Consider the following 67,025-nt stretch of genomic DNA (forward strand, 5'->3'; position numbering starts at 1 on the left):
TTATCCAATTTTATATCCGACTTTTTACCCACTTATGCTAAGGATATCCATATCCGACTATTTATTTACCCTTTTAAAGGATATCTAACTGTCACCCAATTTTCAAGCTGATATTTAAGTTGGATATATGTATCTCATTCTGATGATGATGGAACATCCTTAATTTTGGATTATACATATATTTTATTGTGAATTTATCATATTAAAATTAGATAAAAGTCACATCTGACCTTAAAAATATTTTGACAAAAATGATTGCGGACTAATTTATCCAAATTCTTTATCAGATAAAACACTTGTAATCATACACGAATAACTCAGGTAGGATGAGTCGGGTAAACGGATATTATCCAACCCATTGCCAGCCCTAATAGCTATTCCTGTCCCATAATTAACGTTAATTTTTTCTTTGGCTCTCATCCCTTGACATGTAGTAGGATTCATGGTAGAGTTCGACACTATATTTGTTTGGTGATCATCATTACAGATAAAGACAAAGCTAGAATTAGAGTGTGTTATTCCATCTCTTAAGTATTGTTATTATTTGTGAGACAAAAGTATGTGAACTTAAGATTGATGAAGTAGATAATCAATGTTGATTAGTAGTTTTGATTGTTATATATTCAAAATTCTAAATCTATTATTTGTGTTTGTATTTAGATGAAAATCCCAACACTAATTTGGCAAACTCTTCTATTTTCTTTTTTTTAATAATTGTAAATTCAAGATTGTACAATATGAAATGAAGGTGTTTTCTTTTGAAACTAAGCCTTCTAAAGGAATTTCAATGATTGAGAATTGACAATCTTTGACTTCCTCTAATTAGTCGATTCTCTAAAATCATAATTGATTCTTCAATTGAGGTGTGGACCACCAATAAGATGGGATTGTTTTTGGTAATTTTCTTTTATCAACATTGTCAATGTTTTGAGGCCATTCGTCGTTTGGGGAGAGGCAAGAGTTCGATCTGAGATATATATGCCATTTGGACCACTACCTTAAATAAGTTTACAACGATGGATCATCTACTTAATTGATAGGGACTTTTACATTATTAACTTTTGTTCTCTTTGCAAATTTAATGATGAGTCGGTCAATCATGTCCTTATTCATTGTGTTTTTACAAGAGGAATTCCTCCTCTCTCTTTTTTCTTCGTTTGAGAACTTTTCTTGGCAGCCCAAATTTTACTTATTACAACCCAACTAAATACAAAAAAATAAAAAATTAATAATTGAGAACATCGTTAGGTTTGAATATGATTTTCTCTTCTTTGATGGACAGATATTGAAGAGCAAAGAGCATGATATCAACAACAAGAGGTCAAAGTAGACGATCTTCATCGATGTCAACTTGTTCTTTTTGATGAGTTACCATCGATGGTAGCAATTCGTAACTTTTTATTTTTATTTTTTATCTTGTAAAATATGAAGAAAATTTTGATGTGAAAATGTTAATTCCTATTTCAAGTAGTGTGTGTTAAGTTTTAGCTAGGTAGTGATGAATAATTTAGTTAATTGGGATATAATAAGTAAAAAAATGGGGTGTCAATAGAATGTTATTCACAATTCTTAATGATGTGAGGAAACTTAAAACAAAAAATATATATCCCGAATTGATAGATAAGACCCACAAATGCACTTCAACAAATATTAAATTCCTTCTAAGTGATCATTTTACAAATAAGAGAGCTACTATTCCCACACTAACTTTTACTAATGCCACGCCAATTCCTATATAAATCACTGAAGAATTGCACACAGTTCGTGTGGCGTTAGTAAATATTGGTGTGGCAATAACAACTCCCTTAAATAATTTTAATTAGTTGTTCTTAAATTATTTTCACAAATAGGAAATATCTGAAATAGGACAAAAATTATGGAGGTAGGCCCCATTAAGACTCACGGGTCATAACTGTTTCTGTCTTTACACCTAATCAACGTCATTTGCAACTTGTCTTAATTTCTTGTAGTTTGTGGTTCCTACTTGTTTGGATATGGGCCTCACCCCAAACAAACTGGGCCCACATATTTGAACCTCACTTAGTAATTTTTTTAAAACTGGGTTGACTGCATTTTTTCTGAATCACATTTTAAATTAATATCAATTTTATTTGTAAACAAGTAAGGTGTGGAATTGATGAAAATAAATGATACATCACATCATGGGCATGCCCTACAAATTACATTTAAAGAAATAAAAAATGAACAATACCCATACGATTATTATGATCACTCGAGAAATTTCTTCAGATCTATTGACAGAGAAAATGCAAATGTTGAAATTCAACAAAAAATAATCCGTTTTTTTTTTTTTTTAAGAAGGATTAAATCGTGATTTTTTGAAAATCATGAAGTTTTTGAGAAAAAAAAAAAAATCATGATTTGATCAATAACTATTAAAATCATAATTTAATCGAGACTTTTTCAATAAATCGTAGATTTTTGTCACTATGGACTTCAGATCAAGGTTAGTACTCTACTGAAAATCAAACACGATTTTAGGAACTTTTTTTTTTGTAATTACCTCCCTAGATAATGAGCCTACGTTTGACATGCATCCCATGATTTCAAAAAATTAAATCAAAATACTTCATTCTTATACCTCTCTTGATGCACCTTGAAGCCCCAATGGACTGGGCCGTAAATGGCCTGGTCTAAACAGGCCTCAGTACCTCTAGAGTAATTCTGACCCATCTTTTGGATGGGTTGGGTTAGGCCCAATAAAAAACACCCATGTCAATGGCTGGCCTGCAAGTACTCAAGCCTATTTACAGCCACGAAATTTCTTATATTACAAATAAAATTATAAAATAAAATCCCTGGAGAGAATAAAATAGGTTGGACTTGACCCGAAATCCAAGTTATCCAAAAACAAAATTTAGCAGGTTTGGATCCTTGGAGTGGATCTGAAATAAAAATTGGGTCAAATCTGGTACAATGTCCCTTTACCTGACTCTGATCTGGGTTGGGTACAGATCCATCCCTAGATCCACCCGGATCCTTATATCTATTATACCTTAAAAACTGTATTTTCAAAATATCATTTTACCTACTTTTTTATAACATGGATTGTTATCAAATGAAAATTTATAATGGTAAAATAGAATATTATTATAAGCTTGCAAAGAAGTGAAATAGAGAAGAAAAAAACAAATGTTTCAAAATTATCCCATCCAACCTAAGCAAGATCCGGATATGGCCTTAGTTAGTAGGATCTAAGTTGGATTCATATCCAAATCAGTATAAAAATCCAAGCCGGATTCATATCCAAATCAGTATAAAAAATTCAGATCTAACTATGAATATGCATACATTTAGAACCGACAATCCAACCCATTTCATGCCCTAGTTATCAGGTCAAACTGCTCAATGAGTCTAGCTTCTAAGCCCGAGCCTAACCCTTAACATGAATTGAGCCTATTCAATGAATCGGGCTGCCCAATGAGTCTAGCTCCTAAACCTAAGCCTGGCCCAAAACATGAATTGGGCCTATTTTGCCCAGTAACTAAATGGCCTAATAATACCTTACTTAAAACCTGGGTGGCCTCTTGATTTACCTTGTTGAAAGTCGAGAAACTTCCATCGGTTGAGGTTGTTCAACTGTGGGGATTAGTCTGCCCTTTGGGATGTGGGATACTCTACGTTTAAAAAAAAATGGGAAATGTTCAGCACCCTAAGTTTTACCACACACTTTAACAAACGTTTTTTGTCTTACATGGGTTAGAAGTTTTGGAATGGGCTGATTTTTGGTGAGGATGATCTCTATGATTAGAAGATCATCCTCCCCAAAAATCAGCCCATTCCGAAATGTTTAACCCCATGTTTACACGTTGAAAAATCGTGAACCGTCCATTTTTTGTAAATCATTTTTGATGGGGTTAGAAGTTTTGGAATGAGCTGATTTTTGGTGAGGATGATCTCCTCACCATATAGATCATCCTCACCAAAAATCAATCCATTCCGAAACTTCTAACCCATGTAGGACAAAACGCGTTTGTTAAAGTGTGTGGTAAAACTTAGGGTGCCGAACGGGACCCAAAAAAAATAGAGTAAAAAAAAATAACCCAAACCCGATCCATGATGGATTGGACTTGTCCAAAACTCACCCCATTGACAGCCAACTTTTGCCAAGATTATTATTATTTTCAAACTGGTGACATGCCCTTGATTTGTGGTCTTCATTGATAGATTAGTGGAAAATGAATTTTTAATGTTTTTTCTTTCCAAAATCTAGCATAAAAGAGTATTTATAATGTCACTTGAACTCAAAGCCTACATCGTTTATAAAAGGAGATTGATAAAAGTGGAAAAAATAAGCTATTATGCAAAAAAAAAGGATTTTAAAAAGTTGAAGAAAATGAACAAGAAGATTTCAATGGTTTCGCCTTGTTCACGAATGGTATTGAGATGACTCGTTTGAGTCATCTTATGAAAAATGAACCTATCTAACCTATATTATTTTCATAAATAGGAATGTTGGTTTGAGCTTTTAGAGAAATTCCATGGAGTTCCCTTAATATTACAACTTTAATGCATGTATGCAATGTTAGAAACTTAGTGTTTTAACCCAACAAGAGGGTGACATATTTCTTCATCATTGCCAAGTATATGCGAATGGGTGTATAGCATACAATATGATGCATGGATATATTATAGAGGAAAAAAAGCTTCAACCCCCACCTATTCGACTGAGGATATGTATTATATCCTAAAGGCTTTCTAGAACATAAAAATAAATAAAAACTTATGAGTAGAACATGCAAGTACTTGAATGAAAATCCTAATGATGTTGAGTTTTGAGATAAATAACTTGAAGATCAAGAGTTTTAGTTGGGGGTAGAAGATTAGAGATGATGAGGGTTGCTAGTTTAAAGTTGAGAGATGGATAAAAGTTCTTGAGTTGAAAGAGAGTTAAAGAGATAAAGTAAGAGTTTTTGTAGAGTTTTAAGTTGAGAGATAGGAAACTTAAGAACATAAATTGTTCATAGGAAATATGATTATTTATAGAGTTTTTAAAGAATTTTTTACGGGTAAAGTGGTCTAACCATAAATACAAGGAGAAAGGACATGAAGTTTTGGCTGTTTTCTTTTGGGATTTTCTATCTTTATATGGATAAAGGTAGAATTTGTGAGAAAAAAATCCTATAATTATTTTTGGTAAATAGCGGTGAGAGAATAAACATATTTTTAAGGGTTCTCTTGTAAATATCTCTAAAAATAAAGGTAAATACATATTTTTTAAATAAACTAGTAAGAGAGATTTATGCATGTACTTGAAGATTTCGACATTTTGGGGGTAGGATTAAAAGTTCTTCTAACTTTAGGGATTTTTATCAAAAACCAAAATATCTTTTTGGTTTGATCACACTTTTTGAGGAGATTTTCTTCGGATTTTTCTTTGGATTTTTCAAGAGAGTTGATTCTTAATTAGGTTGGAGCATTGACCTACCAATGAAAAGCCTTTTTATATATTGAAATTTATGAAAGACCAATATGTGTCATTTTCTTGGGGAAGGTGTAAGACCACAGGCTTAAAATGGTTTGATATGAGCTTAGAATTGGATTTTGGTTTTGATATTGAGTTATGAACTTAGAATGGCTTAGGTTTAAGTATTTGGACTAAACTTGAATGTATGCTTGGTATTGGATTAGGATATTGATAATGGGATGGTTAATAAATAATGGGTTTGGATTAGGGAGCAAGTATGAAATTGGGTCGATTTGTAGATTTGAAGTAATTAGTTAAGGAAGTAGGTATGGACTAGGGACAAGGTTTTGAGTATGTAAAATAATATGAAATGATGCTTGTGTGTATGTATGGACAAAAAAATGCGTTAAGTGACAATTATTATGCAATGTGAACTCGTTGAAGGGTTTTAAGCTCTTAATTAAAATCAACTTGAGATTTTGAAAATTTAGACCTTTTCTAATAAGTTTGTGCAAATTGGGGTGTCTACATATATATCTAAAGATATCTACATCTTTGACTCATACCTTTTTCAAAATAAAAGTAACGTGGTGTGTGTAATGGTATATGCATGCTATGTTTCATGAAAGAACTAATAAAAGGGAGATTGGTTCACATGTGAATATTTACTCTCTCCTCATTAAGTCATTTGCAAGAAATAAATAAACTAAAAAATTAAAAGAGCTTAAAATTGAAATAACTTGTTAGGAATTTAAAAGTTCCAAATAGACTTATAATGGTAAATATCTTCTTACAAGGGTATTAACCCTTAAGCCAAGCAAACCATGAAACTATGTTATTGCTAATTTTATTGAAAGTAAATTTGAAATAAAATTGGACTTATAAGTGGTAAGTATCCTCCCACTAGGGGATTAACTCTCAACCCAACCTCGCTAATACAAAGAAAGTAAAGGTAAAAAAAGTTACACTACATTGCTTGAAGTAACATGCATAAAATAAAATAAGGATATAAAAGAAGGGATTTTAGAGGGGTTTAACTATATAAAACAAAAAAAAAACAAAAAAAAACTCCATACCCTATCTTAGTATTTTTTTTTCTTTTTCCTACTCTTAGTTTCTAGGAAGGGTAGAGAAACGAATGGACATAATTTTGGGGGTATTAGAAGGCTTCAAAAAACCAATTTGACAGAGTTTTTGGTACTAAAACTTACTTCTCACATTTGCCTTGGACGACTCTTTATTTATAGGTTTTAAGGAGACCCTTTGGGATATAAGTGTCTAATTTCATAAACTTCCAAATATTCTCAAGAATACTTCAATGAATGATTTTCAATGCTTTCGAAACAACTTGTCATTGATGATCTTTACACATATTTGAGTCTTGCCAATCATTATCATTAAATGATAGAGGTGTAATAGCTCATAAGGTTTTAGAAAATTTTATAAGAAAGGTAGAAGTGGCTAAAGTCTCTTGAATGTGGTCCATTTGGATTCTAGTAGTAATGTCATTTAATTTATGGTAGGAAACTTGAACTTTTAGGACATTTGCACTAGTTAGGCTCTTAATAACTGGAAGATATGAGTATAAAAAGTCAAAACGTTTTAGAAAATTTTATTGAGTGGGCAAAATGGTCAAGATCCCTTGATTCTAATCAATTTAAAAGAGATTGCCTTGAATTATGAACAAAAGTGGCAGGCACAAAAGTCAATGATCCTAATTGGGTATTAACAAAATAAGGATAGAAGGGTAGTTCACTCTTTGTAAAGACCAAAACTTGACAATGGGTCAAGATTAGAAGAATAATACATTTACCAAAAGGTCAAGATTGGAGAATTAATGAAGACTTCATGTATGGGTGAGTGTTTGGACATTCTTACTTATAAAAAAAGAAGTATTTGGAGATTTTTTGAGGAATAAGCAATTAATAGAGAGTTTATTGGGCTAATTTCCTTAACATATCTAAAACATTCAAGTGCATTAATCTCCAACAAACCAATCTAATCGATTGGTATTGGGTGGATGAATTTCTGTGCAAAATTGCATGAGTTACCCATGATTCTTAATTAAAATAGTGAGGGTCATGGGTGACTCACGGCCCAGATGAAAAATCCTCTAGGCCATGGGTACCTACAACCAAACTTGTTATTAAGCTTTAAAAATCGATTTTTGAAGAGTTGGGCTCCAGCGTAGTGGGTCCCATTTGATTAAATTGAAGATTTGAATTTGACTTCTAGAATTTCTAGAGCTATCTACATGTTTATATTTTATATTTTTTAGATTGTAATTGTCTTCAATTAATCTAAAATAAGTTCATTGATTTAAAAATTTTAAGCTAATTTTTTTAAAAAATATATTATATTCATGCCTAAATAATTTCAAAACAGTTGTTTGTTGACACCAAATGGATAACTTATCCTATCCTCTCTTTCAAAGCCAAGAAGGAAAATACTGAACTGACATACTTGTATGCTGCGCTCATCACTGCACCAGCGTGGCACGGTGGCAGTGCATATAGAACCGTAGATTCTTTTTTATTTTTGTATCTCAGGAAAGGAATCTATGGTTATCTCTACATTGATGGTAATGTGCAGCTAAGTCAGTAGTCAGTTTAGAACGACTCATCAAAAAATCATTACACGCGGAGGAAATCACATGAGTTCCGACTGTTGAGGTGTCTCCTCTGTAACGCGTACTCTTTACCCAGCCAGCACCATTGGAGTACAACATCTCCATCTTCAAACCCTAACATTGACATCTACTTATAAATTGAATCTCGTACCAGTCGATAATGGCGGATTTCATCAGTGTTCTCGACCTCCGCTCTCTCAACTTGTCCTGCAACATGCATCCGAAGCCATACGATCTGATCCGAATTTCTCCAGTACTCCAATATCCCAAACGAAGGCAAACTCATCCGATGTTCTCGAAATCCTCAAAATTATCAATGAATTCTCTTCCGGACTTCGTTTCTACTGATTTCGATCTTATTTCTGTTACTGGTACACTGTCAGCTCTCTGAAAAATTCGTTTAATTTTTACGTGAATTTCATTCAATTTGTAGTTATGATCCTGTTTAGGAGTTTTCGAAGCGATCGAATCTTCATTTTGAGGTCAATCTTCTTTTACATCGTTTGTTGCTTATTCGTACGGCCTTTGATGGTTTCGGCAGAACAATCGGATGGAAGCATCGTTTACAGATTTGGTGATCCGATGGAGACGAAAACAGAAGATGAATTAGAAATTTCGAGTCTCCCAGAGAAAGGCGTAGTTGAGAAAACTAGTATTGGAGGTTCTGTAATTGAAGAATCTCTGAGATTTACTGAAAATCTTGAAGTCGAAGAGATTAGTAAAGGAGATCATGAGAAGGAGATGATAGTCATGAAAGAAGAGAGTACATCAACCGAGGAATTTACTCTTGTTGATGAAACCACATGTTCTGACTCTAAGGAGGATTTAGAAGAGAAGGACAAGGATGAAGTTAAGAGTCTGATTTCTGCTTCGGCGATTTGTGATGTTGTTGATGTAGAAAGCAATGATGCTTTTGAGAAAGAATCTGAAGAGAAGAAAAAGGATGATATTGGAGATACAGATAATCATGCTCATGTCTCAGAGGAAGATTCCGAAAAGAAGATTGTGGATGATGCTCTGCCTCTTTCTATTGATGCAGGGCTCAGCCAAATTCAAGACTTGGAAACGAGTTATTCTAAGGAAGCCGACGAGAAGGATAATGTGGTTAAAGTCATGCCTTTGTCAACTTTTGTCGAACTTGATCCGGTACCGGATGTTAAAACAAGTCGTAACAAGGTGGAAGATGGGGAGATAAGTACAGTACAAAGCTTGGAAATGGTTAGTCTTACATCTTTTCCTTTTTAGTTTGAATATATATCTATTAGCATCTCTTAGTGCCGTGGTCTTAATTATTTAACAAAACAAAAACATTTAGGCTTGCAAATGATTTGAATGCAAATGTTTTACAATGAAAATTTTACCATTGCTTGGTAGCCATTGGAAAATCTCTTGGAAAAATTTTACAATGCATCATTTTTGTTTTTGGTGGATACTTGCAATGCTAAATTTTTTGTAGTGATTTCTTGTTAAAATAAAATGCAGAAACAATTTTAACTTACTCGACCTCATCAAAGAATTTATTTAAGTTTACAAAAATACCCTCAAAACTTGTTGCATTAACATACACATGAATTTAAAAAAAAAATCCTTATCATAGGTATAGTAAACTACGTATTGAAATTACAACAACAAAAAAAAACACCCTGATCAAAGAAACTATTCAAATTACAAAAATACCTTCTTGTTACAATAACATGCATATGAATTTATAAAAAATACTCTTATGATGAAAGATATTTTGTAATAACATTAATGAGAGGTATTTTTGTAATTTTCATATGATAGTAAATATATCTTGATGAGATGTATTTTTGTGAATTCATATTGTAGCAAGTATTGGAAGGCTACTTTTGCAATTTAAAATTTTCTTTGATGAGGGATTTTTTTTTTTTTTTGTAATTTCACTATGCAATTTAATGTATCTTCGATCAGAGGTATTTTCATAAATTTGAGTGCATATTACTGTAACAAGTACTGAGGGTATATTTGTAATTTCATTAATTTCTTTGAAAAAGAGTATTTTAGTAATTCTGATCTCATAGGTTGGAATTGAATAATTTTGCAATGATTTGCAGTACTTTTTGTGCCGCTAGTCATTTGCTGAAATTTCTTAAGAATTTAGGTGGTCTATGCAAATTTTTCGCAACGCAAATCATTTGCAGTTTGTATCCAAGCACCCATAAAACTGATTTCAGAAAATTATTTGCATTTTGCAAATGATTTGCAGCATACCAAGCAGGGCCTTAGCCGAATTTGATGGTTAAATAAACAACATATTTTATCGTATAGATCTATGAATGTAAGTGTGAAATATACTTGCTCTAGGTAACTAATGCTGACTTATTTTAGTATTTAAGATCTTGACTTCTGTTACCTGTTGGATATCGTTATGATCATTGCCAAGGAATTGGAGGGTAGGGGAAAGATAGGTGATTAGGAAAATGATAAAACCAAATTTCTGTTGCCCTCAGAGGTTGTTACCAACGTAGAACAACCTTAGAATCGAACAATTCTAGGTTGTCCTGCATCACTTGGTCCATCAACAACTCTTCCAGAGGGCTTACTTATCTAATTTAGATAGGCACATACAATTTGGGTTTTCGACAGTAGTCACAAACAAGAGGAGTAATATGCTTAGGCCCTACAAAACAAACTATATATTGCCAAGGCCAGATCCAATAGTTACAAATTGATTGAAAAAAAAAAAGACCTTATACCCATGGAACTACAGCAATGAATGTGAAAATGATCGACCGCTTCACCACCACAATATTTTCTGTGGAAGACACATTATTGAAATATAGCGACCACAAGATGGCAACAATGAATCAAGTGGAATTTCATCTACCTCACTATGATTCCGCAAGAGTAGACAAAGAACATTGCATTCGACTCCCAGATTGTTTGTGTAATCCATTTGAAGCTTAAACGGATAGAGGCAAAGGTTTCCAATTTAGCATCAAGTATGTAGAGAAAGAAACTAAAGGAGAATGAGTACGGCAAGTCCCTAAATGAAAGGGTTGATGGGTGCATGTGTCGAACTCTGCAAAGAGTTTTTTTCCAACTAGAAGGGATTGATATGGGAGGATTATTTAATGAGAATTTTAGAACTTGGACAAGATAGACTGGATGGAGTTGAATATTTTACATGTAGACACCCCACTTTGTCTGGATCGAGCCCGAGAGTTCCGAAAATTTCATAGAAAAATGTTTGACCCAAGTATCTTTTTAAAAAGGTCTTAAAGGCTCATAAAAAACAAACGTAAGGCCATTGTGGCCCTCTTTAAGCCTGTCCGTGGGTTACCCGACAATGCATATTTTGCCTTGTCCTTGTCTAACTCACGGACATGTACATTTTTTCCTTGTCCTTAACTCACCAAAGGACATGTATACTTCTATTTTGTCCCTCTTTCATCCAAAGAAAGATGATTAGGCTGTTTTGATTGAAACTTGTGCACTTGATTGTATTTGAGTGCTTAAGATGATTTTACCTCTAAACCCTCTTTAATCTTTATTTTTCCTTGGGACCACAAGGTAAGTTTTCATTTTTATCTTTACATTGAATGATGTTTAACCATTTCTACTTGGTTTTAATGTAATTCTGCAATTCCTCCCCTTTTGATCCTTAGCCTTCATAAGTGTTAATTACCTTCATACTCATAGTTTGTTGAGATTCAATCCAAGGTAATTGACTTTTAAACATATTTATTTTTAATTCAAGGTCATTCCTCAACAATTCTTTGCAATTTGATCAAACTCAAGAGATCTTTTTGCCCATAAAAAAGAACTCTCTATAATCTAAGAGTAATTACCCTTCTACCCTCAAATTTCTTGTAAGTCTATCTAAAATAATTAATAACAAAACCTCTACTCTTTCATGTTAATTATATGCTATTGCTCTTGTTTTTTTAGAGTTTGACCACCTTCAAAAGGTTTGGACACCCTTGTCTCTAAAAAAGAATTCTCTAGAATCTAAAAAGAAATTACCCTGTTAACTTTAGTTTATTGAGAGTCAGAAGAAGTTAATTGACCCTTAAACCCCCTCTTAGATGTTATTTATGTGTCATTATGACTAACTTTAATCCAATTTGTTGTTTTTTTGAAAGGTTTGGACACCTTTACCCTTTCATTAGAATTTTTTAGAACCTTGTGAGCTTTTGACACTTCTATCTTTTGATCATCATGATTGGTAAGACTCAAAGAGGTACAAATGACCATCAAGAACATTTTGTTGGAGGGCAAATAAGGTCATTTTATGAGATTTTCTTGAGAATAAGTTGAACTTGGACATTTATATCCTAAAAGGTCTTCCAACGACTTATAAATAAAGGAGACTTCTAAGGTTAAAGGGAGAGCAAGTTTACCTTTCCAAATTTCTATACATTTGATTGCATGGAAAATTAGAGAGAAATAGCAATTCCGTGAAAAATTGTTATTTGCAAGTGTTTGACGCATCAAAAATTGGAAAATTGCACGGAAAACAATTTGCCAGCACACACGTTTTTTCCTTCATTAACGGCAAATCGTTTTCTTACCCATCCCCCTAGGAAAACGATTTGCCAACATATGGTAAAAGCCTCCAATGCTCACAGTCGACTATATACTGAAATAGGCCTCCTTTCTTCAATCATCTGCTTCCACAGAAGGTAAAGTTCATTTAATTCTTTTCTCAACTTCATTAATCTGCCATTTTTAGATGAACCCATTGTGGAGGAGCACAAGTGATTGATATTTGGGCCATTATCTTTATCTGTGACCTTAGAACCAATGGAAAAGGAAAGTGTTTTTGCCCAGTCTTCCCATTTTTGGAGGTCTGACGCAGTGGTAGAGTAGATTTGTGGTCTCATAAAGAGAGGAATTTGAAGGTTTGGTGAAGTGGGTGTTGATGATATCAAAGAAGATGTAATGGGTTGATTGAAATGAGTTCAGATGGCTTGATTTGGGCATTTGAAGATGGAGAAAGGTGAAATTGTGGAGTGGATGGCATGTGGTAAGCATATCAACTCATTTCTCTCTCTTTACGTTATAAAATAAATATTTTAATTGTTAAAAATTAATTATTTTTATCATAAAAAAATTAAAATAAGCTGAATCAATCGGATTTTCTGTAAATTTCTGATTAAATAATTAATTTTAATATTTGATTTATAAATAAAAATAGAGTTGTTATTGCACCCCAACTTTTATTGATTACACCCCAAATAAAAAATAAAGGTTGGGGTGCTAATAGAAACTCTCATTTTATTTTTTTTGGTTTAGGATTTTTTATGAGCTTAATCATAATTGTAAACAACTACTAAAATTGTTTGACCGAGTGTTATAATGTTGAGATTATAATTTGAGCTGAACCTTTGTAATGTTTTAAGAGTGTTTTAATCTTTGATGGGGGTGTGATAAATAATTTAAGAAATTGGGTGTAAAAATTTAAATTTTCAAAAAAAAAAAAAAAAAAAGATTATCATGATTTTTATATAGTTATCACAGAGGTCAAATTGAAATAATGTTTTTTTTTTTTGTTTTGTTTTTTTTATGCAACTCAAACAACAAAAATAATTTTATGCAAAATTTTCCATGTTGTACTCAAACAGTAGAAAACGATTTTCCTAGCAAATCATTTGTCAGGAAAATGATTTGACTGGTAATATTTTCCCTATAATCAAACACACCGTTAAAGCTTTCTAAAACCCCAAAATTTTGTCTAACTATTTATTCAAATATTTTGGAAACTTAGAAAAAGAAAAAGAAGAAAGAAAAAAAGAATGAAGAAAACCAAGGTGGGGAGAAACACTTAATTTTTTTTTAATACTATTAGTACCCTAATCCCACTTCTACCTCTCTGATTCTAATCTCTCTATTTGCTTTCCTTTCAATTTTACTTTAAGTAATGTAATGTAGACTCTTTTTTTCTTGTATTGACAAGATTGGGTTGAGGGTTGAATCCTCTATTGGGAAGATCCTTACCACCTATAAATCCAACTTTATTTTAAATTTCTTTTAAAGTTAGCAATAATATAGTTCAATGGCTAGTTTGGGTTGAGAGTTAATCCCCTTTGTGGGAGGGATCCTTACCACTATAATTCCATTTAGAACTTTTAATTCCTTGTAATTGTCTTAAATTCTTACTTTCTAATTCATTTAAATTCCAAGCAAGTAGAATAGTTATTTTCCATGGCTAAGGAGGAAGAGAGTAATCCCTCTGTGAACTGATTTTCCCCTTTCTAAGCCCATAATAAGTTCCTTATTGAACATTTGCATGCACATACTTTTGCACACACCACACTACTTTTGTTCTAAAAATGCAAGGAGTCAAAAAAGGCAAATCTTGATAGGTTTGTACTTAAAACTCTAAGCATACAAAAAATAGTCCCTTAAGGACACATTCTAAACACCTATGCACACAGATTCTTCTTATTCCATGCGTACTTACATTCATGTATTGTTCATCTTCTAACTTAAAAATCCTAAAAAATCAGTTTTGCACTTCACTGTTGGCCAATACCATGGTCACCAACTTGGTGGGTGAGATGAGGTGCTTAACACCTTCCTTGTCTCACAACCGAACCTCTTTACCTTTAACCTCTTAGTTTAAACCAGATTTGAGTCACCAAATTCTTGAAAAATAAATTTAAAAAAAAAACTTATTTTATGGTGTCCATTCACACCTTAAACTCTTTGAATGGTGGCGACTCTCAAACTCAAATAGATGAGGTTTAAATCCTTAAACTCTCACACTTTAAACTTTTTAAAAGAAACTTAAAACAAAGTTGGACTTATAGGTGTTAAGGATCCTCCCCTTAGGGGATTAACTCTCAACCCAATCTTGCCAATGCAGGAGAAAAGAGAGTTTATATCTCGTTACTTAAAGTAAAATTGAAATGAAAGCAAATAGAGAGATTAGAGTGAGGGAGGTAGAAGTGGGATTGGGATACTAATAGTAACCCCAGCAGAAAATTAAGTGTTTCTTCCCACCTTGGTCTTCTTCGCCTTCTTGTTCTAAGCTTTCAAAATATTTGAGTAAATGGTTGGACAAAATTTTGGGGCTTTAAAAGACTTTAAGAGAAGAATTTGACAGAATTTTTGGATGGTAGACTTGCTCTCCCTTTTGCCTCAGAAGCGTCATCTATTTATAGGCCTTTGTGATATAAATGTCTAAGTTCAACTTATTCTCAAGAAAACCTCACTAAATGATATTGTTTGCCCTTTAAAAATTATCCTTGATTATCATTTGTATTTCTTTGAGTCTTACTAATCATGATGGTCAAAGGATAAAAGTGTCAAACCTCATAAGGTTCTAGAGAATTCTAATAGAGGGGTAAAGGTGTCCAAATCCTTCGAAAGACAACAAATTGGATGAAAATTAGTCACAATGATACGTAAATAACATCCAAGAGGAGGGGTTTAAGAGTCAATTAATTTCTTGTGCCTCTCAACAAACTAAGGTTAAGATGGTAATTTCTCTTTAGGTTCTATAGAATTCTCTTTGAGATGCAAGGGTGTCTAAACCCTTTTAAGGTGATCAAACTCTAAAGAAAATAAGAGTAATGACATATAATTAACTTGAGAGAGTAGGGGTTTTGTTGTCAATTATTTTGGATAGGCTCCCACCAAACTTGAGGGTAGAAGGGTAATTACTTTTAGGTCCTAGAGAGTTCTTTTTTATGAGCAAACTGGTCTTGATCCTTTGAACTTGGTCAAATTGCAAATGAATGTTGAGGAATGACCTTGAATTAAGAACAAGAGGGTGGCTTAAAGGTCAATTACCTTATATTATCTCTACAAAGTAGGGTAGAAAGGTAAGAGGTTAAAAGTGGAGGAATTGCCCAATTACAATAAAACTAAGTAGAAATAATTAAACATAATTTAATGCAAGGATAATGTAAACTTACCTTGTGGTTCCAAGGAAAAAGAATAGTTAAAGAGGATTTAAAGGTAAACTCGTCTCAAACACTCAAGTGTACAAATCCCAATCAAAACAGTCTAACCGTCTATCCTTAGATGAAAGAAAGACAAAACAAAAGTATATCTATCCTTAGGGTGAATTAAGGACAGGGCAAAAATGTGCTTGTCCGTGGGTTAGGCAAGAACAAGGCAAAATATGCACGGTCCTTCGGTAACTCACGGGTAGGTTTAAAGAGGGTTAAATTGAAAGGCTACAATGGCCTTATGTCTCTTTTTGATGGGCTTTTGAGCCTTTTTTGAAAAGATACTTGGGTCGAACATTTTTCTACAAGATTTTCGGAACCCTCGGGCTCGATCCAGACAAAGTGGGGTGTCTACAATACAAATACCTATTTGTGTATGTGTGACAACGAGTTTCTATGCCTTAATTTTAGTAGCATTACGAATATCCAGTGTATGAACATGAAACAAAAGGTTTCTCATTTTGTTTTTCTATTTTTCTTGGAATGTTGAGGTGAGTAGGTTCGTTATTCTACAATTTTGAATTTCAGTTGAGCTTCCAAATTATAGTTTGGTGTTCTCCTGGATTGAGTCATAATTATTGTCTTTGTTTAGTTTCTAACTTCTAATCTTTTAGTGTCGAGACTTTAGTATGACATGGAATACTTATGGGTTGGTTGTGGATTATCTTATCCCCATATGATGACACTGGCTCGATATGGTGTGGATATGATTTTTACTAAGTTGAAATATAAGATACAGATATAGCATATTATTTATTTATTTTTCCTCGTGGTGAGATAGATGGCACCCATTTCGAAGTATTTGGGTAGCATGGATTGCAGGAAAGTAAACTACGGTTCTCAATTTTATTTTTTATTTTTTAAAGTAATATGCTTTAATGGATCTCTCTTTTTTATCGGTAAAAATCATTTCATTAAGGAGGTTGAGAAGACTGACGAAAAGAAACAATACAAGAGAAGCACAAAATCTAGTACTCTCAATGCTACAACTTGGTCCCATCTAACAACAAAGTCTTCAATGGACACGCCCCTAAACTCCTTAAAGACCTTGCACCAAAAAAATAACAAGCCCAAAATGTACATTACAATGTTATCATCCGAGTCGCATCTTCCTTCAAAAGTGCGATTATTGCGCTCCAACCAAATCCCCCAACAAATAGTGAAAGGTATGATCCTCCACAAAATTCTCTTAGCATCACAAAATGGCTTGCCCCATGAAACCCAAGATTCGAACATGTTAAGGATCGATGAAGGCATGCACCCCACCACCCCAAAGAGTCGAAGAAAGTGCTTCCAAATCTTGTTTGCCACATTGCAATGAATCAAGACGTGGCTTGCGGTTTCATCACTCCGTAAACATAGAGGACATATATTGGGGCCCATTACCCCCCGTTTCATAAATTGGTCCATAGTTAAGATTCTCCCCAAAGATGCACACCAAGCAAACAAAGCCACTCTTGAAGGTATACTAGACCCCAAATCAAACAAGCCGGGAATGTTCGCAAATTTTGGTCTACTAGGTAAGAGTAGAAAGATTTGACAATGGAAACCCCTTCCTTTCCTCCAATCCACACACACTCTCTCTCTCTCCACCAACTCCTCCATATAGAGGGGCGGGACTCTTTTATTACTAGGATCTTGTAGCTGGTGTCTCAAAATAAGAATCTAGCCTGATCTTAATTATGATATGATAAGGTGTAGTATACAGTGCATCGTGACATAATACTCTACTACCATTAATCTGTATGGATGATTTTTTAAACTAATATTATGTTCTGTCATTTATATCTTTTCCATGGAGCCCACTTCTGCTATGAATTGCTAGCTTCAAAGCCTAGTTTAAAACGATTTCTAGTTTAAAAAGTAATTCTATGCTCCATTCACTTTAGGAGTAAGTGAAATGCTTCGTGTTTTTCTGTTGTTTGTAGAAAGAAGATATTGCACCTCTGTCAAATTTTCACGCTCAAAACAGTGGAGGTGATGCACAAAACAATGATGAAAGAATGGTACATTTGCAAGATATTGGAGCTTCTCTTAGTTTGAACGGGTGTGTTTTTTGCCCCCTTTCCATGTAAATGGTTTTAGTACGCCTAAACATCTGGCACTGGCAGCTTAAATGAATAATTACTCTACATACAATACTTCGTTATTGTTGAAAAACCTACTAAGAGAATAAGAAAATAAAACAGGAAAAAATGTTGTTGCTCTCATCTATGGTGTTGCCTGTCTTCATGGTGCTCGACCAATCACAAAGAAGCTGTTTATTGTCCATGTCAAGCTCCTCTTTAGACAGATTTGTTCTTTGTATTTTTTTGGTTGTTGTGAAAACATGCTCTTTGTTATCCTCTTCAGTTCTGAGTCCTTTTCAACAAATTCACGAGATATGGTGATAGGATGACAAACTAGATCTCTGGAAATTTTCTTGCTTTGAAAAGCTTGCTTGTTGAATAGCTACTACCTTTTATATGCTCATTCTTTTCAGCCAAATCTCAAAATTCCAATTCATTGACCCCCCCACCACCCTTTTTTTTTTTGAGGGGGGGGGGGGGGGGGGTATGGGATTTGATGCAGCATATATTTTGTATGAAGAAAAAGTTTATTTGTTCTCGCCTTTCTATTATTTTTTCTTGTGACTTTTGAACATTTCCATATGATTTCTGTTAGTTTATATCCCCCCCCCCCCTCCTTTTTTTTTTTCCTTAGCTTGCTTAATTTTTATTTTTAATTTTTAAATCATGGAGGATCACTTGTTCCTCATGCTTGTTCATTTTATTTCTCAACTAGGGAGATGGGAATTTCAACGCCAGAATTTTTCCTATCTTCAGGTGCTGCTATATTGCCACATCCTTCCAAGGTATTTCCCACTGTCAACTTCTTCCTTCATTTTTTTTTCTTGGTACAACTTTTCACCTCATGATTGGGTAGAGAAATCATGCTTATGTTTCCACTTTAGGAAAAAAAAAGGGGTACATAAACAAATACTAGCTGTCAAATGATTGAGTGGTAGGGTTCAAACTTCACCAACTTTATCAAACGATTAAGTACAGGGCGGGCGGACAAGGCCATATTTTTGAAATAGCTTTCCCTTCAATGATGAACTTGAAAATGGATCTATATATCATACAGAGATTCGTCATTCTTGACGCTGCTTCGCCTTATGTGAACAAAATGATCACAATAAACTTTTGGTAAAAATTAGTATGTCACTTGCTTTCTCATTGCAATTTAGTTTCTGAAATTCATTTTCATTTCATTTCTCTATTCCACATTTCTTGGTGTTTGCATTTATCAATATCAGCTCTGTTCCAAAGTTGGTAAGCCTTGCTCTTTACCTTTAGAGAAAGCATTTTATGGAATTTGAACCCATTTGCGTTTCTTGGGGTATTTGAAGGAGAGAAATAACTATGTTTTCAATGGGGAGAAGCACTCTATAGGAGGTCACCATAGTGTTTTAGATCTTTTCTTTTGATTCAAAACTTTCAAAGAGTACAAGATTTTTTATTTTTTTAGGATTCAAGTTTGGGTGGGAAATTGTTTGTGTGGATTGAGTGCAATCTAGTGCTTTTGTTTGTAGTGGGTAGGTGATGGAGACATAAGAGATCATGGATCTATCTTATTTGGTCCATATTTTAGTTTTAAGATTTTATTTTATTTTAGTTGTTGGGCTTTAGTTATGGCCCTATTTCATATTTGTTTTAGAAATTTATTATTAGATTATTTTAGGAATTTGATTTAAGCATGAGGAGTACTATTCTCGTTACTTTTATTCAGACCTTATTTTGAGGGATCAAAATTATCATATTACGATGAGTTTTGAGAGAGTTATGGATAAAATACTGATAGGATTTCAATTCTACATGAGATCTGCTTCTCAAGGTCGAAAGTGTCAATGTTTAAGTCATGTTAGATTAGAGTTTTGAGTCTAGAGTCTAGAGTCTAGACTATATATATGGAAATTGTAATTGATTTCCGATAGTTATAAAGGGAATAAAAAAATACAAAAAGTTATTATTTTTTTGGATGTTGGTGCATTCAAGTGGTGATGCCATGGAAATCATTGGGGTGATTCCAAGGTAAATGTATCGTTTTTTTCTTTAATCTTTTTATCCTCCATCTTCTTTTTCAATTCTTCTTTCTTATATATATTTTTTGTTTATTTGTGAGAGATTAAGAAACCTTTAAGGAAAAAAAAAAGAAAAGAGAAAAGAAATAAGATTAGAAGAGAAAGACATGGGGTATAATAAAAGACCTTGGAATCACACCATGAATAATGAAGAAATCACTGAAAGAAACTAATTCTTTATTCCATTAGCTCTCCATAAAATAGATCCTAATACAATCTAATATATAAAGAAAAAGAATCCTAATAAAACTAAAATACCAAATAAGGATAGAGTCCTAACAAGATTAGACTACTAGAATAGAAACCCTAAATAAAGAGAAACATACCTAAGCCACTCATAACTTGAAGATAAATTACAAAAATACTATAATTTTTGTAATTTTATCTCTCATAAATTTTCAACCCTTGTAAACTTAAATAAAAGCAATATTAAAGTTACCAAACTACCCCCAAACATAATACTAAGACCATGTGCTAATAAAACATAAAAATAAAACCCTAAAACAAAAAACTAAAATAATCATAAAATCTTACTCTTCAAGCTTTGATGCCAACATCAATTCTCCCCCGCTGGGAAGATTTCGATACTAGCGAAACAAAATTGTTGTAATTCCCCAATAAATGAAGTCTCGATAGTCCTTGTGCACTATTACTCTAGTTTGCTCCATAAAACAAACCAATGCATCCCAAGATAGGGTATTCCACTTCAATTCATTCTAGTATTGATTCTTCAATTAGATCTCTTCCCAGATGTAGAAATTATCGAACCAAATAGGTACTTGTTGGACTCTCATTTTCTGACAAGAACTGAAGCTGACACTTTGAAACGCTCCATGTATGGCGTAACCTATTGGTTTTATTCAAAAGAGTTGTGTTGGAGTGATATTAAAATTGACGTTGTTTCACACATTGCTAACGTGGAGGTGCGCACATAACTATAAATGCTTTCCACTCGTATCTTGATGAAAATCATTTATAGTTCCGTACACACATCCATGTCAGCATTGTGTGAATTGATGTCAATTTTATTGTCACTTCAAGATTTTCCTTTCCAAAATATTATTTACATTTTCTCTTCCATGTGATAAAATTGGTGAAAAAAGTAAATGATGTAGTGGCTCAACAATTTTCTATGTTAGTAGTTCAGATTCTTCAGACATAGATTCTTCATCAAGAACCTATAATGACGCCTCACACTCGTCAATCTCAGTCTTGCTGAAATCAGGCTCATAGATTTCTTCCTCGATGTCTTCATTACTCGCCTTAAGCTTAAGCTCATGGATTTTGATCACATATACTTCATTATCCCAGTTTGAGCACTTCGATTTATAGTGTTTATAGTATCAAAAACAATTGCACTTGTAGCATTGGTTCTGTTGCCTGGGCTCTTGATCATGTTGTTCACGTAGTTGTTTGCACTCTTTACTTTCCTTTATAATACGGTCACAGACACAACGAAAGTATGCTCGAGAGTGACGCCTTCCTTTCAATCATCAAATAGGAAATTCTGAATTTCAATGTTTGTCAAAATGTCAATTCCATCTTGGGCCTTTTAAAAAAGAAAATGGGAATATTGATTAATTCAATATTATGCATATTCTAATACTTAGAATCATGAACTTTCAAAAGGATATCATTGATCAAAGAAATCTTTGGTGTGATTCCAAGTTTTATCCTTCTACCCCTTCTCTTTCTCTTCTAATCTTATTCCAAGTGTGAATCTTTTTTTTTTTTCCTTCAATCTTGATTTTCAAGAAATCTTGAATTCTTGATTCCTAATTGTCTTGAACTTTTAACTCTTAATCCTTAACCTACAAACCTCAACCTTCAACCCTTTATTTTATCCTATAAACCTAACCCCTAACCATAATTGCAAATCTTTAATCCAAATCCCAAACCAGATTCCCTAATTAAACGCCCATATTCATTTTCTTCCCTCACTGTCCTTCATTAGTAAATCATCTCAACTTCCCTTTCCTTTAATAAAATCTATACCTATAAACAGAAAAAGTGAGGACATTCCGCTGTTTTGCTATTTTCCTTGGATGTTACAATTTACTGCTTTTTCTATTGGTTTGTTCACATAGTTTTTAAGTGTCCTTTACAATATTGATAGATAATGAATCTGGTCATGATTTAGTTTTCATAACAATGCCAGGCATTGACAGGTGGAGAGGATGCATTTTTTGTTGAATGTCAAAACTGGTTTGGTGTAGCCGATGGAGTTGGTCAGTGGTCACTTGAAGGTAGTTCCTTAAAATGATTTGGTATTATATCTGAAGAATAAGTCTCTTGTCCATTTGTTTTACTGACAAGGAACAAGCTTTATGTCACCAAGAAAGGATCTTATTTATTTACAAGGGATTTTCTATATGCATAGAGAAACAGATTGACATATGTGCTAGGTCAAAACTTTTAAGTGGAATATACTTTTCAGATATCTTCTCAAATAAATATTGTGAGAGCATGCTCACTAGATTGTCGGCAGCCAGTTTTAGGAAATTCTATCCAATCAGACTCTACAGTGAGAATTTTGATGACATAGCGGTAGGGGTGGCAATCTTAACGCGACACATTAATACATCTTGAAAACGGCATGAAATTAGTGGGTTTGGGTCAAGCCTAATTGGGTTTGTGTCGACCTGTCTAACATGATTGTTAAATGGGTCGGGTCTGGGTTAGGGATGTCAGCCCGCTTAACCCATTTTGACACGTTTAGTTAGACAGTCATTAACTTCTTGTTTTAAATCATGAAACGTATCTCAAATATCAACAATTGTTTACCCATTTTTTGCTAGAATTTTGTACACTTTTTCAATATATATTTTTTTTCAAATTTTATAAAATATAGAGGGTGTTTCAAGATATTTTTAAATAATTACCCTTTTTCTTTTTTCTTCTTTTCTCGTCCCTTTAATTGGTTGTGATACATATTTGGTGATAAAACTTAGTTTATGTTAGGGATAATTTATGTTGGTAGATTTTAGCTATGGTTTTGTGACTTTATTTTTAGGTATGGTATTTTACTTTTGGAAGTGGAAAGATTAGAATTTTATTAAACAGGTTACATGTGTCGGGTCGGGTTACCTATTTAATAAATGTGTCGGGTTTGGGTTTGGTAAATTTTCATAATACTCTTACCTCAACACGACCCGACCCCTCCCGGACCCATTGCCACCCCTACATATCGGATCTTGGTCATCTCTGAAAAAATCATAAGAGAATTGGTTTACCATAACAGCAGAAGCTAATTGGTGGAATAAGGTGTCATCGAATATTTGCACGAAGGAAATAAAATGAAGAAAAAAAAAAAGAAAATATTGTGCCATAAAGCATTTTGCTTTAAGTTTTTGGCCTAATGATTAGTGTTACTGGAATATGTTATGATCAGTTCATGTCTTTATGTTTAGTTTTTTTGGTTTTTCCCTTTGTAAGGGTATATATGTCTTTTCACTCTTATTATTATAATAAATACACTTCCCAGCCCACATTGTGGCTGGATGATTCTCTTTCTATTACTCTTCTAATTTACGTGAAGGATATTAAATTGAAATTTAGATATGGGTAAACTAATATGGGTAACATTGTTTCTTCAGGAATTAATGCAGGATTATATGCTCAAGAGCTAATGGACAACTGTGCAAAGATTGTGGCAGAATGTCAAGGAGTTCCAGTAATTGAACCTGACCGAATTCTTATTCAAGGCGCTTCAGAAGCACGCTCTCCTGGGTCCTCTACAGTTTTGGTTGCTTACTTTGATGGTCAGGTAGTTTCTTACCCCCAACAAACAATGCCTTAATTTTACCACATAAACTATCAAAGTTGTTCTTTGGAAGCTATGTCATAAGGACACTGACATGTGTCTAGGTTTTTGATACTCATACAGAATTTCAAATACTGACCCCTTACAAACCTGGTAGACTGAAACATTCATAGATTTTATTCCATATGTTGAGAGCCAACTTTTTAGAATAGCTCATTTTATGTTAGATATAAATATAAATAAGTATATTTAGATAAGCTGGTATGTATTAAATCCATATGAACTCGGTCCTTTTTATCATGATCTATGAGGTTACTCCTTATCCGGAATGTTGTGTTCAGCATAAACAAGAAGTGAACAATAATTGGAAAGTGAAAGTATCTTAGCATGTGTACAACATTGTGTTCGAGTATGCAAGTTTTTAAAATATAGAATGTCCTTGATATATATAGCTTGTAAATAATTGTTTCGCAGTTAGCCTTCTTTCGAAAGCATCATGATGGTGTTTACCCATAAACCTCTCTAGTAATCTTTTGCAGAAATTTGCATACATGATAAATCTGAATGGCGGAATTGACTTGCCCGTGCCTTGGCTCTGAGTCTGGAAGTTATTGTGCAATATGTCTGCCATTATGCAAAATGGTAAACTTCAGATGGTTACAGATTGCACGACACTATTGTTATTTGAATTTTAGGGCATGATCTCTTAATTAAGTAGGAGCAAAGTTGAACTTGTATTGGTCAACATCCCATTGACCAATGGATGACCACTCCCTTTATATAAGGATATACTTATTGCTATGTTGACTAAGTCAACCCTATGTCGCTAACTCACCAATGGGTCTCTTTATTGTGTAGCATGTCATATTCATTCCTTCAAGCAAAGCAAATTGTTTTCTAAATCTCTGTAGGTAATGAACTTGTTCACACTGCTTGTTAACTGATATTAGAACTTTCAACAGGTTCTCCATGTGTCAAATATTGGGGATTCTGGCTTCATTATAATAAGAAATGGCACTATTTTCAGAAGGTCCACACCAATGGTTCATGGGTTCAATTTTCCATTACAGATCGAAAGAGGGGATGATCCTTCAGAAATCATAGAGGTACATTATTTTTCAACCATATTTCAAGGCTTTTTAGAAGTTTATTGTGGCTGCATCGAACTACCTGCGCATGTTAATGCCACCGTACTTATCTTTGTTTCAGGGATACGATATTGATTTGGATGAGGGTGATGTAGTTGTCACCGCAACGGATGGCCTTTTTGACAATCTATATGAACAAGAAATAGTATCGATCGTCTCCAAGTCATTGCAAGCCAATTTGAAACCTAAGGTTCTAAAGTTTGCTTCTCTTTATAACCTTTTCCTGAACTTTCCTATTACAGTAGGGTGGGGCAACCTTTGGCTTGGCTTAAACTGACTTCTCCTACCTCTGGTCTGGTCAGGCTGGGATAGCAGTGGCTGACCCAATTATGGGTTGGACTTCGGGTACTTGAGGTGTTTTGAGTTCTTGAGGCGGTGTAAGCTTCAATTAATATTTAAAAAAAAATCTTACAAGTATATAACAATTATAATAAATTCATAAAAAAATATATTAAACTATAATGTAATAAAATAACAAAAATAAAAACAAGTAAACAACCTTCAAACATAAAATAAACATTAAACAATAAAATTCCCATTAGGGAAATGACAATGTAATAGAGTATCAATGTATAATCACTCATAGTATCAACCATCAAATAAAAAAGTAGTCTAGGCCTAGCAATGAAGTTTTAGACCCTAAGTATAAACTAGAGAAGAATTAAAACTACTAAAAATCATCTTCACCATCTTCACTAGTAGGGTCCTCCAAAGAGTAATGGTGCACATAATAATTACATACCTCAAAAAGTTTGTAAATTATTGATTTGATGTTTCTATTTGCCCACAATTTTCAGAAGAAACTTGTAGGAAGCAACGAAATCGAAATCGGATGAGTACTGGAGACTCAATGAACAAATCTTTGTGTAGGTAGAAAATAGGGTTCAAAAGAGAACTTTGAGATTTTTCTACTCTTATGTTTTTTAACCTAAAACACTTCTATTTATGAAATTTTAGTAAATAAAAGACATGGGAATGAGTATTTAAGTAAAACAAGCCAAAAAAAAGTAAAATAAAAATAAAAATAGACCCATGGTTTGGGTTTTTATCGCAGGTTTGAGGTTAGTGTTGTCAAATGCGGTCGAATATTTGATATGCTATAGTCGCATACCCCCAAAATATGCTATCTGCCAATATGCGATGGCATATTTTTGTGTGTGATGGCATACTGTCCAATAGTAAGAAATTGACTGTTGGACACACACACACACACACACACTCACACACATTTTGACTTTAAACACACTTTTCTCTTATTAAATACCCCACTTCTACCCACCATACTCCTTTTACAACAGCTCTTCTATATTCTAATATCTTTCTTACTCACAAAGCTTCCACTTCTTAAATCTCTTTACATTTTTAGATTTTTTACTACGTAAAACATTCATTTTTCACATAAATATTCTCTACTCTCTATTTTCTACTCTACATTATTACAAACTTCAAGTCTCAAGTTGAGACTCTCAACTCAAGTCACTCACTCTCAACTCTCAAGAAGACAAAGAAAGCTATTCAAGAATCAAGATTTAACAATTCAAATCAAGATTCAACTCAAGTTCAACCTTCAAGATTCAAGTTCAAAGAGTGTTTTAGCATTTTCTGCATTATTTTCAAATCAAGAATCAAGATTCAACTCAAATTCAACCTTCAAGATTCAAGTTCAAAGAGTTTTTTAGCATTTTCTGCATTATTTTCAAATCAAGAATCAAGATTCAACTCAAATTCAACCTTCAAGATTCAAGTTCAAAGAGTTTTTTAGCATTTTCTGCATTTTTTTTCAGCATATGCCATGTGTGTAATCGCATATGTGAACATAGTTGGTTGCACATGGTCGCATATGGTCACATATGCTATTTAACAACATTATTTGAGGCTTAAGCCTTAGATGTTTTTCAAAAGGCTTAAGCCTCGAGGCATTGATGAGCCTACGCCTCGAGGTTCAAACCTTTTAAAGCACTGACATATTATTATTTTTTATGGTCATTGTAATTGTAAATATATATGTTCCAATTTCATCACCCAACATTTCCCTACCCATGCCAGGCTTGGGCTTGGAGTTGAGCAGATAGGATAGGCACGTCAGGCAGGAGATCAGGTTGGGTTTGGGTTGATCTGACCCTAAGAAGAGTTACACCTCTAGACGGTAGAAGTTGGGGAAATCTGAACTGTGTAACCAAAACAGGATTTTACAGTGTAGCCAATGTGATAGAATCCCGTGATTTGTGGTGTTCTGATCATCACCACCATCCCAAACATTGGGGTTGGCAACATGAATCTTATTATTCCGTTGAACGTTAATCCTTTACATATTGGTCTCATACGAGGAATTTACTATGTTAAAAATCAAATTGATTTGGATGATCATAGCCATCCAATCTATTAACTTTTTTTTTCTGTCTGTTCATAATACGTTATGGTTGTTCAATTGGCTCATCTTTGACCTAGGCAGGCAGCCTCAAAAGTGGAACTAAGTTTTTCAGTCAAGATCCTATGACGAATACATAAAAATTCAATTCCTGAATCGCCTTAGTTTATCATTTCTCAGGACATAGCAGAAATCTTGGCTATGAGAGCACAAGAAGTGGGGAAGTCAGCATCATCAAGGAGTCCCTTTGCTGATGCAGCTCAGGCATCTGGGTATACAGGATACACTGGGGGCAAGCTCGATGATGTGACTGTTATTGTTTCTATAGTACAACAGAACTTCAACCCTTAGTTCTTGTAACTTTCTTTTGCCTTGAATTCAATAGTTTATGGCTGTAATTACAGAAAATATATCCTTAATTGCATTGTTGGGGTGTCATATCTACTTGCCAATTGAAGTTCTTGAAGTGTTGTAATCCAGGTGTTGTCAAGTTGCACTATCTGTACCACGTAAGTAGGTATCCGGAGAGACCATGCATCGGTACATCATGGCACAGTAAGTTTTCCAAAGGCCACATGGATGCAGTTGCATCTCACCCCAATTGAAACCTTAAATGGTTATTTCTAGCCATTGGATTTGAGCAGTTATTTTTTTCGGAAAGTCTAATTTTTTTTCTTTTTTAAATCTGAGGTTTGGGAGAGCTTTTATGTTGACAAAAGAGAGGATAAGATAGATATTTAATTTAAAGAAATGAGAATATTATAGATATTTAATTTTTTTACTAGTAACAAACTTGATTAAGAAAGATTCCTAAACTGTAAATGTCCAAGAAGTTTTGTAATAAAAATGCATTACAGAGGTACGGCCGATAAATCTCTCTACATCTTGTAGTATGTTGAGGGCGTAAGTTACTAAAAGACACGTGCTGCGCACTAACGTGATTTTAGTTATTGGAGCACGTGAAATTGTTAGGGCATACGAAGATGGAGTTTGTAACAACGTCAAAAATAAAAAATAAAAACATCATCACTGGGGATAAGAGAAATAGGTGTCGCAAGAGGAAAGAAGAGTATAACGTGTGACATAAATCGTACCAATGGTTAGAAGCGCCAGCGTGGCCCACTCTCTCGGATGACGTGGCAGAGTGGTGGTGTATACATGGATTATTCTATCCGATGAAATGGCAATACCCTAAGATGACACATGGCAAGGCAGACTAACCGTAAGGAAACCCTCCTGTAGGATCACCTTATCCATCTTCTAAATAGAATGGACGACGTGGCAGAGTGATGGCGTCTACATGGATTATTCTACCTGATGAAATGGCAATACCTTAAGATGACACATGGCGAGGCAGACTATCCCTAATGCTATTTAAGACAAGGAAACCCTCCTATAGGATCACCTTATCCATCTTCTATGTAGAATACAGGTATGGTCTTGGTAGAGTTATGAACGAAAGAAAATTTTGTTTGATTAGTAATATAAAATCATTATTGAAATCATTGGTTATGAATCATTATAAAAAATTATAAAATATAATAATTTTGAATTAATAAAGTTGATTTTTTTTTTTTTTTTTTTTCATACAAGGCACTTTCGAGGAGAAGATTATGGAACTGTTTACGGAAAAAAAGGGCAATAGAGCAAGTTAAGGTCTCTCATGACGTGTTGACTTCGGCAGACTTCTCATCTCATCAGATTGATGTGTGAGTATCACACCTCGATGACAAAGGGTTCACGTTGATGAGACCAATAATTGAGATAAGATAAGATGTAGGCAAGGACGTTGTACCGAAGGGTCTACCATACATATATGTTTGTCAAAGCTTTTTAGGTTGGTCATTTCAGTTTATGAAGGTGTCATCCGAGTGAGGCTCCATCTTCCTTGATTGAAGGAACTAGAAGCCAACTAGAAGCCAAGGTGGCATAAATATTGATTGAAGGGTTTTTTAAGAAAACATAGTAAAAAAAAATGATACTTTTGTAATTTTGAATACTAAGCAGTTCATATGTTGAATTTTTTTTATATCAAAATATTATATTTAAATATAAAATTGGGAGTATTTATGACGACTCAAATTTTGGTGTGCAACCACTCCTCCTTGTCCAAACCCACTTGCATCAAAAGGGTTTATTTGTTATTTAAAATATTGATTAAAGGATTTTTAAAAATTATGTAATAAAAAAAAATTTATAATTTTAAAAACTAATCAACGTAGTTATAAGGCCGTCGATTGTAATTTTCTCAATAAAAAATGACCTTGATTATAAAAGTTTAAAGTCTTGATAAGATGACTCGCTAAGTGGCATACTCAATCGACTCCCTGACATGGACAAGTTTGAGAATCGTAGATCTATACATCTTGAAATATATGACTCTCTTGAGATACACTTTTTTATGGGGTTCCCGAACTTATCACGTTAAGGAGTTGATTGAGTATGTCACCTAACAAGTTATATAATCACGACTCATAAGTATAAATGTAAAAGTGGGGGCATTTGTGAGATCCAAATTCGAGTGTTAAACCACTTCTACTCTTGTAGGCTTTAAAACAAGTCGGATTCAGGTCAGATATGTGTCTACTGATATCTATATCTAAATTTTTAATTTGAATCCAAATCTGGATCCTACTATTTCAAATCACATCTATTTTTTTTTTTTATTATATATTTTCATTAAGCTCATATCTAGATCTGATCTGATTGAATTAATTGATTAAGATCGGTCGGATCAGATAATTTTAAATCATTATAAAATAATTTATTAAAAAATATAGCTTAAATGTTATTTAAACTCAAGATCTCTAAAGAAACTTTAACCACAACACAACACCTAATACTTATTTGTTGATGAATGATGGGCTATAAAATAAAAAAAATAAACCATACAATATACAAAATAATATATCATTTGGATGTTAGTGGATATAGGGATGGGTATATATTTCACCCATATTTAATTTAGATATGGGGATGGGTATGTCTCCATTAAATATAAGCACTCTCTTGAATAAATAAAATAAAAATTCAAATATACAACTTACTCGTTTACTTGATAGGTATCCAACGGAGACCTGAGTTCTTAAGATGACTACCTAGAATTGACTTGAAAATTGATGGATCCCTCATTGTGGACCCAAAATTGAGTATCGAGTAATTGGGTGGGCATCTGTTGACATCTTTAATATGGATGGCACGCATAAGGTAACATGTTATTAAGCTTTATTTATATTATAATAATGAGTATTTTTGACCGAATTCCACACTAAATAAGAATTTCAAAATTATTCTTGGATAGATCTGTTCAGACTCGCAGAGCTACTAAAAAAAATGGAAATATAAAATACATGTTTTACAACTCCCTTGTGTTAATTGTCCATTTAGGGAAAGTTCACGAAGATGATTCCAAGACCAATTAAGATAAGAACTACTAAAAATATATATATATATATAAATATAAAGACATTAATGGAAAGGAAAAGCCCGAGAATCACATTATCAGAGTAAGATATTACCATCAACTAACTTAGAAAGGACAATCATCCTAGATTCAGGGCGAGTCTTGTGGAGATGACCAATGACGATTGTGACTAACTAACTCTATAAATAAGAGGTAGATTAGATTGATTAAAAAGAAATAATAAAAAAGAAAAAAGAGTTGAGAAATGAAGAATAAAAATGGAAAAAGACAGTCAAATAGACTTTAATAGAGTATACCCCCCACCGACATGAAGGACAATCACAATGGTCTTATTTAAGAGTGTTAATTTCAGAAATATTATTTCAAAATTTAAAATTTTATTAGTTTAGAAGTATTATTGTAAGTAATTATTATAACATATTTATAAAAATAATAAAATTATATATATATATATATCTATATATATTGCGGCGATTCATGGCCATATGTAACAACAATGGTTTTTTAAAATATGGGTTAGAGATTTTGGATTGAGCTGATTTTTTGCGATGATGGTCACTCTGATGAAAAGATCATCCTCACAAAAAAATCAGCTCAATCTAAAACTTCTAAACCCATCAAAAGTGATTTACAAATTATTGACAAAAAAATCGACAGTCCACATTCTAAATCACTTTTAATAATCCCAAACTTATAACCCATATTTTGAAAATTTATCAATGTTACATTGTTTTTACATATGTCCGGATCACCGGACATATGTAAAAACAATGTAACATTGCTAAATTTTCAAAATATGGGTTATAAGTTTGGGATTATTAAAAGTGATATATATATATATATAGGGTAACGTTCAATGGCAAACTTTTTAGCAAACATTTTGGCAAAACATTTTTCAAAACATGGGTTAGAGGTTTTGGAATGGGCTGATTTTTGGTGATGATGACCTCCTCACCGTAGAGATCGTCCTTACAAAAAATCAGCCTATTCCAAAACCTCTAACCCATGTTTTGCCAAAATGTTTGTTGCTGAACATTTTTCAGCAACAAACATTTTGGCAAAATATTTTTCAAAACATGGGTTAGAGCCTTTGGAATGGGCTGATTTTTGGTGAGGATGATCTATACAGTGAGGAGATCATCCTCACCAAAAATCAGCCCATTCCAAAACTTCTAGCCCCAGTTTACAAGTTGAAAAATCGTGGACCGTCCATTTTTTGTAAATCATTTTTGATGGGGTTAGAAGTTTTGGAATGGGCTGATTTTTTGTGATGATGATCTCCTCACCGTAGAGATCATCCTCACCAAAAATCAGCCCATTCCAAAACCTCTAACCCATGTTTTGCCAAAATGTTTGTTGCTGAACATTTCCCATATATATATATATGGAACGGATCAAGGGACATATGTAAAAACAATGTAACATTGATAAATTTTCAAAATATGGGTTAGAAGTTTGGGATTATTAAAAGTGATTTAAATGTGGACTGTCGATTAATGTAAAAACAATGTAACATTGATAAAATATGGGGTAGAAGTTTGGGATTGAGTTGATTTTTTGTGAGGATGATCTCTATGATGGAAATATCATTTGGGGAAAAAAAAATTAGTCCAATCTAAAACTTCTAACCCCATTAAAAGTGATTTAGAATGTGGACCGTCAATATTTTTGCCAATAATTTGTAAATCACTTTTGATGGATTTAGATGTTTTAGATTGAGCTGATTTTTTGTGAGGATGATCTTCTTATCATAGTGATCATCCTCGCAAAAAATCAGCTCAATCCCAAACCTCTAACCCATATAGGGAATGTTTAGCAACAAACATTTTAGCAAAACATAGGTTAGAGGTTTTGGAATGGGCTAATTTTTGGTGAAGATGATCTCTACGGTGAGGAGATCATCATCACAAAAAATCAGCCCATTCCAAAACTTCTAACCCCATAAAAAATGGTTTACAAAAAATGGACGGTTCACAATTTTTCAAATTGTAAACTGGGGCTAGAAGTTTTGGAATGGGCTGATTTTTTGTGAGGATGATCTCCTCACCGTAGAGATCATCCTCACCAAAAATCAGCCCATTTCAAAACCTCTAACCAATGTTTTATATATATATATATAGGTCCCGTTCGGCACCCAACAATTTGCCCAACATATTTTGTCCTACATGGGTTAAAAGTTTTGGAATAGGCTGATTTTTGGTGAAGATGATCTCTAACCGTAGAGATCATCTTCACCAAAAATCAGCCTATTCCAAAACTTCTAACCCTATCACAAATGGTTTACAAAAAATGAACGGCCCAAGATTTTTCAACTTGTAAACATGGGGTTAGAAGTTTGGGAATGAACTGATTTTTGGTGTGGATGATCTTCTAACCGTAGAAATCATCCTCACAAAAAATCAGCCCATTTCAAAATTTCTAACCCATATAAGACAAAACATGTTGGGCAAATTGTTGAGTAAATGGTTGGGTGCTGAACATTTACCATATATATATATATATATGGATATATGGGGGCGGTTCAAGGGCCATATGTAAAAACATATGAAAAAACATTGGTTTTTCAAAATAAGAGTTAGAGGTTTTGGATTGAGCTGATTTTTTGCAAGGATGGTCACTATGATGAAAAGATAATCCTCACAAAAAATCAGCTCAATCAGAAACTTCTAAATCCATCAAAAGTGATTTGCAAATTAGTGATAAAAATTGGTAAAAAATCGATGGTCCACATTCTAAATCACTTTTAATGGGGTTAGAACTTTCAGATTGGACTGATTTTTTTTTTCGGATGATCTTCCCATCATAGAGATCATCCTCACAAAAAATCAGCTCAATCCAAAAATTTTAATTTTTACATATGTTTTCTCATATGGCCCTTGAACCTATATATATATATATATATATGGGTCCCGTTCGGCGTCAGTCAATAAATCAGTCGTTTTAGCAAACGTTTTCAAACCGTTGGATATGAAGCAAACGGGCGCTTGAGATTAAAAGTTGCGTTTAAGTTATATTTTAAACGATATTTACAGAGACGTCCTCCAGCTTTGTAATAATTAGTGCTACCCCCTATATTCAATTAAAAAAAAAAAAACAGAGAGTTGGACTCTCTCGCTCTCGTCTCTCACTGAAACCCTTCCTCTCTCTCAACCCTCTCTCTCACTCTCTCATTCTCCATCTCATGAAATTGAGCTACAAATTGTAGAGACTGTATTTTCTTTGACTTCAACTATCGTGACTTTGGTGTTGGATGGGTTCAATGTCTGTATATTTGCTTATGGGCAGACAGGGACAAGAAAGACATTTATAATGGAAGGAAACCCGGAAAATCGGGGAGTTAACTATAGAAGCTTAGAGGAATTGTTTCGGGTTTCCAATGAACGCAATGGTACTGTGAAATACGAGTTATTTGTGAGTATGTTGGAAGTTTACAATAAAAAGATTAGGGATCTTCTAGTCGAGAATTCCAACCTACCATCGAAAAAATAAGTATTTTTTTTCTCTTCACATTCTTCAATTGGTTTAAAATGGAAAGAAAGAAGAAATTTTTATGGGTTTTCGATGTTTGTGAAAATTTATAAAGATTGGAGATAAAGCAAACAACAGAGGGAACATAGGAAGTTCCAAGGCTGATTGAAGCTTCTGTGTACGACACAGAGGAGGTATGGGAGCTGCTTAAGATTGGAAGCCGAGAGCGAGAGAGAATGAGATAGTGAGAGACAGGGTCGAGAAGGAGGGTATTAGCGAGAGAGGCGCGGAGACGAGAGAAAGAGAGAGGGTCGCACGTTCAAGCAGGGAGAAGGTGAAGGTGAAGGAGAAGAGAGAACTCTCTCTCTGTTTGTCTTCTTTTTGGGTTTTAAGTATTTAGGGAGGTAATATTAAATATCACTAAATTTAAGGATGGCGGTGTAAATAATGATACATTTTTAAGTTATACGCAAAACGGCTCCCTATTCAATCTGTGCCGTCCAAACGCATTTTATCTAACGGTTTGAAAACGTTTGTTAAAACGACTGATTTATTGACTGACGTCGAACGGGACCCTATATATATATATATATATATATATATATATATATATATATATATATATATATAGGGAAATGTTCAGCAACAAACATTTTGGCAAAACATTTTTCAAAAGATGAGTTAGAGGTTTTGGAATGGGCTGATTTTTGGTGAGGATGATCTCTACGGTGAGGAGATCATCATCACCAAAAATCAGCCCATTCCAAAACTTCTAACCCATCAAAAATGGTTTACAAAAAATGGACGGTCAACGATTTTTCAACTTGTAAACATGGGGTTAGAAGTTTTGGAATGGGCTGATTTTTGGTGAGGATGATCTTTACGGTGAGGAGATCATCCTCACCAAAAATCAGCCCATTCCAAAACCTCTAACCCATGTTTTGAAAAATGTTTGCCAAAATGTTTGTTGCTGAACGGGACCCATATATATATATATATATGGGTCCCATATATTATATTATGTATATAATAAATAAATTAAATAACATAATATATATTAATTCCCACGACATGAATAGCAAGATCATAGGTTTTTCAAGTGACGATATTGCAAGTTAAAATGACAATGTCATAGGTTTAAAGTAATAATCTCATAGGTTTCAAGTGACTATCTCGTAGGTTCACTATTATTAGTGAGATCCGTCGCTATATAAACCAGCAAGATTGTCACTTTGGAATAAAAATATGAGTGAGATTGTCACTTTAAATCTACGAGATCATCACTAGAAAATCTTGTGATCTCATTGTTCATGTTTTGAGAATTAAAATGAATAGTTATTCAGAATCAAAATTTCATCGTATTCAACGTACGAAATGGTAAGTTACCCTTTTATATAAACATTAAGAGAAAAATATAAAAAAGCTCAATCTTAATATTTTAATGGTATAATTATAATTTGTATAATTTGTATAATTTACCTAAACCCTAAACACTAAATCCTAAATGAAAGAATATTCATAATTATTGAAATTCAATAAACTTACATTTTGACGGTGTTTGGATTCTCATTATTGTGGGAAGTTGAGAGCATCGAACATTAGCTTCACATGGTCACAATTCCAACGTCAATGAAAGTGCGTATGAAGACCCAAACGTGTTTACAAAACACTCAACGATTGTGCAAAATTGCTTTGAAGCAAATAAAAACATGACTCACGTTGATGAACGATGCCTAAATTTCCAAGTGTGAACATGCAAACTAAGCTTAAAATGATTCCAATAAAAGAAATCTTCACCAACAACACGAAAATGTTTCATCTACTTCAATTCCTCTCCTCCCACTTCTACCTGCATTGTTTTCTACAACATTTCACAACCAACCTGACCTCACACCTCACTTGCTCTCCTATGTAATCATTCTTTTGCTTGAAAACTCATTTGTTTTTAAAAGCTTTCACACCTTAAGTGGTGCAACTAAATAACAAATGCGTTTTGGTACTCAACCAAATAATGAGTGTGCTTGCCATCTTGAAAGCTTTTTATTTTTATTTATTCTCTCTTCAAATGGTTAATTATACAATCCAACTATAGAGATAATCAAACATGATTCTCAAAATTTCCCTTAATTGATTTCACATACAAATCTAAATTTGAAGCAATTGAAACGAGAAATGCTGGAAACGTGAAAAATCAGAATGGGTTTATCCTTATCCAGGTATTAATGTATCCTATACCATGAATCTAATTAGGCATTAAGTTAATCTGTCACATTAAAAGTGATAAAATTAAAATAAGAATGTGAATACGTAAACAAAACTTGTCCAACATTTTGTCGTCAAATGGAGGTGCTTCTTATGGCAGAGGTTTTTATTTGAGCTCTGTTTAGAATTATCTAAAAGAGAAGGGATCTGGTTCCAATCAAAGGTCGGGTGGCACCCCATTTTATGCCACGTGGTATCTTTGGGGACTCACTGACCGTATGAATATGTGATCTGATACGGCTCGGTATCGTCCACCAACAAGATGGATAGTCAAGTCAAACATATCAGACGAGATTTAAAATCATATTACATTTTTCTCATTATTGAATGAGACAATTCGATCTCGTTCCTGGACGACACGAGACATCAAAACAAGTTTTAAAACCATGGTGGTCCATCCCTTGGAGTTGGTGATCCTACACACCAAAAATTATAGGGCTTGATAATTTGTACCCACTAGATTTAATCTCTTGAAAAAAAAAAAAAAAAAAAAAAACTCAAATCCAACAATTAAAAATCAATCAAACTGATTTTTTTATGTGTAGATTCACCAAGGGATGGACCACATATTCACAAGGTCAATGGGTCACCAAAAGTGCTACGTTGCACCTGACGGGATCCAGAGCAGATACACTATAGTAACCTGCAGTACTTTTTAGATGGTTGAGATCGCATCACATTGGTTTAAAAAAAAAAAAAAACTCATTAAACCTTAAGATTGATGGTGTAGATCAAATGTGAAAAAAGAAAGATATTAAAAAAATTGTCTTTAACATGATCCGTAGCTTTGAAATTGGAGTTCCAAAATTAAATAGGTAGATAATACTATGTGGCGCTCTCTCAAGTCTCAACCATATAAAGGTAGTCCACGGCACTAGAGAAAATAAGTAGCACAGAGAGGATTGGATCCCTACTCTTATTTAAAATTGAAACTTACCAAACACACCCAACATTCCTCTCAGTATCACTATTTTAATGGGCAGTCTTCAGTTAAATTATAATGAAGTCCCAGTCCAAGCTTTGATGTTGGTATATATATAATAATAAATGATATATAGAATGCCAGCTCTTTCATTTCTGAGTTCATGTGACTCTTCTTTTGTTCGACGGTTGAGAGACGTGCATCACATTGTGGTAGAGTGGGTCCCACACACTTTGGCGTACTCATACCACGCCACGTTGATTGTGAATCTAAGTAGAAAATTTAAATTTTGAAATCGTGAAATTCGTCATCATAAAAAATTCAATTTTCAATCACTTGCTTTGTCCAATGTCGTTCACACCTAGAAAAGTCCTCTTTTAAGTTTAGTCTTTTCGAGTCCAACCCAACAACAACGGCTACACACGCGTAGGGTTTTAAAATAAGTGCTGATATTAGGTAGGGCTGATAACGGATATTTATCGGTTTGGATACAGTAATATCTGAATTCAAATTCAAATTTGATGGATCTTCTAAAATTCTATCCGAATTGAAATTCGATTATCTTATTGAATATTAGATAATATTTGATTAGAATTTGAATAATTTATATATTAAAAAAAATTTATATATAATTTTTTCTTATCTAATTGATTTTTTATTATTTAAAAAATCTATTATATATTATATTATGTATATAATAAATAAATAAATAAAATAATATATATTATATATTATTTCGAATTAAATATTATCGAATTCAAAATGTTAATATTTAAATTTGCATTCGATAATGATTCAAATATATAAAACTATCCGAATTTGAATCTGATATCTGAAAATTTTGGATAATATCCGATTTTTCGAATTTGAATTTGAATCGGATTCAAATTTTCAACTATCCATTGACACCCCTAATACTATGATGCGTTTTGGTGCACGTCCTTGACGCGTTTGCTCACAATCCAACAAACGTTTGACATGTAGCACGAATGACATCATCAATAGAGAGATTCTTTCTCTTGCCCACTGCCTGTATATTTATTTGTTTAGATTTTAAATCTTAAAAATGGTCTTTGGGTCCACATTGATTATCACATTTGCAATCCAACAACACAGCCTTTTAAATTTCATGAAAATATCCATATTCAAAATAAATAAAAAAATATTTAAAAAATATCATTTTTTGAACTTGATCCAAGGTGTTGAAAATGGACGGTCAGCGAACACCCAAATTTAAAATAAAATTCAATACCTTTTGAAACACCAGTAGCATAGGACGACCGAGCTAGGCCGACCATAGTGATCTGGGAGTCCCATGTGGAAGGGCTCTCGCTCAATGGATCAAAGGTACGTCGAGGATAACGGGCTGATGACTCCCAAGAGCTCTTATCAATGGAGTCGTTTGGCACCTCGTAAAAAATAACTAGTTTTTTTAAAGTTCATATAATTTTGTCCTCTACAACTCCATTGCATCAAGTCATGTTTTTGAATGTCACAAGGTGATCATATCATATTAGAAAGTTTGTTTTTTTTTACTATGGGTAGGAGAGAGAAAATGGCGTCAGGGGTGTAAGTAAAAAATGACGTCATATTATCAAAATTCTTTTAAAATTGATATGATTTTATTTGAAATTTGAGTAATCCAAATTCATTTTTTTTTTTTTTTCAGATTTTATTCTTTCAAGTATATTCAAATTAAAACATGGGTTGATGTCCCTTGATCCGAATCAGATCTAGGTCAAATATGAATCTATCCCTATATTCGCCTATTTTTCATCAACCAACAAGTGTTGGCATAGTGATCAAAACTCTATTAAAAAAATGAGAGTTTTTGAATTCAAGTTTTAATCACATCTTAATTAATTTTCGTTAAAATGATTTAAAATTATCCGACCCGAATAAATTAATTCAGTTGGAGCGGATTCGTATATGGGTTTAATGAAAGCAAAAAATGTTTAGATATGATTTGAACTATTCGGATTCGAATATAGACTTTGATAAAAAAAAAAAAAATTAGATATGAATATACGCATATCCAACTCATTTTAAGCCTACTCATGTGACCTCATTTTCCTCTGCACCAATAGTTACTTTAAGAGTCGCGATATTTAGACTCTAAAATTTTCACTCGATCTGTACTCAGTTGATGTGACAAGTGCACAAAATCGTAAATCTTTTCTTCGGGATACTCATAGAAAAAGATCTACAATTCTAAGTACTTGCCATGTTGATCGAGTAAAGACTTAGTGAATATTTTCGACTCAAACTATCATTAGTCTTACTTTAAGTATTATAATATTTATTGAGCCACAATACACAATATTAACTAATGGAGAATCCTTTATTTCAAGAGTTAATAATAATAAGACTAATAATAAACTGACGTGCTAAAACGTATGCAGTTTATAGAGATGAGATTTTCGAGTTCGAAGATCTCTCCTACTTGGATTTGAAGTCGTTACTATTTTTTTTTTAGAAAATGATGCAAATGGTCATCCGAAAAGTATTTTTCGAATTTTTTTTTTTTTGTTAGTGACTCTTGTACAGATAAGATCCATTGGTCTACCCTACATGTGTACTATTGAACTTGAACATGTGCCATAAGATCACATGTTAACAAAATCCGTAATTAATAAAATTACGAGCCTTGCTACAGTGACTCAAAATAACACTCCAAGTAGCACTTTGTTTCGAGAGAATTATCGATTTTCTTTAAGTAAATACGACTCATATCTCAAGAAAAAACATCTATAATTTTTTGCACACTTCGACTCAACCTACTATTTGGCTCACCTACTTATCATAAATCAGTTTTATTCTAACACTCAATGTCGGTTTGATGATGACCTATCCCACGATTAAATATTGGATTTGGATTTTAAATTTGATTAATTCAATAATCATCTATTTTCAAAGTTTTTGATATAAGAAAATTTATTTTATTATTTTTTAGACGTAATCTCGGATAATGATCTCTAGAAGGTTAAAAGTTTAATTTGAGCCAAAGAGTTAGTCCTCACTCCTCATTACCTAAATGGGGATCTTATACAAAATTCTAAGAATTTTTTTTTCCATGTCTGAATTGGGAGTTTAGTGGTGGTTCGTTTTCAAAGTCTTTAGTTAGATAAAACAAATTTATTTTTTTATTTTATGATATTTTTAAATCTAATTTAAATCATGAATCCTAATATACAACGTGTCATTTATAAATTTTATAATTTTACTAAATTGATTTGATATTTTCCCATAGTTTCTCTTAATTGGCAAGAACATTATAGATATTATATCTTTTCCTATTTTATATATTAAATATTTACTATACTTAAGGTAACAGTGGGCCCAACTATGATAACTATCATAGTACCAGCACTACATAAACTTTTCTCTTACCAAGAGAAGTCTCGAAAAGGAGGGACACGTGTTTCCCAATGTGAAAAGAGTTCAAAGATGGGGAGGATATGAATATGATGCGCAAATGACGGACTCATCACTGGGCAATTAATATCTCTCTCTGCCTCTCTTTCTCTCATCCATCAAAACCCCCTATTTATTCCACCCCACCATTACAGCATTACCTATACCAAAGTCCTCATCTTCCTCCAAAACTGTTACTGACTTTAGCACAAGTTTTGGGTATCTTCATCTTCTCTCTCTAAAGTCTAGAAATGGTGAAGGTTTCACTAGTTTTGTGTTTTATTGCTGTGTGGGCAATTACAGAGGTTTCCAGCACAACCCATAGTCATGGCCATGCATCAGCACCAGCACCATCTGTGGACTGTTTTAGCCTCATCTTAACGATGTCAGATTGTTTGCCTTATGTGAGCACTGGGAGTACATCAACAAAGCCAGAAGGTGGCTGTTGTAGTGGGTTGAAGAAGGTTTTGAAGGTCGATGCTGAGTGTATTTGTGTGGCCTTTAAAAATAGTGCTAACTACGGTGTGGTGTTGAATGTTACAAAGGCCGCTACTCTTCCTTCTGCTTGTGGTGTCAAGGCTCCACCGATCGCTAAATGTGACCGTGAGTCATTAAATCTAATAATCCCTTTTCTTTATTTTTAATTAATGGGTTTCTCTTTTTTGATCCGGGTTTTTATTTATTTATTTATTTTTTAATGTTTGGGGTTGGAAGCTTTGGATTGATGATGGGTTTTTTTTTTTTTTTTTTTGCAGTCTCTGGTTCTCCTAGTCCTGCTCCAGGTTTGTTTTTGGTTCTGTCTAGTAGATTTTTTTCTTTTATGGGATTCAACTAGTTTAAATCTTTTTCTTTAATGGGTTTAAGAGTATTTCTTTATAATATAGAAAATCCCAGTAGATCTAGACCTTATTATTGGTTTATTATAGTGGTTTTTTATTTAGATGCATGTAGTGCTATTGTTGAAGAATTTTTGTAACAAAATGATAGAACACAGAAATTCCTTTGCCTTAAAAGATGAAACCCTAGGTTTTGTTATTTTCTTTTTTCCTGGTCTTGGTCAATTTTGGAAATAATATATAACTCTACAAGGATTTGGGATAAAAATTTTAGCTTCCCAACCATTTTAAGCAATTTTTGGGGTCAAATCTTTTTTGGTACAGATTTGGTTCTTGGAATTCTGCAAAAACCAGAAGCCAAAAGTAGCTTTGATTAGTTCCTAACCACTTTTCGCTTCCAATATGGACTGAAAAAAAAATGTGTATTTGGGAGGAAAATGTCCCAATTGGTTATGCTTGTTTACAAAGGTGCTCTCATTACTCCAAGGGACATTGCAGTCAATCAAATAGTCTAGTATATATATAAGCTGATTTGAAGATGCCAACTTAGCTAAGTTGGTAAAGGCTCCGGGAGTGTTGATTCCACGACTTAGGTTCAAATCCTGTAACCCACCTCCATCTTTGTTGATCACTAACATCTTGCTTGCCTAGCAAAAATAAAAAATAAAAAAAAATAAAAAGGAAGTAAAAGTTGATTTTTTTCAAATGAATATCGGTGATATCGCTACCTTATATCAGCGAGATCATCACTTTGAAAAACCTGCGATCTTGCTCTTCATGTTTTGAGAATTAAAATGAAAAATTAGCTGGAATCAGAATTTCGTCTAAAGTTTAAGACTTCTTTGAAATTTCTCTTTGTACTAAATGTTGACTCACGTTTTGAACCCATAAAACACATTCTAGATACTATCTCTGGATTATTTAAGCCATAATCTCAATTCTTATAGATCGGAGTCAAATAGAAGCAATTCTATAGATGATAGAAGCTTTCCAGGCAGAGTTTCCCCAAACAAGTCCCACCACAAATGATATTCTAATCTTTTTAAATTTAAATTCTAGAACAATCTTCCTCAGTCACCCAGTGAAGATACTAGGCTCTTCATCATCCAATGGAGCAATTTTTTTAAAATTATTTATTTATTTTTGGGATAGGTTTTTTAAGTCCACTTTGATAAATATGTCTTAATCAACGTCACCAAAATGGTAGTTGGCGGTCTCTTTTAGACCCCGCGGACCTTATGAATAATTTAGCAAGTCAATTTCCTGGTGGCCCTACTCATTAAATATCCGAGTCATTGACTACTACTGACTTTTGGGTTTAGGCATTTTTCATGGTTGATACCTAGCTATTGTGCTTGTACATTTTCTGGTGTTAATATAAATATAAAATGAACGCCTAGATATCAGCAATCAGACTGATTTTTAGTACCTTGGGATGTTTGGGAACATTTTAGGATTCTCTTATCTATAGTAAGATTAGTTCTAGTGATACTTTTGAATGTCCTATTTCTGTGTGAAATGTTTGGTACCAACTTCCCAAAATGCCTTGAAATGCACTCTTTCGGTTTCATTTAGCAAACATGTTTTTTTTTTTTTCTATTTCCGTGATTCAGTTGGTCACAAAAATTCGTTGAAATAGAATTTTTTTTATTTATTATAAATGATATGTATATCTCTTGAATCTGCAAATATGTTATGGTGGACTCTAGTTAAAATCTGAAATCACAATAAACCTGATTTTTGGTGTCTTGGTCCACCGAGAGGTGGGCCAAATATACATGGCATGGTTAAGGTGTAAAAACATTCTATTTTTAGGGACATCGTCGTCAAACTTTTTTATACTCAAATTTTAGTACTCTTTCCAGATCACGCCATGTGACCAAGTACCTTTCGACGTCATTCTGATGTTGAGAGGCAACTGATCAATGGGTTCTGGTGTATTAGGGTTTGAATGGCTTTGCTACTTTGTATTAATCGGAAGAAACCATTGTCCGTCAAGTTTTCAACCTTGACAAACTATCCCACGGATTGTTTCTATATTTCAAAATCCATGAAATTGTTAGTTTCTGCTTCTTACGACCCCATAATGATCTAGTAGTGAACTTATTTATGTATTTATTTTTTTAAAAAGAAGGAAAAAAAAAGAAAAAGTTTTCACCATTATTTGCCTCACTTTTATGGTTTGTAAAAGAAGAAGAAAATCCCTAACCTTCTTTTTATGCTTGAAGAAGGCAGGTTACTCATTTCTGTCCTTGTATTTTATGCCACATTGATAAAATTCAAACTTTTATGAATGATTAGCTTCTTGTAATTTTGTTTTTTTACTAATAAATATAAATATAAATGTATTTATTCCGACCCCATTTCACTTCAACTATACTTTGTTACAAAAGACCGCGAACTTCTTTCTTTTCACATGCAGACCCTTAATGAAAGTTCCTATTTTATTTTTCTTAAATGTACCGTCACGACAGGTCTCATTGTAAAACTAGACAAAATCTGTAAATTTATAATTATCGTATTGGAATTGAAGTTTGTTTGAGCAAATTTTTCTTTCCAACCCATCTCACTAAAATTGGATTTAGTGTAGATTATCCAATTTTCCTATTAATCTTGTGTTATGTTGTAGCTAATGCACCGGAATCACCTGGTCCAACATCAGGCATGGCACCTTCGGGACCTGGAGGAAGTTCGGGAATCACAGCTCCATCTCCAACTAAATCTGGTGCCTCTGCTCTTTCGATTCCGTTTGTAGCTTTTGTTAGTGTAGTTGTTGCTTCATGCTCTTTCTTCTGAGCAGAGAGAGAGAGAGAGAGAGAGAGAGAGAGAAAGAGAGAGAGATACCATTTTTATGTATTAGGGTCTACTTGATTATTGTGTCTTTTTTATTTTGAATTTTTTTATATGGGCATCTACATAGTTAACAATGGACCCAGTTTAATTTCTTGTGTTTATTTGGTGTTTGATTTACGTCTCCTTCTAGCAGTCATCTTTGGGTTGGGATGAACACGATGATATTTGGTTGAAACTATGAAATTGGGTTGAAAATGAGATTTATAGCTTCAAAATGACAATATTTAGTCTGAGATCAATGAGAAATAGGGTTGAGAGCAATTGGGGTTCTCACACTTATTGTGTCCGATTAGATCAAATGAAGTTGGGTTGTTTTAAGAATAATGATCAATGGACGTGGTTTTGGTATGCAGCAAGGGCATTGAACCCCATATCTTTTTACTGTGTATCCTGATGAAAAAGATATATGCTTCTGTGCCCCTGCCATGTTAGCTGCATACCAAAACTGCGTGCATTCATCACGATTCACTCTTCTTTAAATTGAAGGACGTTTTCATAATTTTAAGACATGAGTGTATTTTTATGATTTTTTGACTCAAAAATTTTCACTTGGTTTATAATCGGTTGACGTGTCAAGGGTTCAGAGTCGTTGATCTTTTCCTTGTGTATTCCAAAGAAAAAGATCTATGATTTTGTGCGCTTGCCACATAATCCAAGTATAGATCGAAGAAAATCTTTTGAATCAGACAATCACACGTCTTTTTGATGTTCTTTTGGGAAGAAGATCCTCTGTGGCACATGGTTCTTGTAGCACAGATCCATCCGATGAGAAAGCGTCACATCAGTCAAACACTTAGATCCCGCACTTACAATATTAGGTGTTTTGTAGTTATTCATTTTCAAAGACACGGATCTAGAGAAAAAAAAACTGTTTTTAGAATTTTTTTTATTTTTAAATCAGATCTAAATCTTGATGACAAGTTATCGGGATGTTAATCATTTTTTTCAAGATAGCTCTCTCATTTATTGAATCTGTGCTATAGGGTGCCATAGGAACTATGTTATATATAGAGGATTTGTGCTACAGATGAGAAAGTGGCACATCAGTCAAGGGCGGAGCTAATAACGAACTGGTGGGGGCAATTGCCCCATAGAACTTTGAGACACTCTTATATTTTCAACTAATTATATGCCCTATTTATCTCCATTTGCCCCCACTGCCTCACAACCCCCCCCTCCCCCCTCCCCCTTTTCAATTTTTTTGTTTATGACATTGCCTCTTGACCGGACCTTCTCATATACTAATTGAAAGTGATCTAAATATCTTTTTTTTTTCTTGACCGGACCTTCTCATATTCTAATTAAAAATGACCTAAATATCCTTTTTTTTTTTTTCAACTTCTAACAAAAAACATCTGAATTTCTCCTCAAAACCATTCATCTTCAAGTTCTTCAATTATACAACTAATCATAGTTTACCCCACTACAAGAAAATCCTAGCTCCGCCCCTGACATCAGTCATACACTTAAACCCCTTACTTCAAATATTGGGTGGTTATTAGCCTTTAATTCAAAGACATGGATCTAGAGGAAAAATAAAAAATTATTTTTAGATTTGTTTAAAAAATCAGATTTAAATCATGATCACAAGAAGCTGAGATGTCAATTTTTTTTTTTTTCCCAAGATAGCTCTCTTATTCTTTGGATCGGTGCTACAGGGTGTTAGAAGAATTGTGTGATATAGAGGATCTGCTTCCATTTCATGTAGCACTGATCCAACAGATGAGAACGTCCCACATCAGCCATACACTTAGATCCCACACTTTAAATATTAGGTGTTCAGTAGCCGTTCATTTTAAACAGCCATTCACATTGGAGGGTTAACATTTATATCGCCCATTTTGCAGGTTTTTTTTATTAGAGTCATGCTGGGGTGACACAGGATTTACTGTGATTTTCACAATTTTGACGTGCACATGCATACATTACTGTAGATGATTTTTATTCGTATCACGAGAAAATACATTTATAATTATATGCACATCCCACGTCAGACTTGTGATAATCACAATAAATACCCCATGTCATTCCAATATTTTCCTTTTTATTATTATTATTATTAAATTACCCTTTGTTTCTCGGTGGGTAAAATGATTTTATTAGAGGTCACAGATGAACAAACCAACAACTGGGTATGAATTTGCGACCAATTTTAATTTTAGTATTTGTTTGGGCATGAGGAAGTGTTCTATAGAATAATGATCTTCTCTGGTAGAAGCATCTTTGTACCAAAACGGTATGAAGTGTGATTTACAGAATTGAGCATTTCTCCAAATGGACTCCGAAAAATTTTATTTGTTAAATGTGCCACGTAGTCACTTTTTCACATGTTAGTGCATATTTTAACAAGTGAAACTTTAGTGATTGAATTATCTACTCCAATGGACACATTAACGCACTCGTTGGTGTACATGTTATTTGTTATTTAAATTTAAATTATTTAAAAAAAAAAAAAAGTTAAAATTCTCATTTCTTGCAAAAGTAGCCGTTGTGGTTAAAAGTAAAAATTTTTAACACGTGACGTGGCTAGCCACACCTTTAATAAGCGCCTTAACACGTCCGTTGCGGATGCTCGTATAAGGTTTTAATAGAGGTCACAAACTTAAAAAAAAAAAAAAAAAAAAAAGCCAACTAGTGGGTATGCATTGCAACCAATTTTAAGATGAGTCGTTGGAGTAACATTAAAATGTACATCGATTCTCCCATTATTGATGAGGAGGTGCACACATAACTATAGATGCATTTCACTCATATCTCAATGAAAAACATCTATGATTTCATAGATACATCCCTGTCAATGATGTCGATGTGAGAATCGATGCACATTTTAACGTTACTTCAACATTTTCCTTTTAAGGATTTGTTTGGGAATTTGGAATTTGCTTTCTCGTATTTGTCTTCACTGTTATGGTATCCTAATCTCAGTGTAAAATACTTTATCCACTAATTTTGTATTTGTCTAATAAAAAAACAATTTAAAGAATCCAATATGAGAATTGCATAGCTTAAAAATCCTACAAAACTAAGAAAAGAGAATCCCACCAAAAGGCTAAGATTCTCCTTTCCTACGTCTCTTCCTTCTGGCTCTCTCAAATTATAACAAAAGTCCTATTATAACTAAAAAGAGAACCATTTTTCTTACAATCTTAGTAAAATATCAAATCTTACTAAAAGTCATTAAACCCACATGGATTACCACATTGGCAAACCAACACCACAATTTTCTAGATTTCATGGAAAACTCAGATTTGAAAAAGAAAAACTATTTTGAACTTCATCCAAGGTGTTGAAAATGGACGGCTACAGAACTCCCAAATCCAAAGGTAAAAAATTCAAATGGTGTAAAATAATTTTTTTTATTTTTATTTTCAAAGTTCTTAAAATTTTGTCCTCTACATCCCTATGCCATCGGATCATTTTTTTGAATGCCAAAATGTGAGCTCATGTTATGATATAATCAAAAAAGATAATCTATCATAGTTAAAGTAATTAATCAACATTTTATTGGGTTTCATGTTATTTTAGGTTCCTTGAATATGAAATGTAAAAAAGGAAAAAAAATACAAAGAGCAAGAATAAAATTGTTTTACGAAACAAAAAACCTTGATTAAGAAAATAATGAAAATCCTGTAATAATATTAACTTTTTTTAGGGATGTTGAAAAGAGTAAAAAAGGGATTAAAAAAAATTATTTGTTAAGATTTTATTTCATGATATATATTTTGGATTTAAAATTTTATATAAAATGCATATTTAAATAATTTATTGCATTAGAATAGACTTCCATTGATATCCAACAAACAACATGTAGACTAATTCCATGTCAGGATTAATGTTTGGACAAACAACTTTGAAGCTAATCTGGCCAGGGTTTAGTGTCACGGGATCGAGGAAAATCCAATTTAGGATACGTAAAATGTAATTTGATGCGACCAAATAGACACTTTATGGAATACACATCATGGTACGATCAAAACATTTTTATCTTAGAGAGATTTACTGGTAGATCTATATGTTGCAATTTAATTACAAAAACTCCTTTACTTTATCACGTTGTTACCTAACAAACATTTACTTTATGAAACATACTAGCATGACTAGCTTAGTAAGATTTCAAATCTTACTAAGGGTGCGTCCACATGGATTATCAAATTGGCAATCCATAATAACGTACTTCTAGATTTCATGGAAAAAATTAGATTAAAAAGAAAAAAAATTTGAAAAAGAATTCTTTTTTAATTTTATCAAAAGTATTAAAAGTGGATAGTTACCAAACTGTCAAATTTAAATCTAAAATTCAACAGGGAAAACTACTGTATTATTATTATTTTTTTGGATTTTTTCCCTCAAAGTTCTTAGAATTTTATCCTTTATAATCCTGCAACATAGATCATGTTTTTGGAAGTCACAAATTGATGCGGTTAGGATCCACTCCAAAGTAAGTTTAGTGGGGTCAATGGGCGGGTTCAGGTCGGACTTGTTGAGCCCAAATCCGGCCTTAAAGAAGTGGGTTCTACTTCAATTAGCTCTATACTATTATTAGTATTGGGTCTTAGTCCGGACTTGGCTCGGGTTGGGTATGGGCCAAATAAAATGACTCAAATTCATTATTTTTAATGAAAAAATATCTTTTTCAACTAATTTTTTTTTTGTACATGTTTAAAGACTACCCAATCGATGTTCAAATTAATGTCTTATTAACCTATAAAGATTATAGATGAGAGTTAAATAGTAATTAGACAACATATTTTTCTAATTAAATATAGGGAGATAAATATTTCTATACGATTAAGTAGCGAGCCGGGTTGGGCACCATATGGCCCTAGCCCAACCTAAGATTAAACGGGCTCAAAATTATTATACCTGGCACTACCTTTGCGGACTCGATATGAAGGCCCTAGCCCTTGTTTTGTCGGGTGGGTCGGGCTAACCTGAGCTAACTCAATTGAAACCCCTAGGTATGTAGAGTAACAAATTAATGCATCAATTTAAATTTGGAGTATTATTTAAAAAGTGGCCTGTTTTTGCAATTATGTTATTCTTATAAATTTTTTTTGCTAAAAATCCTTTATTTAATAAAACAATAGTGGTTTAAATATTTTAAATTAAAGTTTTATAAAATTCTCTTTTATTAAAGAGTCATGTTGGAGTAACATTGTAGTTGACATCGATTCTCACATTGCTGATGTGGAGGTGCACACATAACAACAGATGCTTTTCAATTGTATCTCGATGAAAAGCATTTATAGTATGTACATCCACATCAATAATGTGGGAATCAATGTCAATTTTAATGTTACTTAAAACATTTTCTTTTATTAAATTCAAGTTTTTGGTACATCTTTAGTATTACATTGAGTGAAGGCATGGTATAGTGGTTCCATACCAAAATTTGGAATGCCAAATATGCCCCTTTACGTGTTTAACCATTGTATTAAAAGGACAAAACGTTTGATAATACAACCGAAATGAAACATTGGGACCTTAATCTTTGATTAATGTCAAAATTATTTATGACTTAAAAGAAAAGACTAAAATACCCTCATCTTTCATATTAATCTCTCTTTGTTTCTCTCACTCCTTAAACCAATCTCACCCCTCTTAATGAAATACTTGTTTGACCGCTGCTGCCCTTACGACAACTCCAACGCATCTTTCAAAATCTCTTCCATTTCCCTCAACTGCTATTTTCCAATGCATCTTTCAAAACCTCTTCCATTTCCCTCAAGTGGTATTTTGGAGTGCAAAATCCACTAGAGGGGTCTCTAACGCAGTTTTCCATTTTAGAATTTTAGGATTTTAAACTCCAAAATGGGAGACAGGTAGAACTATTCCATCTTTATTGGCTCCAAACTTTTTGACAATTGGATTGGATTTTCAACTTAAATTGAATAAAAAAATATATTAAAATATTTTTGGATCACCATTTTAGAAGACAAGGTTGGAGTGCAAACACCTTGAACATCCAATATAGTGATCTATAACGCTCACATCCTCTATTATGAAATATCAAAATGGAATTTGATAAATTTGGGACTCCAACTTAAAATCAATTGGCACTGAGTGGAGAGACCTAAGAGCTTATAAGGAGAGAGACAAGGTAATTTGTGTTTGATGTGATACTAAACTCAACACGCCCCCGATGTATGGGCCGGATTGGGCCAAAGCACGTGGAGATATGAATTGAATTGGGTGACGTGGAGGAAATAAATGCCGGCACTAATACCATGATAAATTTGAGAGTCCAACTCAAGACCAATTAGCAATTTGTGTCCAATGTGGGACTAAACTCAACAGAGTTGCTCTTACCCATCACCAATAATACAATCTTTAGTGCTTTTGGCCCGTTATCTGTATCTGTATCATCAATAATTCAACTCTCAACTCTTGGACCCAACCTACCCTTAGAACCAATAATTTAACTCTCAGTGTTTCAACCCAAGAAGACCAGGCCCTTCTATCAAGGGCTGAAACAATTTTTTTTGTCTTTTTAGGTACTGTTTAATGGTGAAAGAACTACAGCTACATGCGCTTTTTTGTTTTTGCTGTTTGAGATGCTAACATGAAAACCAAAACTCTCGCTTTAACAAGTTTATTGAATATCTACAGACAACATTTCCAAAGAGTCGGTCGATAAGTAACCTTGAATTGGACTAGGTCTACACTTGACCCTAAAAGTTCAGGGTTTATAAGTTTATAGTAGGCAAGGTTCTTTTTAAGTTACAGCCCAACAAATAGGAAACCATCCCACATAAATATATTTAAAAAAAAAAAAATAGTAACTAAACACCTTTATATCTTCATATACTATTATTTATCACACTTAAAAACACGAGAAAGAAAATAAATCTTAGAAAACCTACCTTATGAAGTGAAACACATGAGAACCAGCAAAAGCAAGACAAAACACATAAGAGAACAGTACATCATATATTTCTCTTACATTCCTTAAATACTATTTATAAAAAATAATGGTCTCCCAATTTGATTTGTCTTCACTTTTAAACTTCATTTGTATTCCAGAATCATGTTGTTCTCCGGAGCCAACCCAATGCAAGCCCTCATTATGTTCTCCAGCATCGCCCTCTGCTTCGACAACGCATTAACCACTGGTGTGCCCGGTGGAACCTGTGTTTTACGTACAACACGTCAAACTATTACATTCATGATCAATTCTTCTGTCCAAAGACATGCCTTTTGTTATTGTAAAATGCATATAGACCCATTATACCAATTGAAATTGTGCCTTGATTTGATTACTGTCTAATGTCTTTGTTAATTCCAATGAATTATTGCTCTTTTAAGTTAATATTAATAAAAAATCTTAATTAGTATAATTTGAAATAATAATTTCTATGAAGAAAGGTGACCCTACATGGTGGGTAAGAATTGACCCCCACGATTCACTGAAAGAGGGAAACACCATGTGTGCATGTTATGTTGGTCACTAGTAGTGCATTTTAAAGAGAATTCCCACTTTATGCAACATCAATAATACTAAAAATATTCCCTATTTATGGTCCCATGTACCTATATCTATATTTCATGGGTCCGCATCACTGAGGTCAATTAAATGCTTCCTTTCTTTGATTGATTGGTCACATATCAAAATCAACGATTTTAGAACTTATTGATATGTGATTATTAAATTTTTGCTTACAAGTGGGGCTTTGGTGAGGTAACTCAGAATGGTTGCAACCGGATGGAAAGAGTGGAACTTGCCCTGTAAAATCAAATCAAATCAAATCAGAACAAAATAATACCGTTTTGGTGAGAGGATCACATCACACATGGCGTATGTTAGAAAAAACAAACCTCTCCTTCAGCTTTGAGTTGGATTCGAGAACTGAGCTCAGCTAGAAGAACCAAGTCCAATATGATTGGAGCTGCCAACAAGGAATCCTCGCACGTGTTGTGCATAACGATGGTGCTCTTTCCACCCATAAATATCTCTGACGTGTACTCATCCATGGCTCTCTTGCTATCCCCCACGTATGGCACGTACTTCAAAAAATAAAAAAAACATGAGTCAAAGCTAATGTGCGCCGTATAAAGTGTAGGATCTTAACTGACACTTATATACATTTATTTAAATAAATAAATACCTTGATAACGATAACATGGTCAGGGTGTTCCCCAGGTTCATAGAGGATACCGTTACTAGAGACCATGTCGTCCACAACATTGCTCTTAGAGATCTCCTTAGATCTGAACGTTTGAGGTGCTGACAGATTCATGCCGTCATTGTTGCCAAGATGGTTGTAGCTCACAATTGAGGTTGGCTGCATCCACCATCAAGATCACCATAAATATTTATTAAATTTCAACCAATCAAAAAAAAAAAAAATTGAAGTTATCCCCACCACCAGATTTAAATACTTTTATTACCTTAATTCCAGCTCCCACGAGAAAATCAACCAAGACAGATTTCATCTTGGTTTGACCACTCTTGAAATCATCACCACCAATCAAACTGTTCCTCTTTATAGCCAAATCAATGAGCCCTACCAAATTAAACACAACCCATGATTGGAAACTTGTATATATATATTTATTCAAACTCTTAAGAAAGATTTGATTTATATAAGACTTAAATCAAACCTGGAACAAAGGTGTTCTGTGGGCTTCCATTGATGAAGGGAACATTTTCAAGAATACAAGCCAAAGCAAACAAGGTAGAAGGAGATATTTCTGATTCATTCTTGTCCACAGAAGCTAAGAGATTCTCCATAGTATCATTTAGCCCAACAATAACATTACTATATCTCTCTGTGTTGGCAGTCCAGAGAACCACCACCTTATCCACCTTACTAGTCTCCTTAAAGTTCCTAATAACATTAAATTAAACCAAATTGTTATTTAAGTAAGACTCAAATAATTTTAAAATTTAAAGAACTAAGAATGAAGTACCTTATATCTTTGATGATTTGTTGAACTTGTTCACTTTTGGTCCCTTTGATGACGTTGTTAGCACGAGATCCTTGATTGGCTGCGATGAAATCAGGATCGTAGATTCCAGGAAGTGGGACCATGGATTCCATGTACGGCCTCAATTGCTTTTGCAAATCAATGTCAAAGACCTTAGCCCTGGCCATGGCATCTGCTAGGTTCATGTCACTTATGTCCCAACCCCCAAACACAATGTCGTCTGGGTTCACCTAATCAAGCCAATTAGTATAAATTAAATTAATTGAAAAAAACCCAATATTAGAATTTAAAAAAAAAAAAATAATGAGCTTTAATTAAGGGATAATTACCATGGGGAGTAAGCTCTTGAAAGGAGCATAAATCTCTTCCCCATTAAACGATCCAACTCGGATGCTTGAGGCCTGAGTCAGTGAGCCAAAGTAGTTGGCTTGCTGTACTTTGTCCTTAGTAGCCCAAGAAATTCCTCTGTGAAGATCAAAGAGTCCTTATTTTTAATTGCTATTTATTTAATAAGTTAATAAAAACTCATAAAATAATGGATTTTTGACAGAACTCCCTCCTTAATTAAGAAAATTTGAAATATATCCCTTGACTTTTAACTAAGTATCTACAGAACTAATCCCCCACCGACTTTCCTTTTAGAGAGATTCTGTTGCCACACCAACTTTTGCTAATGCCCACCCCAATTACATCAAAGAATTAACCCACATTTGGGGTGGCGTTAGCAAAAGTTGGTGTGGCAATAGAAGCTTTTTTTCATGATAAAAATAAAAATTATGAATAAAAGGTAAGAGTTAGTTTTGCCAGATCAAGTAAGTTAGAATGGGTCAGAGTCAATAGTCAAAGAAGCCTCAATCAAGGGTTAACAAGGCTATCCATCAAAAAAGACAGGTAAGATGCTACTATGGAGTCCATCCCTAGAGAAAAAACCACAAATACTGATCTCTAGGAAATCTATGTTCCTTCTTAATAGCTCATCCATCCGTCTGTTTGATGGAAAGCCCTCTTGAAAAGTCAAAATAAAAAAGACCCTAAGAATCCATCGAACCCATCAGATCTTTTAGCATTAAATTAATAAATCAAACATTAAAAAAAAAAAAAAAAAAAAAGGGTAACCAAGAATCTCACTCTCGATTTGCAATAGCACCACCAGTAAGAGTTGAACCATTGTTTCCTCCCCAACCAACAAGCATAACTCTATCAAACATTAACAAAAGACCCAACATAAATAGATAATTCAACATAAACCCATTTAACGCAAACACCATTTTCATCCATGTATGTTTCTTCAAAAATATATACAAAATAAAAAAGAAAATTAGGGTTTGAAGGCTAACCCTAGTTTAGGAACATTAGTATCAGTCTTAAACTCGTAGTTAACGGACTTAGGCTTGACGATCCATTGATAGGTTCCATTTCTGTTCTCATGAACAAGCTCTGTGGTTTCATAGCTGTAAAGAGATTGGATCTCATGGTCTGTATATTTGACATTAGGGCTCTCAACTTTGAAGCTCTCAATAAACATCCTCACAATATAATAAAACTGAGAAATAAAAACTAATAGATTTAATTAATTAAATCTATAAAAGAAGAAGAAGCTTATAACTCTTCTTCTTCTTCTTCTCTTCTCTTCTCTCAAATGTGGTTCTCCAATAATGCTACCAAGGCCCCTTATTTATAACGCAAAAAAGTAGCATTAGAGTGACACGAGGCTGGAGTTGATTAGTTGTAGGTAACTTTATTTGTTTGGCTTTGGCTTATTGTATTAAAAGAAAAATTAATCTGAACCATGCAAAAGTGGTGGAGATGGGTTGATGTAGACCACTTGACCTCTCGTACTTGTGACACGAACTACAGATTGCGACATGTGTGGGGGATACGAAGCCTTTGCTTTACGCGTGGTGGTGCTGGCAACGGAGACGCCACATGTGAATTTTTGATTCTATGGACTATGGAGAGGGGATGGTCCTAGACGAGTAACGGAGAGGTCTCTTTTTCTCACTTATTGAGAAAGTATGATGGATGTGTTGGACTAATTAAATAATATCTACCGTATCGTAATAATATTAATATTGTTAAATTAAATTATTTTAAAGGTTGGGATTAATTAAATCTATTTAATTTATATCTAGATAAAAGGGAAAACATTTTCTATATCGAGCACTACTCTATTTTTAACATCTAATTAGATTAGATAATCATTCAATTTAGAGTCGTAATGAACACGCATGATTTTTGACACGTGATTCGTACGCAGCTTACATGGTTAGGGCACAGAACCATAGAACAAAAAGATCTACGATTTTGTGTCCTTTCTATGTGCATTCATCATTATTCTTCAATTTAAATACAAAGGTTTGTTGATTTTTATTTTCCTATAATTGGAGTCGTAGGGTTCTATCCATCTATTCACTTGATTTAATCATGAAAAGCATTTCATGATATGAGAAATGAAAACTATAAATCCCAAATAAAATTTGTAGCCTGATAATAGTTTGATGTATCGCAATACACTTTATTACAGTAGATCCTATCTAATTGTTCTAATAGAACATTGCAGTGTGTGAATGTCGTAGATGGATACTTTTCTGGTGATAATGTACTTGAAACTTAAATAATAATATTTTTAAATATTTTATTAATAAATTAAAAAAAAAGTAAATAATTATTATATATTCTATTAATTTTGTAAAAAGTGAAAAGTTCTTTTCTTATAAGATCATTTCACATGAATTGATGATGTAGAATGAAGTAATCTAATTATTTGTTATTTTTGACATTGATTAGATAAGCATCTTTATTAACAAAACTCTTCTATTTGTTCTTCTATTATTTTACATGAATTGCAAAAAAATTAATTTTGTATGGAGATTATTGGTTGTGAAATTCCATTGTAAGAAAATTAGATTTTCTATTAGAAATCCTCTCTCTTCAATCATTACATCTAGACTCTCTTATTGAGAGTTCATAATAGTCATTTGACTATATAAAAAAATTATATACATAGGGTGTCGGAGGCCCTAAAGAAAGCCAAACATTTTTAGATGTATGGGTTAGAAGTTTCGGAATAAGCTGATTTTTTGTAAGGATAATCTCTATGATGAAGAGATCATTCTCACAAAAATCAACTCGTTTTGAAACTTCTAACCCATGTTTTGAAAAATGTTTGGCACCATGTTTGACTCTCTTTAGGGCTTCCGAACGCTCCCCATTTAGGGTCCCGTTTAGCACCAAACATTTTGGCCAACATTTTAGCCAACCATTTTTGTCCTACATGGGTTAGAAGTTTTGGAATGAGCTGATTGGTGAGGATAATCTCTATGGTGAGGAGATCATCCTCACCAAAAATCAGCCCATTCCAAAACTTATAGTCCCATGTTTACAAGTTGAAAAATCGTGGACTGTCCATTTTTTGTAAACCATTTTTGATGGGGTTAGAAGTTTTGGAATGGGCTGATTTTTGGTGATGATGATCTCCTCACCGTAGAGATCATCCTCACCAAAAATCAGTCAATTCCAAAACTTCTAACCCATGTTTTGAAAAATGTTTTGCCAAAATGCTTCGTGCCGAACATTTCCTATATATATATATATATATATATATATATATATATATATATATATATATATATATATATATATATTCACACATACACACACAAAGAATGAGATAAAAATAAAAAAATATGGAGAGAGGAGACCATTGAATTGGATAAGTTCCTTTCGATTTCTCCTCCCAATGATAGCTCCAACTACACACACACACGCACGCACGCACGGACGCACACAAAGAAAGAGATAAAAAAAATATGGAGTGACGAGCCCATTGAATTGGATAAGTTCCGAATGGATTTCTCCTCCTAATGATAGCTCCAACTAGTTTTAATCCAAAGGATGGATCTACTGGGTTTGGCAGCCCAATCAGTTCTCTAATCCATTTTTTTAGGTGGATATGTCCTTCGAGATAATTCTTTCATCAATAAGAGAACAATAAAAAAATCTAATATTTAGACCTCATATCTTGATTGATATTGGAGATAATCCTTGAATTTTCAAAGATAATAATATGTGATTTAGCCCTCTTCCCCTTCAATTTTGATGGATATTAGAGATACCCAAGAGTTTTTTAAAGAAAAACACTTTCCTTACTAACTTAATGAGATTTAAAGTCTTACTAAGGGTCATTGAGCTCAAATAGATTACCAGATTGGCAATCCAACACCACAATCCTCTAGATTTTTTGAAAAATCTGAGATTTTCTTTTATTATTTTTAAAAACAATTTATTTTGCCTTGATCCAAGGTTTTGAAAATGAAAAACTACCGATCTCCCAAATTTAAAATTAAAATTCAATGGTAAAATTTAACTTGCTTTGATTTTTTTTTTTTAAAGTGTATAGAATTTTATCCTCTATAATCTTGTGGCATCGGATCTGTATTAGATGTCACAAGGTGAGCTCAACGATGTAGAATAAGATTTGAATCTTACTATGTTAGTAAGGATAGTTTGGTTCTTTTTTCAAACAGATGTCATGCATCCTAGAAGTTTCACTTTGAAGATCCTAGTAGTCTAGTTGAAAATTTTGGAGAAACTTTCCTTTATACTTATAATTGGTGTTTATTTTATTTTATTTATTTAAAAAATAACTATATTCCCTCCAAATTTTTTTTTTTTTTTAATATTTGAGATACCTCCTTATTTCTTCAAATTCATATTGACTTTGGTGTTTTCTCATAGAATAATGAAAATGACTCCAATGCCCTTATCACCATATTAATTTCATCACTATCATCATTATACCATCACCACTATCATCATCAACATTTCATTAAAATTATTATCATTTCATCATATCCAAAAAGTTGAAGATGATTAGTGTTAAGTGTTTAAAAGTGTGTATTTTTCATTTAATTTGTAAAGTAATTAATCATATTTTCTAACCTAAGAGTTACAATTTCTTCATAAAATCATGCACAGTAGTTGATTCATCATAAATTATATTTTATTGATTAAATTGTATATATTTTCATGGATTTCGAGCGTTTAATTATATGTCTATTTCTTGCAGTTAAAATAGATTAGAGTTGAAGAATCAAAAAGTGGTAAAAGATCAAGAACCAAGTCAAAGTCAAAGCACGGTTCAAGAGATTTGATGATTTCCTATTTGATAGAATCAAGTTTTAAATCTATAATGTCATACCTTTTTGCCCATAACTTTTAACTTATTCATCGAAATAAGATAAAATTTTAAGGTTAGCAAATTGATTCACAGAAGAAGAAATTCCTATTTCATGAAGCAAAGTTCATTCAGACTTTGAATTAGTAAAAAATAGGTAATAAATCAGAAACTCCAAGTTTATCATGTTTTACCATTTTAAATGTAACTTTTGACTCGATTATGAAATTATGACAAAATCAGTGGGATTAGAATTCTAATTGAGAGGGGAACATATTTTTATTTCTTGTAAATAACTAGATTCAAACGAAAAAAAAAAATGAAAACGTGTTGCCAAAGCAATCCTAATTTTTTTATCTATAAAAAACTTTAAATCTTTAGTTTTTGTTCCCTCTCTCTCTCATTTCTCTCTTTGATCCCTCTCTCTTCTTAATTCATTTTTTTTTTCTCATTTAATATTTTTAAGTTTTAGTTTATTTTTCTACAATTGGAAGACACATTCTTTAAGTTAATTCAAAAGATCAATAAAAGTTAAGTATGATTTTGATTTTTAGAATAAATATTGGCTAATCTCCCAATCTAGGGAGATTAATGAAGTCAATGTTATTATTTATTTTTAATTTATTATTCTAGTTCTTGATGTTTTCATTGTTAAAATAGATTTTTTTTTCAAATATTATTTCTTCAGTATTTTCAATTATTTCTCTTTATCCTTTATTTCAGCGTAATCCGTTACAATTGAGAAGAACATATTATATTGGATATTTACTGTGATGTTGAATCATTGGGCGATACAAATATTAAAGGGAATGAAATCTTAGGTAATTTCAATTATTTATTTCATTATTGTTTCCTTCGAATCAAGAACCTTTGTCGATTTCTTGATTTGAATTAAATAAAAAGAATTAAAAAATAAATTAATTATTTTGGGTGGATTCATTCTCCTTAGATGTTTTTCAATTTATACCTTTTTTAGTTAATTTAATTAGTTTTTAATTTAGTCTCCAAATTCACATTATTTTTCTTTCGATTTTCTAAAATCTAGAATATTAGTCACTCAAAGTAAGTTTTTAATTTTAAATTTTAAATTTTGTTATTGTCTTTTTCAGAGACATCATTACATGATGAACAACTAGTTTTGAGAAGAAAAATAAAAAATTTCAAAGAATTTATTTTCTTTCGGGCATGTCAAGAAACTGAAAATATGTATATTTAAAAAATTCACCAAAATATGGAGTGAACATGTATCATATGAAGGGTAGGTTTATTCCAAAACTTTAAAGCAGGTTGATCGCTTCAACTTGAGGAAGAAAGAATTTTAGGGTGAATTTTTCAAATTCTAGATTTTATTTTTTTTAACCTTCAAACCACATAAACGAGATATTTTTTTTGGAGAAGAAGAAGGAGATGGATGAATTTTGTGATAGATAAATCAAGTATTTTTTTATACGACATTGAAGACGAGGTTGAATAGTTTATCTGAAATAACAACTTCATTGTTGAGATTATTAGCCAACCATCGTTTGCAGTGATAAATCCAATGTTGGCATAGAAGGAATTCAAGATTATCGGTCGATTTTAACACTTAACCCTCACTAATGAAAAATCTTGGCTCTGCTAATGTTAACTAGGGAAGGTCTAACAATCAAAGAAAGTATATTTCTCTTTCCCTATTCAGTTTGGTTATATTTTTTTTTCTTTTACAATTTAATCTATTTTTTAGAGGCATTTATGTATCAAAGAAATTGTGTCATAGGTTCCCTTCAAAGAAAAGAGAACTTATAGTTTTGTTGAATCTTTTTATTTATTCATCAAACCTGATTGTATCTTCATTTTCAAATGGAATGAGAGAGTCTGCCGTAATGATTTGTACCTAAGATTAATTCACAACTCATCCCATTTTTTTTCTAATCATCTCTTCTTTTATCCACTTCTTTAAGTGGAGTGGAGATCATGACCAAGCTATGTAAATTATGGATCAACTTAGATTAGATGGTTATCAGAATTGATTATGGGTTAAGCAATTTTATTGGTGTGTTAGCCCAATGATTGATTGGTATCTCTTGGATATATTCAGACTATGAGTTTTATCCCTTAGATAGAGGTTTTAATCAAATGTGGCTCATTCAAAACCTAATTTGGATCTAAGTTGCCCATTTATTATATGTTTTAGGGGTTTTATGACAAGACTAATTTCCTAGAAACTTGCCAAAAAAATGTTTTATATGCTTTAGGGGAAATTATAAAAGAAATAAAAAATAAAAAACGTAAAAAAATTATCATAAAAAAAAACATATTTTTTCTAATTATCAAAACGAACCCAAATCAGCACTTGAAGTGTTGAAATTTAAAAAAAATAATAAAAAAAAAAATTTTTGTACTTAAAGTGCTGATTTTTTTTTTTTTTAAACAAATTTCAAAATTCAATACTTTAAGTGCCAAAGTTTCTATTTTTTTTAAAACAAAATTTGACACATAAAGTGCTGAAATTTCTAATTTTTCACAAATTTTCTTTTTCCCTCCATTCTTTTTCCTGGTTTCCCTCCCTCCTTTCTTCATCTTCTTTTTCTTCCTTTCCCTCATCCTCCTTCTCCTTCTTCTTTTTCCTCTTCCTCTTCCTCTGACCAAAGCTTCACAAGGTGTATACATATACATTTTCATAATCATTTAGATCTAGATCAAGATCAAGATGATCAATCAAGATCTAAATCTAGATCATCAAGGTCTTGATCAAAATTATTAATCATGAACAAAATGATTAAAATTATGATCATGATTTTGATCAAAATTATTAATCATGAATAAAATTATTAAACTCATGAGAATGATCAAGATTTAGATCATGATCTTAATCATTAATATATTGATAATTCATGATCATAATCTAGATTATCAAAATCTTGATCATGATCTTGATTCGAGATCTAGATCATGATCTTGATTTTGATATGAGATTTAGATAAAGATCTATATTAATAATTTAATAAGTAAAAAAAATATATTTAAATATTTATTTATACAATTATTTTTATTGAAATAGATGACAGTTATTGATGGGTGTATTCTTAGATATCCGATTACATACGATATTATAAACAATCGTCAGGATCATATATCGAGTGATATTTGGATAGGACAAGTTAAAATTTTATATTTAAAAATTAATAATAAAAATCGATTAGAATTAATTTTAATAATTTATTAATTTTAAAATTGATTAATTTTTTAATAATTAATTTTAGAATAATGTAGATTGATTACGATTATCCTTTATGAGTGCGATATCATTCAGAATTTTTTAGAGATTAGAACATTAGTGGTCCGCAAAGACTATTGTTGATTTTGAACATTATCAACGACAACAGAATTGCACATTCTACCTTCCATTTGGAGAGATGACGATCACATTGGGGTACCGTCTTTATTGTCTAAGACTGAAGATCGATGAATATCCTATTATTGTGTTGTATACTACAAGAGAGAAGTATCCCAATCTCATCTATAAGTATCTTAGAGTTTTATCTCCTATTGATAGAAGCTCTCACTTCAGTACTATTAGCTTTACATGATTACGTGATACATTTGGGAGATTACTAAATAGACATATATCTATGAATGAGGTAAAATTTAATAATTAATTATCTATATATATATATATATATATATATATATATATATATATATATATATATATGTCAGGATCAAGGGACATATGAAAAAACATATGTAAAAACAATGTAACATTATTAAATTTTCAAAGTATGGGCTAGAAATTTCGGACTGAGCTGATTTTTTGTGAGGATGATTTCTATGATGGGAAGATCATAGGAAAAAAAAAAAATTAGTCCAATCTGAAACTTCTAACCCCATTAAAAGTGATTTAGAATGTGGACCGTCGATATTTTACCAATTTTTGTTAATAATTTATAAATCACTTTTGATGGATTTATAAGTTTTAGATTGAGTTGATTTTTTGTGAGGATGATCTTCTTATTATAGTGGCCATCCTCGCAAAAAGTCAGTTCAATCCAAAACATCTAACTCATATTTTGAAAAATCATTATTTTTATATATGTTTTTACATATGTCCATGGGACATATGAATTGTATTAAACTTACGCATATTAAATAAATCACCATTTACAATTTTTTTAGCATATATGCGCCACTCACAATTTGGAACATCACATTTACCTATAACTTTTTCTTTATTATTACAAACATATTTTATAAAAAAATTATTTATAATAGTTAAAGAAATTATTTTTTTTCTTTTAATTCAACTACATTATTAAAAATTTTACCAATATAAATATCAAATATATTTTCATCGTTGTGGCATGTCGAACTCAAATTGTTATCAACAAATGCATCTACATTATTATTGAAATTATTTTGTGCTACAATATTAGATTCAATAGAATCGTACGTAATATTATAGACAATATCGATATTTAGATGTTGATTGAATGAGCTAGGCCTACTTTGATTATAATTTAATTTATATGCTATAATATTTTCATGTTGTACCACAAAAATAATTATACTTTGATAATTTTGATTCCTATTTAAAATAAATTGATAACTGACCATAATTGAAAATTATAGTCGAATATTACAACTAAAAAAAATAAGGGTTTGTAACTTCAAATATGTAATTTGTGATGAAGTAGATAAAAATTGCGTATTTTCACCAATATACGTGATACCTTCAACATTACCTCCGTATTGACAAATAATAACTCTTGAAGACGTTTTTGATTCAATTGAATTATAAAATATTGTAATAGAATTATAAAAGTGATAATAATAAGAAAATTATGAGAAATATGACTATATGATATAATTATATAGAGATAGAGAGTGCAATGATCGAAAATTTCAAATTAAAAAAAATGGCACTTTAAGTGGTGTTTTTTCCCAACTGATATCTAAAGTTTACATAATGGTCGTAATTGAAGAAATCAATACTTCAAGTGTCAATTTCTTATTTAAAAATAAAAAAAATATTCTCTATAGTAATTATTAAAAAAAAAAAAAAATCCAGAACTTTCGACACTTAAAAGTATCAAAATTTGTTTTTTTTTTTTTTTTTTAAAACATTCGGTACTTTAAGTGTCGATTTTGATTCATTTTGATAATTGGAAAAAAGGTGTTACTTTTTTTTATAATAATTTTTTAAAAGTTTTTTTATTTATAATTTCCCCTATGCTTTATGCGTGGATAATTGATTTGCAAGAAAATGTTTTTTAATGGAAAGATGAGAAATTTTCTAACATATTCAAAGGTGGTCAAAAGTAATTTGTTCTAGCTATCAAATTGGTTTGTGATTTTTCTTGCAATCAATACTTCAAGTGTCAATTTCTTATTTAAAAAAAAAAAAAAAAATTCTCTATTGTAATTATTTAAAAAAATATCCAGAACTTTCGACACTTAAAAGTATCAAAATTTGATTTTTATTTTATTTTAAACATTCGATACTTTAAGTGTCGATTTTGATTCGTTTTAATAATTGAAAAAAAGGTGTTACTTTTTTTATAATAATTTTTTTAAAGTTTTTTTTATTTATAATTTCCCCTATGCTTTATGCGTGGATAATTGATTTGAAAGAAAAATTTTTTTAATAGAAAAATGAGAATTTTCTAACATATTCAAAAGTGGTCAAAAGTAATTTGTTCTAGCTATCAAATTGGTTTGTGATTTTTCTTGCAATCAAATAAGGTGTTACATCTCTCTCTCTCTCTCTCTCTCTCCACTTAGCTATATATGGTTATATACCTTATATGTTGCAATCAAAATGCCAAAGGAATTAAAAAATTTGAACTACTAATTTTTATTATAGATTATTCCAACTTTGTAGTAGCTTTAAGTTACGACAATTTATAAAGATTATAACCTAATTCATCACGTATGTTTAGTGCCATATCACTCAACATATACAAAGTGATATGTATGATTGCAGGGTATTAGTGGCCACAGGCAATAGGGTTAAAAGCCCTGTTTAGCAAGCCTTATTTGGGGAGGAGGGAATACTTGGTGAGTGCAAATTGGCCCAGATACCCTTTTTTAAAACCCTCCCCCCACCCTCTCAAAAAAACAAAAAAAAAAAAAAAAAAAAAAACCTGAAGAAAATAGGCATGGAAAATAAATTTCGCGATATGATTGTGCCTTTGAGATAGTCAAACAAAAATGTTCCTTTTTAACATAATTTTATAACTCATCGAGTTGAATAGATTTAAAGGTCACTAGACCCCAAAACTCAATGGATCAAAGGAACCAACTCATTGAGTCATGTGATGCACCAAGCCATGTCAAAAATCAAATTGAGTTATTCGATTATATATAATACTAGAGTTCGTCCATGTTGTACCTACGGTAGGTGCATTCTTTTTGAGGGTTAAGGAGGGTGAAAGAGGAGAAATGATAAAATTGGAAGAATATTATTAAAAAGTCTTTGAGATTAAAAAGGGTAAAGAGAGAAAATAGTAATTAGATGAGTATTATTGAAAAAAGAGAGGAAGGGAGGGAGGACGACATAAAAGCCAATGATGTTGAAGTGGTGGAGAAAGAAGACAATACAGTAAGACCCACACATAAGGATGGACGAGACATTTATTCCCCCCACAAGTGGATCTTATAATTGTGTTTTATTATATAGATTTTCTTTGTAAAAATGATAAATATTTTATTATGTATAATATTAACTTGTCTAAGCCAACTAGCAATGATACAAAGTCGAGTTTTCAAGCATTAAAACTGTGGATTTTAGTTTTGGGAGAGGGTATCTAAGAGAGGATAACATTACTGTTAAAATTATTTTTCCATGGGGTGGGATGAGACAATACTCTCCCCCCTCTAAATTTTATTGAAAATACATAATCATACTACTAAAATATAATATTATCGAAAAAAAATTCCACCCGTTTTCCATGCGGAATCTTATAGACCAAGTTAGATTCAACGAAGAAAAGTAAAAGGAAGAGAGTGACACTAACAAATCTAGACCAACCACTTGGGATACAAAATTAAATCAAGTCATATAACGTCCACTAGACCTAAGGTAATAGAATATTACATGTTTGACTAATCGATAAAAGAGAAAAAAAAACACATATACTTTAACAAATTGAATTTGGATTCTCATCGACAGATAGTGATTTGAGTGATACATCTACATCATGTCAATGGGTCATTGTTGGATGTCGTAATTGTAAAATTTTCTTAGGGGTGTGGGGTCAACATATTAGGTTCACGGAATGGGTTTGGAAAACATTTCAATAAGTGTTGTGGAGTTGTGGCCCCACTTTACCATGCATGGATGGTGGTAATCTCTTATTAGCCTTATAACAATTAAATGTTTAATCGAAACCTTTCAAACATTTTACTTTTTGGAGCCTTAGATGTCTTTGGAATTTTGGCGTGTGAAACAAACTTGGCATGCAGTCGATATTTGTGATGGTTTTCAATCTGGTATCCTTCTTTTAGTGTCCCAAGTAACAATTTTTTTTCCAGGATTGCTCACTTTGGTACCATTTTGGGTGTCTAAGTGGTCCTTTCTTTAGGTTATCCCTTCGACCGATTTGTTTTGTGGCTTTCTCTTTGATTACCTTTTTCTCATGTCACTCCATTTGTGATCGGAATCCAAGATACAATGAAGACGCTAATAACCATTGAGAAGGAGTGGCGACAAATTGACGTGCTAAAACTATCATGGTAAGTGATGACGCTGTTGATATGGCATGCACATAGAGCCATAGATCTTTTTTTTTTTTGGATACACAAGGAAAAAGGATCTACGATTCTATGCTAATGCTATGTCAACGGCATCAGTTTATTACTTGTCTGTGATAAGACCTTAACTAATACATCAAATATGTGTACTAGTCTAGAAAATTAAATCTTGTCTATGTGGTGCATAATAGTTCGACTTTTCTAACCTCAACAACCTCGGTTGAGGCTCTCCATAAACATGAGTACTGTTGAGATTCGAATAAAAAAGGAAGATTTCCTTGAGATCAGCTCCTAGGGATACATTTCTCTTGGGAATCCCTAACATCCCAACAGTCATGTTGAGGGAGTAGTATTTTCAATAGGGAGCAGATTCTCTGTAGCTGTAATCAACGGGTGAGGGTGAGCCACATCAACAAAATGGTTACATCCAGTTGTTTAAATTTAAATGAATGGTGACTGTCCATTTTCAAAAACTTGATTAGGCGTAAAATGTTTTTTTTTTTTTTCAAATCTGATCTAAGCTATGAACAAAAGAGGATTGAGTTGTTATTTTTATTCAATTTGATGTTCTACGAACTGTAAAACAAGAGCTACAGAGAATTATACAAAATTGGCGTTACAGAGGATTCG

General features: G+C 32.6%; 3 protein-coding genes across 5 annotated transcripts; 2 read left to right on the plus strand and 1 right to left on the minus strand.

Annotated features, from left to right (window-relative positions):
* Positions 1 to 7,983: 7,983 nt before the first annotated feature.
* Positions 7,984 to 27,860, plus strand: LOC147409606 (uncharacterized). Of its 3 annotated transcripts, XM_086430621.1 has the most exons (9): positions 8,019 to 8,428; positions 8,599 to 9,275; positions 17,908 to 18,026; positions 18,764 to 18,833; positions 22,261 to 22,348; positions 23,699 to 23,868; positions 24,828 to 24,971; positions 25,075 to 25,203; positions 27,562 to 27,860. In XM_086430621.1, exons 1-9 carry the CDS (start codon positions 8,218 to 8,220, stop codon positions 27,730 to 27,732), a joined length of 1,779 nt encoding a protein of 592 aa, XP_086286747.1. In that variant the 5' UTR covers positions 8,019 to 8,217; the 3' UTR covers positions 27,733 to 27,860. The 3 variants fall into 3 exon arrangements, with proteins under 3 accessions (XP_086286762.1, XP_086286757.1, XP_086286747.1); XM_086430631.1 differs by lacking the exon at positions 17,908 to 18,026 and having other exon boundaries at positions 7,990 to 8,428; positions 22,271 to 22,348; XM_086430636.1 differs by lacking the exons at positions 17,908 to 18,026; positions 22,261 to 22,348 and having other exon boundaries at positions 7,984 to 8,428.
* Positions 27,861 to 40,932: 13,072 nt separating this feature from the next.
* Positions 40,933 to 44,659, plus strand: XYP1 (Bifunctional inhibitor/lipid-transfer protein/seed storage 2S albumin superfamily protein). The gene is made up of 3 exons (XM_086430643.1): positions 40,933 to 41,474; positions 41,627 to 41,653; positions 44,337 to 44,659. The coding sequence occupies exons 1-3, from the start codon at positions 41,123 to 41,125 to the stop codon at positions 44,501 to 44,503; spliced, it is 546 nt and encodes a 181-aa protein (XP_086286769.1). The 5' UTR covers positions 40,933 to 41,122; the 3' UTR covers positions 44,504 to 44,659.
* Positions 44,660 to 51,336: 6,677 nt separating this feature from the next.
* LOC147409608 (inositol-3-phosphate synthase) lies at positions 51,337 to 55,137 on the minus strand. The gene is made up of 10 exons (XM_086430654.1): positions 54,826 to 55,137; positions 54,617 to 54,685; positions 53,818 to 53,953; positions 53,471 to 53,718; positions 53,162 to 53,388; positions 52,949 to 53,064; positions 52,666 to 52,842; positions 52,376 to 52,564; positions 52,221 to 52,283; positions 51,337 to 51,688 (listed from the first exon to the last, which is right to left on the minus strand). Exons 1-10 carry the CDS (start codon positions 55,011 to 55,013, stop codon positions 51,569 to 51,571), a joined length of 1,533 nt encoding a protein of 510 aa, XP_086286780.1. The 5' UTR covers positions 55,014 to 55,137; the 3' UTR covers positions 51,337 to 51,568.
* Between the last annotated feature and the right edge of the window lie 11,888 nt (positions 55,138 to 67,025).

The sequence above is a fragment of the Akebia trifoliata genome, chromosome 2 (genome assembly GCF_017979445.1).
Source record: "Akebia trifoliata isolate Shusen 1 chromosome 2, ASM1797944v1, whole genome shotgun sequence".
In the NCBI taxonomy this organism is placed as follows: domain Eukaryota; kingdom Viridiplantae; phylum Streptophyta; class Magnoliopsida; order Ranunculales; family Lardizabalaceae; genus Akebia; species Akebia trifoliata.

Excerpts from the sequence above, each read along its gene's own strand:
- LOC147409608 (XM_086430654.1), bottom strand. The coding sequence starts at position 55,013 with ATGTTTATTGAGAGCTTCAAAGTTGAGAGCCCTAATGTCAAATATACA. Across the intron at positions 53,389-53,470 it reads CAAATCATCAAAGATATAAG|GAACTTTAAGGAGACTAGTA; the intron begins GTACTTCATTCT and ends TAATGTTATTAG. Across the intron at positions 52,565-52,665 it reads ACCATGTTATCGTTATCAAG|TACGTGCCATACGTGGGGGA; the intron begins GTATTTATTTAT and ends TATTTTTTGAAG.
- XYP1 (XM_086430643.1), top strand. The coding sequence starts at position 41,123 with ATGGTGAAGGTTTCACTAGTTTTGTGTTTTATTGCTGTGTGGGCAATT. Across the intron at positions 41,475-41,626 it reads ACCGATCGCTAAATGTGACC|TCTCTGGTTCTCCTAGTCCT; the intron begins GTGAGTCATTAA and ends TTTTTTTTGCAG. Across the intron at positions 41,654-44,336 it reads TTCTCCTAGTCCTGCTCCAG|CTAATGCACCGGAATCACCT; the intron begins GTTTGTTTTTGG and ends GTTATGTTGTAG.
- LOC147409606 (XM_086430621.1), top strand. The coding sequence starts at position 8,218 with ATGGCGGATTTCATCAGTGTTCTCGACCTCCGCTCTCTCAACTTGTCC. Across the intron at positions 23,869-24,827 it reads TTGCTTACTTTGATGGTCAG|GTTCTCCATGTGTCAAATAT; the intron begins GTAGTTTCTTAC and ends AACTTTCAACAG. Across the intron at positions 25,204-27,561 it reads AAGCCAATTTGAAACCTAAG|GACATAGCAGAAATCTTGGC; the intron begins GTTCTAAAGTTT and ends ATCATTTCTCAG.